At 37.9% G+C, this 72,089-nt stretch overlaps 2 protein-coding genes across 2 annotated transcripts; one reads left to right on the top strand and one right to left on the bottom strand.

Moving 5' to 3' along the window:
• Window positions 1-362: 362 nt before the first annotated feature.
• LOC145989468 (sesquipedalian-1-like) lies at window positions 363-16,665 on the bottom strand. Its single transcript, XM_083124816.1, has 4 exons — window positions 16,389-16,665; window positions 8,166-8,394; window positions 3,837-4,025; window positions 363-1,278 (listed from the first exon to the last, which is right to left on the bottom strand). The coding sequence occupies exons 2-4, from the start codon at window positions 8,368-8,370 to the stop codon at window positions 908-910; spliced, it is 765 nt and encodes a 254-aa protein (XP_082980942.1). The 5' UTR covers window positions 8,371-8,394; window positions 16,389-16,665; the 3' UTR covers window positions 363-907.
• Window positions 16,666-25,161: 8,496 nt separating this feature from the next.
• On the top strand, window positions 25,162-30,692 carry LOC145989121 (uncharacterized). The gene is made up of 2 exons (XM_083124416.1): window positions 25,162-26,412; window positions 29,673-30,692. Exons 1-2 carry the CDS (start codon window positions 25,162-25,164, stop codon window positions 30,690-30,692), a joined length of 2,271 nt encoding a protein of 756 aa, XP_082980542.1.
• The last annotated feature ends 41,397 nt before the right edge of the window (window positions 30,693-72,089 follow it).

Genomic DNA, 72,089 nt, shown 5'->3' on the forward strand with positions numbered 1-72,089 from the left:
AAGATGTAATTATTTTCAACAGGTTATACTATTCATCTTATTTTTATTGTAAATTATTTTCAACCTCACTAACATCAACATATTGGTAACTATACTATCGTGAAGTTATAATTTTGTCTCATTTCTTTTATTTGGTTCTCTTTGCTTGCTTTTATTATTTTCCAATTCTCACTTTCTTTTTCTAAATTTGGTTTTGTTCAAATCATAATAACCAAAGCTAATAAGTGGAAAAATTAGTTATCATTTAATTCATTAAATGATAATTATCATTTAATTTATTAAATGATAACTGCCCAAGTGTTTTCAAATTCAATAGGGAAATAAAAGTAATTTAAATTTTTTGCTAAAATTTTAATAACATATAGTAGTTGAATTATCATAATTCTTATTTTTTGTAACAATTTTTTTATGTGCAAAACATTTCCTACAAATAATGCACAATCATACACTAGTTCTCTTTTTTTTAAACCTACAAAACATAAATTTACTTGAAACCATTGGTGGAAAATACATTTACCATTTGCGCCTAAATAGTAAATAAAATACATTGAGTTTTCAGTGGTTTAATCTTGTCATTGATTGATTTGTTACATCGATTCCAATGACTCTTATGGTACATTTGTAATAATATTATGGATTATAATTTATGACACTTTGTAGGTGCAAAACATTTACTATAAACAATGCCAAAACTATACACTAGTTCTCTTTTAAGGACCAGGAAATGTAAATGCACTTGAGACCAACTGGCATCTGGTTAATTGTAAGTACCATGCTATTTGTGACGCAAACTCCTGGTTACTTTATACAAATTATTTACACTAATTTCTAGTTTTCTAAAAAAATATTGAATCTCGATTAGTAAAGCTAACTAACCATTACAGTTTTATTTGATTGACAGTCCACCCTACAAAGTGATCAGCAATTCCTCTTTGACTTCGACAGGCATCGCATGGACTTCTTTCTTCTCGATTGACGGCCAGTTGCACCTGTCCTTCAGGATTCTCTTGCCGTACGATTCGTGCAACTCCTTGAATGATATTTTTGTTCTCGGCACATTTTCAGTCTTTATGCTCCCCGTCACGCGTAAACTTTGGGACCTGGAGTGTGACAAGCCCGAAGGGTCTTCCGTCTTGTTGAAAGGGTTGTGCCTCTGTCGAGGAGGTGCCTGAGGTTTGTCTCCAGGTGATATGTCGGCTTTTGTTTCGAGAGAAAGCTGTGAAAGTCCATCTTCAGGATGTGCAGTAACATTCCTGATTTGTCCCGCTGCATCCATTTCTGTTGAAGCAAAGATATTATTAATTGTAAAATTAAATAACAATAATAATAGTGTTCAACCAACATTTACAGGTTACCCACTACTATCAAAGAGCACTGTTTGGAAGTAACTAGTCACAAGTAACATTACCTTTGGAAATGAGCAATTGTGACTTCAATATTTGCACATTTTAACAGCCAAAAAAAAATGCAACCTTATCTTTATATGTACATTTATTACAAGCAAATGTCTTGCATCACACTTTTTTTTTCTTTGTACAAAGATCTACTTTGAATGTTGTTACTTTTATACTTTCATATTTGAACACATGATGCAACATTCATGAAATGCTAAAACTTATAAAAGAATGTAACTTTTCAAAGACTGTGAAACACAGTACAAATATGATGTACACCACGAATTCACCCAATTGTGATCACATTGCTAATGACTAGAGCTCGGATTTGTATGTAATTACATATTCTATTCCTTCCTAGATACATACCTTGAACAGGAAAATGTCAAAGAATTATATAACTGACATGATTTTGCATAAGTTTTGTTACATATTTGCCAGGATTACATATTTTCATATTTGCTAATTTACGTACAACAACATATTTTGGTAATTTTTTCCTATATTTTTGATCTCTGAAACATGCTGAAGAAAATTTGTAGCTCATGAGATGCCATATTTTGTAATCAATGAGATGCATAGTTACGGTCACCTAAAATTGACTTCCAAGTCGAAATACAGGCTGAAGGGGAAAAAAAATATGGGAACTATTATTTATCGAAAGATGCTGGAGTCCCCCAACCCCCCTTCTGGTTACATATTCTTGTTTCACTTTAAGGTTTAGGCAAAGCACCTATAAGCTTGGCATCGGTGGACAAGAAAGCTACTTTCCTGTACGTAGAGAGTTACACAATATGTTTCCTTGTACAAAAGTACAAAATTAGCTATGTACAGCATGCAGCAGAAACAGTGACCCATTTTAAACATTATATTTAAGCATGGAGAATTAGAACAACATATTTTATTAGTGTACACTGTTTAAAAGAACACTACATACCATTCCTTACACACGTCGTTTTTTGTCAATAATGTCCTTCAGGTGACCACCATTGTTGGCAATGCAATCTTTGGCATGAGCACGCACACTCGCCATAACCTTAAGCAGAATGTTCCTTTTATGACCTCAATTTCGGTGTGAATGTTGTTTTTCAATTCCGGAATATTTGCTGGCCTGTTAGAATACACTTTAGATTACACACCTTACCACAAGAAAAAATCACACGCCGATAACATCGCATGAACGGGGTGGCCAGTTGACATGGCCAAAGCGGGAAACAAGGTGCTCTGGAAACATTCTTCGTAAGGTTGTCATGGACGTTCTTGCTGTGTGAGCGGTTGCACCATCCTGTTGGAACCACAATGACTGCATATTGATATTCTTACGGCGCATTTCCAGTGTTTCAAACTGTTGCAACAGAACATCATAAAGATCTGCTGACTGTGACAGTCACCTGCGCCATTCTCAAAAAACATAGGAACCAATAATACCCTGAGAAGACAGTCCACATCACACAGTAACGTCTGCACTATGAAGTGGCCGTTCATGAAGCTGATGAGGATTGTGAGGCACCCAGTACCTAAAGTTTCAATTGCAAACGCATGATGTTCATTGGATCAGCACTGCATACTGACTGCCAAGGTCATGTTATATGGTGGACAGAAAATGCTTTGAACTGCACTACACAATGGTATAAACAGCAGCTCGCTAGGAAGCCGTGCCCAACAATAGCGCATGATTTAAAATGGGTCATTCTTTCTGCCACACCCAGTATTTTAATTCGATCATTCTTTCTGTAGATGTTTTTTTAACAATTTGTTAAAATTCTTGAAATTACTTGGATACTCTATTATTATTAATATTACATATTCTTTGATACTACATATTTAGCTACATATCCTTTTGATAAAACATATTTAGGTACATGTTTTATCAATAATACATATTTATGTACATTGATATTACATAAAAATACAGTCTATTAATAACGGTAGTTGTTATGCAAGCAATTCTATGCAATCATGCTTCCATACCGCATAGCTTTTATTACATCTTTCAGCACCCTTGTTGAGTCGATGACAAGTGCTATACCAGTGAAGGAACACTTACACATCTTTTTAATTCCCTCTCCAATCTTACAATGAAGGTTCTTTATGTAGTGTTATATATAGTGGGACCATAGACAAAGGGGCCACTTGTCGCATATGGAGGGCAGGGGACAGTGGAGCATGCTTCCTTATGGCCTGGTTGAATGGATGGAGGGAAGATGCGCGAAGGTTTTTGGCCAAAGGCTCTTTTTTGTGGTCACTCTATACGGAACACTATTTTTAACCATGCTATTGATCTACCAACTAAGCTACTATATCCAGCCTGGAAGAGCAGTTGGTAGAACAATGGCGTAGGTTACAGACCTGGGTTCAAGCTTGCATTTTTTTGCTTAATTTATGCACAGTACATCTGTGTGAGCCTAATCATAAAGAAACTGAGAGCACCTTACCACTTACCTTCCATCTCATCCAACTGCCTCTGTAATTCGGCCACCATCAGCTTCATGTAATCATAGCTTGCACATGCCAAAGCTTTCATCCACGCCTCCATGCTCTCCTGAGATTCAGCTCCGAGGACATAGCTCCTGTTGCCTGCCCCATGGAAGACTATCTTGAAGGAAAATTGTTCTTCATCCTCTGCTAACTCTGTTTGATATAAAAAGAAAATTATGTACAACCACAGTCAGATTAGAGCACCCACATAACCTAATAGTAGGCAATCTTGCCTTTGGTCCAAGTGTTCACAGGTTCGATCCCTACAGGGAGTTGCAAAATGTCGGTGTCGACCCAACATCAGGATGATAGTTGGGGAGCTCCTTGAAAGCAATAGTAATGGACTTCGGTCATGAAATCTAGAAAACAGTGGTGATGAGAGACAATGCGCTAACAACGTGTTACCAAACTGAAAGCTGCTTTGCAGGTCTGGACCTTTAGAGGCTCTTTGCACCATGGGGTTTGGTTTTTATAGACAGATTAAGTCACTGTTTAATATAAGACTAAATAGACATTGATATTTGATCTGCTGTATTCTGTCACTGACCAATTTTCCAATAATGTCACAGTGATTTTGTGACTGTCAAAGCATGATTAATCTAGTCGAAAGCTTTCGAATCTTAATCAGTGTGTGTAGCAACAGTATGCTACATAAAATATTGCTAGTAAGAGCTTTTGTATAGTCTAACAAAACTAAAAGTATAATATTACAAGGGTGTCATAAGTCTTGCAATATTTCCACAACCCAAACAGCGGGCACGTGTATACGCCATGAGCGACTGTAAAGACAAGGTCAAACTGGCCCAAGAGGTAGTGTGGCACACGGACTATATTACAGTCAGTTGTGAGTGGCAGTGACGATGAGTGTTCAACAACATCTGATCCGTGAACTCTTAATGTATGAGTTCGAACTCGGGCATAACGCTGCAGCAGAAACCCACAACTTTTGTCAAGCAAAAGGGAACACGTTGGTTCCAGAAATTTCGTACAGGTTGCACAAATGTCGAAAATCAGCCACTGTCCGGCCACCCCTGGGTAACAGGTTCGGAGGCCTGTGAGGAAAATCCATCTACCAGCACACGACGATTGTCAAATCAACTTGGCATGTCCAAGTTCATTGTACTGGAATGACGTGTACCAGAATACTGGAAGGTATGTCGTGTACCAGAATATTGCAAGACTTATGACTCACCCTTGTATTTTCATCTATCCATCTACAAATATTGCTTAACAGCCCTTCTAAAGCATTGCCGGTACTATGCACTGTTCTAAAGTATTATTATATTGGGATCACTCGGCTTTGAATTTTTATTATTTTAATTTAAACATTACTATAGCACTGGGTTCAGACCCCCCCCCAAATGTATTTCTAGATACGTGCCTGATGGTTGTACAATCATTGAGCATGGTCCCCTTTTTCAATACTGAGCTGGGCATAATCAGGACACATCTAGCATCTGCTACAGTCCCGCAGAATTAACTTGAGACAAATGGCTGTCGGCGTTGCTGCAGGAGTACCAACCTACAGCAAACACTTGACTCTCACGCGAATCATGGGCAATCAGCTGACAACGGGAGATGGGAGATTTGAAAAATAATTACATTATGTAACGGAAATATCACTGTATTAAGAGGACATGCTAAGAAAATTATAAGCATTATAAGTATTCTATCTTACACAACAAATGGATAAACAGTTTATGCTTTACCTTTAATCCGTAATTTGAAAACACCGAGGCTCTATGCACTGCCGCTTCGCTTGCTTCACCAGTCGCTGCACGTGAGTCCTTTCAATAGTTGGAAATATTTCGCCGAACATTAGAGTTTCCGTTGGCCCGTTACAGCGGGAAGTCCCCTGCTCTAGCCAATTCGAGCGCAGTTGCATCACTCACAGAGAGGCCATTTCTCTCAAGTTAATTCTGCGGGACTGTAGCTACCTTATCTCCCAGCTGGATTGTACTGCCATCTTTCAAAACTATTAAATGCCATTACCAGTAATTCTAGAGACATGGTGGTCTAGTCAGTAGAGCATCTGACTGCCACACAAGAGACCCAGGTTCGATTGGTGGGTGATCTAAGGTCAGAATTTTGTCCCCGCACAAAGCAGCTCTGGGGCTCGCCCAGCCTCAAATTAATAGGTACCTGGGGTGTAAAGGTGGGCCGGAGCATGGTGCTGATCACATAAAAAAAAAAAAAAAAAAACTCTAGAATGTATGTGCCCTATCCCCAAATGTGCCATCATGGCACAGTGCTATATGCACAGAGAACTTTAACCTTCTCTATCAGTTATCCTATAACTGCTTGTGACTTATTTACTAACTTTACCTTGTAATAGGAGTTTGAAGTCCCTATGTATGTACACAATTATAAAAAGCAGCCTTCTACAAATGCCATGTGATCCACAGAAGTGCAACCAATCAGATATGGCACAGGGATTCTGGGTACCCAGAATTTCTGCTAAAGCTGCATCAGTTGTGTTTCGATGGGGGTCAGACGTGGATAAAGGAGGACTATTTTTCAATTTTTACTATTTAATCCTGCTTTTCTGCCCCTCTAGACTAATGCTATGATGAGAATGAAATCGATGTAGGAATATTAACAAAGAAGCGCCTATGCCTAGACTCGAACATAGAACCACTGGCGGCGAGATTGTGAATACAAGGTGCATTATAGTCCTAGGGTCTCCTAATTTATTTTGAAAATCTACTCATCTCAGAAAGCTGAATATTCTCTCACTTCTCAATATAATCACCCTCTAGACACACATTTTTCATAACGCTGACGTCACGATATCATGGCCTCCGCAAATGCTTCTTTAGGGGTCTGTTTTGCGCTGGTGCAAGAGCAGAAGGATTGAAAATGTGTGACCTGTTGAAAACAGCCAAAAATCTCTAGTGTATGGATTGATGTGCAATCACTTCAAATTTCTTTTTCGTGAAACGTGTGCAAAATTGCCGCCCGATAAGGAGGAACATTGTCCTGATGATAGAACACAGCTGTAGCCTTTTCGGGTCGTTTCTCTCGCAAAGGTGGAAACAATTTGGCCCTCAAGAAAGTTTTCATACCTTGTACCCATCATAGTGGTACCCTTAGGATAATAATGTGTGAGCATACCACCTTTGCTGTTCCAAAACATCATTTTCTCAGCACTGGTGGTAATTGACGGCTGGTTCATGACCGAAGCTCCTTCGGTTTGTTTTCACGACGTTCGACCTTCCTTGAACTGTCACATTCACGAACACACATTTTTCACATCCATGACATCGCCACAGCATGTTTCAATCAATTGAACATGAATATCAATGGGTGTTACTCCATGCAGGTGAAGAAAATGGATAACAACATGCTGTTCCTTCAGTGTAAATGATGCCATTCCACTATACAGTGCCACTAACTCCCTATGAGCCAGACCGTGCTGACATCTGGCCTCAACAACCTTCAAGAATGGATGCTTCTTCTCAAACAACTCTCATCTTTATACCTGCTTCTATTCATGAAAAAATAAAGAGGAGACCTTAGAACTTGAATGCATCTCGTACAGCCATCAGCACACTTGGACAATTCCCAAGAAAATTCGAGAGAGCGAGCTTTTTTTCTTATATCTGGCAGTACATGTAATCTGTGTTCTTGACAATGCCTATACTGAATGCAACTCCAACTGGCGGCTGACCTTGAAGGCTATTTCTGGCCCTTTCTGTCCCCCAAACACTTTTGGGGCCGTGTGGTCCGATGGGTGTCAACAGTCAGTTGCAAAGTAAAAGCTGAAGGCGTCACATCGCTCTCCCGAAGCAACGTTGCCAAGCATACTTCTGTTTTTGACAGTTGTTTTTATATGACTGTGTGTCCGCCTTCATTCTGATCTGTGGGTAGTCGTTCCGGAAACTTCATCGTTTAGGACCACGCGTGCAGTTGTATCATTAACATCCGCTGATTTCTGGTGCTGACAATACTGTTGCCCGAGAAGACTCTTTCTTGCTTTACAGTATGTTTGGCAACATGTGGCTCATTTGTTTCATGCTGCAAACAACGTTCGGTACCTTGAAAATGTCCAATCTCAGTCGAAGAAAATTCAACTGATCGCTGATTCGCTGTTTCGCAGCTGCCAGTTGGAGTTGCGTTCAGTATAAAGCTTTGCAAGAGAATAATATAGGGTGGCCCAAAAAACCTGACTAATTACTTCCAGTTACATTTTGAGCCACCTTGTATTTTGATGCTATTGTTATGGTTAGAACAAAATGGCCTTGCCAGGTTATGTGGTTCAAGAAACAGCCACCCAGCTCTACCTAAACTTACCAATGGTACACCCTTCAAGAACAATCACCCCAACTGGCTCTTTATCCCCTCTCTTCTCGAAGTAAAATAGAAGGTTCCCCTTCAGCACAAACCATCGCTTCTGGTATGCTTTGTTCACATCACCTCGCTTCACCAGCCACCCTTCACGATCAATTGGTGTTGCAGATGTTGCAAAGGCAGAAAGGTTTTTCTCGTTGATTTTCATGGCTTCTGTTTCACACACACTTAGCTGAAAAAGAGAATTCACTTAAGAATGTATGACACAAATGCAAAATTACATTTAGAGAATTACAGAAACTCTTAAAAAATGCAAATAAAGTGTAAGAGGTGAGCCTTTCTGAAGGCAACAAAATGGCCAACCTCTCTTCCACGTGGTACACCCTGGACTGTGTTTTGCAGACTAGCGAGGCTCTGGTGTCTGAACCTGGATAATCATCTGTAGGAATTGTGTTGTGGCATTCATGTGTGTTTGTGATTGTCCCTTTTTATATTATCACCATTCATCATAAAAGTAAAAAAAAGTGCTCCCCTGTTCTTTGCACCACACCATGAAGGCTCATAGGAAGTGTGGAGTTAGAGCCTCAAACACATTCTTGATCACGGCCAAAGGTGGAGGTGATGTGATCAGTACCATGCCCCTGGCTGCATATACCTCCCAGAGTTTCCTCCAGGCACCCGTTAGGTGGGTGCCAGAGCGGCTTGAACAGGTGGAAAAAATCCCAGTTCTCCATAACAACTGGGCTCCCATGGCTCTGCTCATCATTCATCATCATCTTCGCAATTAACCAAACGTAGCAGAAATGTGAAGTTGAAAGGTCATTCAACGTTGACCGATACATTTGAGCATTAAAAAATGGTGAATATTTGGAGAGCGATAAAACTGCTGGAGGATGTACCTTCATCCTTTGTGAATATTGTGCATTTGCCCCGATGTAGTTGCCGGAGCACAGTAGTGTTAGCAGCAAAAATGGAAGCAAGTAATGTGTCGGTAGCTGTGGGACAGCGGTGTATAATCAAATTCCTTGTGAAGGAGAAAATTAATCCAGCTGAAATTTTGAGAAGATTGTGAGCACAATATAGGGAACATACAATGAGAGAGGAACGAAGAGTTTATAGCATTCTAGGTTGGAAACCTGATGGTAAGAGACCTGTAGGAAGGACAAGACGAAGAGGGATAACGTTGAGATGGACCTAAAGGAAATCAGTGAGGATAGAAAAGATTGGATTGATCTTGCTCAGGATAGGGGCAGATGAAAAGCTTGTGTTGGTCCAGCCATAAACCTTCAGGTTTAAGAATGCTAGAGAGTAAGTAAGTAAGTAGTAAGTATGGGGAACAAACAGTGTCATGGGTAAGAATGATGTCACCAGTTTGCCAAAAAAAAAACTATAATTGCTGACAAATGGACTGCATGGACATGTTGGTCCATGCAAGTTGTTATTAATGCAGATTTCTTGGAGACAGGTCAAAATTAGAACCTAGTATTGCTACACATTGATGAAGGATGGCATACCTAGTGCAATCTGAAAGAAAATACTGGGAATATTGCCTGAAAATGTCAATCTTCATCATGACAAAGGACGGCTCCACACAGTCAATTTGACAGCAACAACTCTTACTGAAATGCATTGGAAAGTTTTGCTCCTTACACTCTGAACTTAGCCCTCGATAATTATCAGATTTGTTTGAGCTCCTTAAAGAGCACATGACAGGGAAGAAATTGAAGAAAGGTGAAACACTGACAAAAAAGATATCCTGCAGTGCGTACGACAGTTGTCAACTTCCTTATATGCCAAAGGATTCAGGGAACTGACAACATTTTAACAATGGCACCGGTGCCTGGATACTTTAAAAAACTGGCCTAGTTTGGTTCTTGTAGAACTTTCCAATTATTTTTTTCCTAGAAATAAAAGTCTCGGGTCAACCTTGAAAGACCCTTGTGAATAAATCATTCATTCTTAAATGCAAATGTGGGGGCAAAAAGTGCCCCATGAGATATTTGTGCCAATGGAACAATGGGTGTCCCCCAGGAGTGGAAACTAGTCAAAGAGTGAAAAATACTGCTCATGATAAATTAGTATACTACAAGTGAAACCAATTTCAATTTTATATCCACTATTCAATATCTCCATGAAACATCATGACACACCTTTTTAGTGAACAAAGAAACCAAATAATTTTATGAACGTAAGACTATGTTTTACTTTTGCACTGAAATATAAAGATTATTGCACTGTAAACAAAGGTGGTGTGGTACCAAAGCATGGGGAATAGGATAGTAGGTAGGAGTTAAGGAAAATGGTCCTGAAACCATAAAATATTCAGCAAATACCGAAAGTCAATGCTCAATAAATGTTTCAATAACTGGACACTTTATCACTACAATAATGGTTATTACTAGGTTAGAGAAAAATAAATTACGAAAATAATACATCATCTTTAATTGAACTGAAAAAAATCTAAAAATCCTAAAAAAATACAATAACAAAAAATTACAAATTCCAGTAACAAACACATCAAACATGAAAGAATCCATAATTATTCCTGTGTTTAAAAAAGGTGATAAAATGAACTGCAATAATTACCATGGAATTTCTCTACTCTCAACAACATATAAAATATTATCTAACATTCTTTTAACCAGACTTGCCCCATATGCTAATGAAATTATAGGTGATTATCAATGTGGATTTGAACGTAACAGATGAACTACAGATCAAATTTTTCACATTAGACAGACACTTGAAAAAAAGTGGGAATATAATCAAAATGTCCATCAGCTATTCATTGATTTAAAAAAAGCATATGATTCGGTCAGGAACACCTAAAAAGCTTGTTAGTATGATAAAACTATGCACCAGTGAAACAGAAAGTAAAATTTGTGTGGGTATTAATGTGTCTGACAAATTTACAATTCATGATGGGTTAAAACAAGGACATGCATTATCTCCATTGCTCTTTAATTTTGCCTTAGAATATGCTGTCAGGAAGGTAAAAGAAACTAACGAAGGACTAAAATTAAATGGTATGACTCAGTTGTTAGCATATGCAGATGATGTAGACTTATTAGGGGATGATATAAATACAATTAAGAATAATGCTAAAATATTTTTCAAAACTGCTAAAGAGATAGGTTTGGAAGTTAACAAAGAGAAAACTAAATATATGCTTACAGGCCGAAACCAAGTGTTAGGTAATAATCAAAATCTAATTATTGATAACAACTCGTTTGAACCAGTTTCCAAATTCAAATACTTAGGAGTAATATTAACAAATGAAATTTATATTAAAGAGAAAATAAAAAGTAGGCTTAATTCAGGAAATGCATGTTACTTCTCTCTCCATAAACTTTTGTCTTCTCGTTTAACATCTAAGAAACTAAAAGTTAAAATATACAAAACAGTAATTTTGCCTGTAGTATTATATGGGTGTGAAACTCGGTCCCTTACATTGAAAGAGGAACATAAATTGAGAGTATTTGAAAATAAGATCCTTAGGAAAATATTTGGACCTAAAAGGGATGAGGAGACAGGTGAGTGGAGAAGGTTGCATAATTTAGAACTACATAATTTGTATTCATGTCCAGATATTATTAGAATAATTAAATCAAGAAGACTTAGGTGGGCAGGCCATGTGGCACGAATGGGAGAGGAAAGAGGAGTTTACAGGATTCTTGTTGGGAAACCTGATGGTAAGAGACCCGTAGGAAGGCCAAAACGAAGATGGAAGGACAATGTTGAGATGGATTTAAAGGAAATCGGTAGGGATGGAAAAGAGTATATAGATCTTGCTCAAGATAGGGACAGATGGAAGGCCTGTGTTGCTGCAGCCATGAACCTTCGGGTTTAAGAAGGCTAGAGAGTTAGTTAGTAACAAACACAAAAATTACTCACCATTTTTTTAAAAAAAGAAACTGACATATTACACACGAAGTTTAAAAAACTGAAATTAATGACCATTTTCCACCCCTGAGAGATTAATGTTTGCTTTGTTACATGAGGTGTAAAATTTACCATTACTAATTTAATTGCTGCCATAGCCATGTGAGATAAGGGAAACTCAAGGCTGTTAATTAAATGTCCCGTTATTTAGTGTTTATTTAAATGGCTTTTAAGATTGTGGACGTGGGGCCATTCACCATTGTACTCCCTCAAGAATTATGTTGAATATTATTAATGGGCAGATTTTGATGTTTTACACAATTTAAAATTGGTTCCAGCATGCGGTAAGCTCAAATAATGTACAAGTTTGATCCCAAAGTATGCACAAACACATCGGAAATTGCTATCAGCTCCAAACCTAAAGACGTATAATCATAGCTGCTGATGTGGAATGTTGTGTTGGGTGCTATATTCACTTGCCTGAAGCCTTTGGTCAGTTCTGTTTTGCAGTAAGGTACCATGCTAAGGTAAATGAGTTACTTTAAACCACAATAACACATTTCCGCGAGCTAAAAAACAACTGAAAACATTCATGAACAACATAATCTTCATAAACCATGCAAAATATTTTCACTTTTTCGAGGAGGTACAGAAGGTTAAGGGTACAGTTAACATTTTTACATCAAATTGTAAAAATCCTTTGCACAAGAAGGAAAAATGGACCATATCCCTGTGCGGAACAGCTCTGGTTCAGCCAGCCTCGAACAAATCTTGTGATCAGCATGGTGCTATCACATAACTGCTACAAACAGCCAAGATTGTGAATGTCTGGAGGCCAATATACACATCCACCTTCACGGCATGTTGCAATATGGAAGGGTTGATTTACCTTTTTTCCCCTAGTACCTAATTTTAAATTATGCACCAAAACAGCTCTGGCAGTGAGGCTAACAGCGATGGGTTAATAAAAATTTGCCAATGCCAACAAAGTAGCAATTCCAATGCAAACCAGTATGAGAATGAAGAATGGTAACCATTTAACCACTGCAGAATGATCTCTGTCTAAAGTCATTTAGGGAGGTTATGAAGGTATTTACAATGATGAAAGAGAATATTTAATTAGTGAATAAATTCTCTCTGGCTATTGACCAGGTCAATTCTGGAAAAGTTTCCGAGCTTTCGAGTGCTAACATCACTCATCTTCAGGGTAGAAGATGAGAGTGACGTTAGCTCTCGAAAGCTCGGAGACTCTTCCAGAATTGACCTGGTAAATAGCCCGAGAGAATTTATTCATCATTCGTCGACAAGAAAGCTTCAAGACTTACTTCAATATGTAATTAAGTTTGTGCATTTGAAAGTTATAGAATGTGTTAGTTTCTGTGCAAGGGAAGCAACTTCTCTCTGAAGAAGTTTTAACGGGTGGAGAAATTTGGAACAGGAGTGTGGAAATATGAAAACCAATGATCCTGAACTACTCCAAATGTATACATAACAGCACAATATGCATGTAGGGACATAATGATGATGCAAAAGCACGTAGAAAATGCACATGAATAACAATGATAACAGAATTACATAATCGAAACTTGGGCAAATACAGGAATAAGTAACCACTCAATATTGCATTTTCAATCGCATATTAATATAATGGTACTCACCATTTCAACCAAAAATAAATCTTTTTGAGAAAGAGAGAGCTAATCGAAGTGCTTAACTTAGGGTTACCAGACATCCTCTTTTACCTGGACATGTCCTCTTTTTCGGATCCTAAAAATAATCCGGGCAGGTTTTTAGGAAAATGGGGAAATGTCCTCTTTTTTTGGAATATAGACAACTGATTCAACTTCAAGATTAGTAAAAAAAATGTATTATTCTTAACATTGTTTCAGTGTTCAATTTCAAACTAAGGAAACAACACTGTTTCTGTAGTTTCTTCTGTAAAAATGAAGAAATGTGTATCCGATATAACAAACTGTTACCCATATTTGGGTAAATATGAGTTATCGCCTGAACGGATTTCTTCAAATTTACAGGAGAAACTACTTACTGAAATAAGTTTCTGTAGCATTGTCTAAGTTCTTCAAGGTATCTTCTTTCACAGAAACTGAAAATTTCACCATAGAATGCTGCAGAACAAGAAATAATCACTTTTTATGTAAGAAACTTGCATTTTCTATAAAGCGACAACATTATGCCGTTGTTTCCATTATGTACCTGCAGATGACGCAAGCATCGAAAGTCATGCAGTCTCGCCAGTGTTTCCAAACGTGCTTTTTTTTTTATGAGATTTTTTTTTCTTTTTAACTATGCTTACCTAACCTAACCTTGCCGGAAATGGTCCGTGGGGCTATCGTGAATGTTTTTTGGGGCTACCCGTCAATGGTTTTTGGGGCTATCGTGAATGGTTTTGAGGCTATCCATCAATGGTTCATTGGGCTATTCGTCAATGGTTTGTGGGGCTATCGTGAATGGTTTTTGGGGCTATCCGTCAATGGCTCGTGGGAATCGTGAATGTTTTTTTGGGGCTATCCGTCAATGGTTTCTGATGACATATGAACACGAAAGTAAGTATTTTTCGGTGAAGAAGGTTGAAACACTGCATACCCACTCCAAATCGACAAAACACAAGCTCGACGCGCGATGATCCATGACGAGTGCATGCCATATTGTCTGTTACCCAAGCGGAACAAGGAAGACAAATAATGACTCGTAATATGAAAAGTTGACATTTATTTTATGGATAAAGGCATACCTTCACCTTAAAGAATCTTCCACAATGCAGAATAGGTAAGTATCAATGCTAAAATGAACGAGTGAGGGAGCGAATTGAGAATATAGAGAAAGTCTCCAATTTTGTTAATTTTCGGTATACTAACTAATTTTGGCCTCCTAATCACGAATCTGTTGTAAAAAACTGGGGGTCACGTTTGGAAATTTGAAAAGAAGACTATTAATTTATATATATATATGGTGACTTGAGATGACTGGACCCCTCTTCGATTTTCTTCATATTTGAAATACTTACTAATTGAGGCCTCCTAATCACGAATCTGAAGTTAAAATTTATCGGTCACGTCTAGAAATTGTGAACCATTGATGCTAGCCTCACGAACCATTGGCGCTAGCCCCACGAACCATTGACACGTGGTTAGGTTAGGCAAACATAGTTAATATTTGGTGTATATGTGGTTGTGAAACAAAAAATTTCGCGAAAATCTAGTTTCCATTCCGAAAATTAACGCCTTATTTTCGTTTATTTTGCAATTTCTAGACGTTTCCGACAAATTTTAACTTTAGATTCGTGATTAGGAGGCCTCAATTAGTGAGTATGCCAAATATGAAGAAAATAGGAGGGGTGTCCGGTCATCTCAAGTCATTCCATACATATATATATATATATATATATGTGTGTGTGTGTGTGTAGTTTTACGAACAAAAATGCAATCTTCTGTCATTGTTTCCAACCACGGCTTTGTTTTACAAGAAAATGATTTATGATATTCAATTTTAGTACGAACTCTATTTTTTCGATGAATTTAGGGGTGAAATGAGTGCTAATGGAACATAACCTAACAGGCATAACCTAACCTCGTGTGAATGGTTCGTGGGGCTACACGTGGATGGTTTTTGCGGCTAATGTCAATGGTTTGTGGGGCTACCCGTGGATGGTTTTTGGGGCTAACGTCAATGGTTTGTGGGGCTACCCATGGATGGCTTTTGGGGCTAACGAACAATATTTCATCTAAATGTACAATTTCCAGACGTGACCCCCGGTTTCTTACAACAGATTCGTGATTAGGAGGCCAAAATTAGTTAGTATACCGAAAATTAACAAAATTACAGACTTTCCCTATATTGTCAATTCTTACCGTACTTTTTAGTGCTAGCACTTCAGTGTTTAAAATATAATGAAAATCTTGCAATAAAACAAATTAACAACATTCATTCATTCAGTTAATAGTAATTTTAAAGATTTCCACTTCTAAGTTCTACAATAATTACAAGACTTGGGAACATTTTTAAGATGCTATAGGGGCATAGTCTTATGAGGTATGGATGCTTCAGGGTAACAATAAATTGAACATTCATTACGGTTTGGTTATTTAACAATATTACCAGTAATACTTGTACAATCGACAGTATATTTCCAATTAGTATCGCATTTCAGGTACTACATTAGAACTAAATAGATTTCAGCCTCTGGTTTTACCACTTACCTTCACGGATTCTAAATAGAATATACAGAGAACACTTCCAAAAGCTGCTAACAAATCAATATGATTAGCAAGTATCTGCTAAAATGTATGTAATTCCCCAATGAACTAATGAAGAACATTTTCTTACCTAGGTATTCAAACATGAATAATTTACATTAATCGAGGCAGGAATATGAACAGTCAATAAACGCCGTCGCTTTATCTAGTGATAAATCTCCCATTCCTGGCGCTACAAAGCCGATAATAAAATCGCACGTGTTAAAAAATCCAATTTTCCAATCATAACCCGTATATTCTCACGGTATAACGAAAGTACATTGTATGCATACAATTACAATACAATAAACGACATAAACTACACCTTCCTCCTGTTCATTTTTCATTAACCCCAGTCATCGTCTGCTTCTCCCAATCCCATATTTGTATACACCACAAAATTCCGAAGTTTATAGTTTATGCTCACTTTATCAGTGGTCGGGAGTAGCGTTCGGGAGTAGTATGTCTATGTGTTCGCTCTACTTGTAGCTACGCCAAAGGAGGCTACACACTTTTTCTTGGCGTTTTGAGGTAATTTTTTTAATACGTCAAGACTCAAGAGTGTCGAAAAATGTCAACAATAACACTTATTTGTGCAGGAGGCTCATAAAGTGCAAACTATTACAAGATAATGACGTTTAATTGCAATACGGGTAATCGAGTTGATAGCGATAGCATAGACAGAATGATGATATCTATCCTGTAGGGGTGTGTGGGACAGACTTTTTTCGAACCGGGACGGGAAATTTTTTAAATCCCGACATTCGAGACGGGAAATTGGAAATGGAAATCTCGATTCTACACGTCATTTTCACTTTAAGTGATTGTTTTGCATTTCTGGAATAAAAACTAACAATTTCCGATAAGTTCCAGACACTTACAATGCAGAAAACGTCGAGAATTAACGACATTTTAAAATGAACATTCGGTATTTCCCGACTGCTCGGGAAGTCATTTCCCGAAGTCGGGTTTTCGGGACGGGAAATTTTTTTGCCGATCCGGGTCCCGACTTTTCGGGATCCCGCGCATCCCTAGTATCCTTATATACCCGGGTCATTCATTTAATTAGTATCTGAATAACTGATATCCAGATAACAAGCTGACATATATCAATATAATCCGGGCAACCATTATGTGGATACATGTTTAACAAATATCCCATCTAAATATTTGGACGAGATTTATCCAAATATGTCGTTGACAGATACCTGTGGTGAACCACATAGAAATAAAATCCACGATGAGTGGAATTTAATATCAAAATTTCAATGGTAAGTTCAGCCACCGCCGTAGAGTTAGGCAACACACATAACGCAATGCAGGGGAACCAGTATTTCAGGATCTAGGTGTCCCATTCTTAATGTCGGTGTCTTAATGACTGTACATGCACAAATGTCCATCAGGGTTTTTTCGGTGTCAAAAGTTCTCAATAAAAAAAATCTACTTTTGATCTGGCCACCGAAGGTCCCGTGTTCGCTAATATTTAGGAATTTGTCCATAACAATGAGATTAGCCTGTAATGGAAATCGTTATTACTACCACTGTATTGTTTGACAAATATTTGTTGAACAAAATATTGTTTTATGAATGAATCCTGCGAATATTATGGATGAATACAGATACCCGAGTTTATTAAAAAGCTTGTTGAGTGCACCTTGACTAGCACATTTTCTTTCGTCCCAGTTTCAAGCACAGTTTTACTTTTAATTTTGGCAATTGTAAGGAAAATGGCAACAGTAGATATTCTACTATAGCCTGACAATTTAAGTCCCGATATGCGCAGATCGCCGCGGAGCACTTCCTATTACGTCATCCTCCCCACCACTCTTCTACTCACTGGTCTGGCGTTGAGAGTACCAGTGGTGCCAACTCAGCAAAATTAAGCTAAAACAAATATGACGAACAATTTTCACTGTTTAGCGTGAGGTGCATGCAGGCTCCTATTATATCAGTGGTTCATTTTATTTAATCCGACCTTTGAAAATGCGTGCGGTGTGCCGATCGTAAACTGTAGTGTTACGCACGTACGTTAAGGTTTATAACGAAGAGAAACTACAGGGCGAATGACTTCATTTTCTGAATGCGACATCGAGCAGTGGCCTGTTTTTTTTTTTTTTTTTTTTTAAACCGACCGAGTGGGGTGGTGGTTCGTTTGTTTATCGTACAACAATCACTACGAGAAGGTGAGCTCAGTTCTATCGTTTATATATTTTTCATTTTTCTATCGTTTTATTTCATACATTTCTTATGCTGGTAAGAAATATCATTAATATAACTTAATTCATTTAAGGTTTAAAGAGAAAATATGAAAATGTATTTAGAATTTAGCGTAATCAATAGGTAGTGTAGGTGAGGGGATACTAATTCATGCCTTTCACATTCAAATTTCGTTGAAAATTCTCAGACAATTCCGCTCCCTCCAGGCTGCAACACTGCGAACCAAAGTCGCCGCAGACAATGGAGTGGGGAAATGTGATGTGAGGTGCGCAAACAATGGATCGCAGCGTCTTGTTTTTAAACTTGTCAAGTTATACAACGTTCTTCCTCAAGTCGCTCGTCTGCGCAATGCTTTGTCCTTGTAGGAGCTAAAGTCTATCAACTAGTACGGTAACGAGTATCGTGTGAGGCGAAAACTAGCAGATGAGCCAGTACCACACAACTAGTAAAGTCCATCTGGAAAATCCAGCAGAAAATCTAACCTCGTGTGATTCGGGCATTATGACCACAGGTGGAAGGATCATTTTGAATCAAAATTTTCGGGTCAATTTCTCTAACTGGACTCTTTCAGAAATTGGGGAGTTAAACCAGCAAAATGTAATAATTTATGTCTGATTAACTTGCAACTGGAACCCAGGAATCAACGACGACACCAGAAGAGGGACATGCATTTCTTTTGCATGGTATTTACATGTATACTGATGTGACTGTCTCGTTTCTTGCTGACTCACCACTGCACTCCATCTTTTCATTAATCATCAAATCATCGTCATCGTTGAGTTTAACCAGGGTGCAAAATCATTGAAAACTGCTTGGGGGGGGAGAAACTTGTTCGTCCACAAACCCCCTCCCACACAAATTTGTCTAAATTATTCGATACATACTATTTGTAATATTATTAGAAGTAAAAATAAATTACTCAATTAAAATATATTATTATTATTACTATTATTATTAATTACCGGTACATAAAGGAAATTAATTTGTTACTTTTATACATATCAGATATTGCAATGCAGCTAATTCCTTTACTAACTGGTTAAAGATGTTAATAAATTATGAAATAGTTCAAGTGGTTTTATTATGTATAAGTTTTTGTTTAGTTTCTGCTTTATGATAATGAATTAGATTTCATAGTTATTATTTTCTTGCATTCTTGTTTTACTTTTATTGTGCGTATTGATGTAGATTTGTTAATGATCTCTTGAGAGAGAATGCATTCAATACTCACAACACTAATTTGTGTGTGTTTTCGATATTATTCTTAGTAAAGTATATTTGAAATGAAAATCAATTGCTTATCTTTTGTTTGTTATAACAAAACTCTCCCCCCACGGAAAATTTTGGTGGGGGGATTTTTCAGGCCAAGATTGTTGGTGGGAAAAATACCCCCAGGATTTCGCACCCTGAGTTTAACTTTCGGGCAGAAGAACAACGTCCATCCCCAGAAATCATTCTTAAAATATCAATCATCCCTCGCCTATTTCTGTGCGAATGTAGTAAAGGTGGAAGATAAAATAATATTTTTATAATCATTTATTACTTATTCTATCAAAATAATATTATTTTGCCCCACCCCTCAAATTCCTTTGATGCAGGGCGCGCCATGTACTGATCCACCGCGATTTGTCCAAAGTCAAGGTTGTTCTTTCCCCCAACCTCATCAAAATACAAATACATACAACATAATATAATGCAGCCTGATGTAACACTGATATTCAATCGCCTGTTCATTTACGTTCCTTGTTTAATTTTATTCTCCTTCTTAACATCCGATTGATTTTTAAGGTGAAAAAAAGCAATACTTGACAACTCGTCAACCTATCTAAATCCAGACACTAGATAGCTCTGTGGTCTGTACACAGTAAGAAAAAAAATTGACTGTCTGGGGTCACGACCATCTTATCTTGTTTGAAAATCCTAGCAGTCGAAGATTAGCCGTTCAAGGGAATTCCATTTGGTAAGGTAATTTGATTCTCATTTTGTGTGTAGTTAATATTTGTGTTCTTGCATCTTTCTGTAGTTTATACTTTGAGAATGTAATACATATCTTGAAATAATATTAAATTAGACCTATCAGTTATATGAGTAAATGTAGGTATCCTGTGATTTTTTTAAAAAAATAGAGCTATTCACCCTTTTGGATATCCTTCAACATACATACAGGCTTATATAGGGAGACGATGTAGAATAAGTTATTCAAATTTGCTTCTAGTTACCGGTTGGTACTACAATATTCGAAATCTTAAGAGCTGAGGACAACGACTGTAATGAAATAAGGGAAGGGAGATTAAGGAAGGTCTGAATTGCAATTGTATCATAATTTTCACAAGTTGTAAGGGAGAACGAGAAAAGCACTTGGAAGACCGAAGTGCTTGTTAATTATTATTATTATTATTATTAAGATCTGGGAATGTAGTGAAATTACTACAATCGAAACTCGAAACCACGGTACACGAAATTATGTTAACTGTATTGTGTCATTGTGAGAAATATATAGAATGAATAGAAACGACGACAGCCAATATTATGGAAGGTTAGCACCTAAAATATACTAAGAAGAACAAAAATAAACTAATGCAAACTACATAAATATTACTAACCGAAACAAACTAAGGCTCCGGTACCCCTATCTACACCCTTGATTTCAGGCACATTTCAAATATTTTCGTGAAAATATTTAGTTCCTCATAACAACAGTGTTGGAGATTTATCTATAAAACTAACCACGTTTATTCTTTCTTTATGTCTATTTTTATGTTTGCATATAGCTTCAATTGTTTATTTGTGTATATCAAATGCCATAAGAAACCTGCACTCCCATTAGCTAATTCATTCTGATAGCGGTGTCTTGTTACCGCCATATCTTTGCACTCTACAGTTTCAGCGTGCGCGGAGAACCCACTCGGGCAACAACTGGAAGCCGTCGCGGACAGTTACGGATATCGTAAGCCTAACGTGGCTATGTTTTTAGTGGCGTGTTATCGTGACACCAGCTGCAAACTTTGTGTAAGACAGTTTTCCCTAGAGGGTCAATCCATATGAAGTCATACAACCTGGTTGCTTGACCATTTTTAAAAGAGTATATTTTTTGTGTGGTGTGAGCCTCGTATGTTGACAGTTCAGAACCACTGTTATTTTATTTTTACTATCATCGATTGAAGATGGCGGACATTTTTTTATCATGGCGCGCGTAATTTTCTCCATTCGTAAGCATCAGCGCCAACTTTTCTTTTTCAGCTCTGGTAAGTCCTACGACAATGAGACAAAATCTGTGATGTTAAGCACATTATAGGCTACAATTATATTTCTGTGTAATTTTCTAAATATTATTCCTTCATAATAAATTTTAAGGTTAAAATTGTGTATTTTAATCGCTCAAAATGACATTTTCGGACATTTTTTTCTTTGGGGGGGGGAAGGCAGTTTGTTTGACACTTGATTTTTTTGTGCAAGTACCTGTGTACCAATAGTGTGTGCTAAAATATTTTGAAACTTGAGACTTTAATCCTTTATTTTCTACATGGTCATAAACATGTACTTTTTGTTAAAAAATTCCAAGTTCAGGGTTAAATATCTCTGGTGGGCAGTTGTTTAAAAATCTGAAATTTGTACACAATACAGTACTCCATCATATGTAACTTCAGTAAAAAATTTGAGTTTGAGATTTTATTGGTTTAAGAGATACAAAACTCGTGAAAAATTCAATATTTGGATTAAATATGGCATGCCTAATTTCATTTCTTATTAACATTTTGTGTTAAAATTCTGCAAATTGTAATTTGGAATGTCAATCAACAACATTACAATCCTCAAATGGATCTACAATAAAGTATATAAAAAACTAAATATGCTGACCAAGGCAGTAATTTATTTTATTAAAAACATAAACTAAATGTAACGTTTCAACCTTCTAGCAAGGTCTTCTTCAGACTCTGTATCAAGTACAAAAGTAACAGGATACAAAAACAGGGCATTATATATACACAAACATTACTCCCTCCAGACTATTTAGAAAGTTGTTTTGAACTTTCTAGCAGGTGACTTTCACTTGCCAACTTTACTTTCACCTAAAAGGCTAAACACAATTACTTCCATATAGAATGTGGTTGGACTTTTAATCTCACGCTCTTTTCCCTTCATTTTTCTTCCTTCTCCTCTCCTCTTTCTCTCTTGTCCTTTCCACTCCTTCTAACATCTTCTTCCATTCTTTGTTTAACTTCAGTCCCCCATTCCAGTTCATTGTGTCTTCTTCACCTTTCTTCTCTATTTCCTTGGCTTCCTTCCATTTTCTCACTAGCATTCTCTTCTCCCTTCCTATCTGCTTAGCCTCATCCCACTCTATGTCATGTCCTGTTTCTCTCGTGTGTTTAAATATTGCATTTCTCTCTCTCTTAAGTCGTACATCATCCCTATGTTGTTTCAACCAAATCTTTCAGCCTTTTTTTCGTTTCTCCTATGTACACACTCTGCCATTCTTTACATTTTACTTCGTAGATAATCCCTTCCTCTTCCTCTTCCTCTTCTCTGTTTTCCTTTTTCTTGATTGCATTCCTCGCTATTCCTAAGATGCTTCTCCCTCCCTTCCTGTAAGTTTTAATTCCCGCTTTCTTAAGCACTTTGCATATCTTTTCTGTGGTCTTCCCCACACTCCTTATTCCAAACCTTCTCTCTTTTTCTTTCTCTTCCTCTTTTTCTTTCTCTTCCAATTCTTCCCTGCCCGTTTTATTCCTTCTTCTGTTTATGTCCAGTAGCAGGATAGAAGCAGGATAGACTGGACATAAACAGAAGAAGGAATAAAACGGGCAGGGAAGAATTGGAAGAGAAAGAAAAAGAGGAAGACAAAGAAAAAGAGAGAAGGTTTGGAATAAGGAGTGTGGGGAAGACCACAGAAAAGATATACAAAGTGCTTAAGAAAGCGGGAATTAAAACTTACAGGAAGGGAGGGAGAAGCATCTTAGGAATAGCGAGGAATGCAAACAAGAAAAAGGAAAACAGAGTAGAGGAAGAGGAAGGGATTATCTACGAAGTAAAATGTAAAGAATGTCAGAGTGTGTACACACGAGAGAAACAGGACATGACATAGAGTGGGATGAGGCTAAGCAGATAGGAAGGGAGAAGAGAATGCTAGTGAGAAAATGGAAGGAAGCCAAGGAAATAGAGAAGAAAGGTGAAGAAGACACAATGAACTGGAATGGGGGACTGAAGTTAAACAAAGAATGGAAGAAGATGTTAGAAAGAGTGGAAAGGACAAGAGAGAAAGAGGAGAGGAGAAGGAAGAAAAATGAAGGGAAAAGAGCTTGAGATTAAAAGTCCAACCACATTCTACATGGAAGTAATTGTGTTTAGCCTTTTAGGTGAAAGTAAAGTTGGCAAGTGAAAGTCATTGCTAGAAAGTTCAAAACAACTTTCTAAATAGTCTGGAGGGAGTAATGTTTGTGTATATATAATGCCCTGTTTTAGTATCCTGTTACTTTTGTACTTGATACAGAGTCTGAAGAAGACCTTGCTAGACGGTTGAAACGTTACGTTTAGTTTATGTTTTTAATAAAATAAATTACTGCCTTGGTCAGCATATTTAGTTTTTCATAATCATGGAAACAAGGCTTAATGGTGTAATAAAGTATATATACGAGGGCGTGCTGAAAAGGTTAGCTTCCTAATTTTTTATTTTCTTTGTTACCTTGTAAACGCATTTTTGATTTTGAGCAACCATACGTTGCACTTATAAGACTTTCCCGCTTCTCCATTGAAGGTTTCAAACTTCTATTGCCAGAGGGTGCCGAACTATTGCGAGGAAAGTGGCAGCATGTAACCATGCAATGTTGGTGAAGCGCCTGAAGTAGCGTGCAGTGATCGAGTTTCTAACCACAGAAAAAGTGCTACAAATTGACATTCATCTGAGACTGAAGACATATTATGGGGATGAATGTGTAGACATCAGCACTTTGCGATCTTGAGTTTATCATGCTCTTAAAGAAAACCCCAGCTGAAGAAATCTCAGCTATGTGAGAGAATGGAGTGAAAGGCCACGAACTGCAACTGATGGAGGCATCGGAATCGTGTTCAGCTTGGGTTTTCTTTGCGAACATGAACAGCCCAAGATCGCACAGTACTGATGTCTACACATTCATCCCCATAATATGTCTTCAGTCTCAGATGAATGTCAATTTGTAGCACATTTTCTGTGGTTAGAAACTCGATCACTGCACGCTACACGCGTAAAGCGTTTGAGTTAGAAATAAACAATTCTGAATTCACAACTCTTGACAATTTGTTTCAATTTCTAGTGCACAGAACCAAGGCTTTAGAGAAATTCAAACCAATTTGCAATGAAAAATCAGCATTCAAACAGTGTAGTGGCAACATCAAACAACAAGGCCACAACCCAACACATCCTTCTCCTTCAAAGTCTTACATTTCTACTGTATCTCCTTCATGTTTGTACTGTAGAGGTAGAGGGATTAATAATAAGCATCCACTTTTTGCTTGCGTTTCTTTTAAAGCAGCTACGACAACTCAAAAGTATAAGTTTCTGAGAGAAAACAAGATCTGTTTTAATTGTCTTCTGCAATCAAATCACCAATCTTCTCAGTGCAAGAAAGGATCGTGCAAACGCTGTGAAGCCAAACAGAACACGCTTCTTTATGAAGATAAGGACAGTGGAGAACGCCAAGCGCAGAAGCAGCACAATCAAACCCACAAGCATATCGGCAGCAGGAGATGATACTCGTTTTCAGGATAATGATGTCCAGACTAAGGCAACATATTGTTCATTCAAGATAAGAGAAACTTCTCAAATTCTCCTTGCCACAGCAGTTATAATAATAAAGAACACATACGGCGATTGGCTCCCATGTCGTGGACTTTTGGACGTGACCTCGCAAAGTAATATTATGACCGAGCATCTAGCCCAACAGGTACGAATAAAGAAACAAAAACGCCGAATACCTATTCAAGGGATAAATGAAGCCACAGTGCAAGCTTTTCATGCTGTGGAGACTCAGATTAAATCCAGCATAAGTGGATTTACCATGAACATATCCTGTTCCATTGTGCCAAACATCACAGGTTCGATGCCAGCGCAGAACATCGAGACTTCCACGTGGGGAATTCCGAATGACATAAGTTTAGCAGATCCTAGTTTCCAAACGCCAGGCAACATTGATCTTCTTTTGGCTGCCGACGTGTTTTATACAGTCATCAAACCCGAGAAGCTTTCTAGAACAGGAAACTATCCAGTGTTGCAAAATACAGAATTTGGGTGGATCGTTGCAGGAAGGATTCCTAATGCACCATCTCCCAACGGATCTTCGAAGTCATTTTTTGTTCGTGCAGAAAATACAGTGAACTTCCATTTACAGCGTTTCTGGCAGTTGGAGGAACTCTATGACAAGTTGCCTTCGCCAGAAGAAATCGCTTGTGAAAAGAACTTTCAGGAAACTATATCTCGTGATAAAGAAGGTCGTTTCACAGTCAAGTTGCCCTTGAAGAAGGACAGATCAGTTCTTGGGGACTCTCTGCAAACAGCTATTTCACGATTTAACCAGCTAGAAAGAAGACTTGATCGGAACATGGAATTGAAGAGAGAGTATACAGAATTCATGGTTGAATACCAACAACTCAAACACATGCAACCAATTGGAACATTGGAAGATGCATCCAGAGACAAGGAAAGAAGATACTATATTCCACATCACTGCGTAATCAAAGAATCAAGCAGTGCTTCGCATTTGAGAGTGGTTTCTGATGCCAGCTCACCCACCACTTCAGGAGAATCATTGATCAGTATTCAGATGATTGGTCCCACGATACAAGATGAATTGTTTTCGATCTTGCTCAGATTTCGTACTCACAAGATAGCATTGTCAGCAGACACGACTAAAATATGCAGACAAGTAAACATACATTCAGAAGACAGACCACTTCAATGCATTTTATGGAGAGCATCACGTGATGAACCGATCCATATTTACAGTTTGAACACTGTCACTTACGGACTAACTTCAAGTTCATTCTTAGCTACAAGGTGCCTCAAACAGTTGGCAGAAGATGAATCATCAAATTTCACAGAAGCCGCTCATGTCTTGAAACATAATTTCTAAGTCGACGATTTTCTGGGAAGAAATCATTGTATTGAAGATGCAATCAAGCTACAAAAGTCTCACCGAATTACTCCAGAAGGGAGGATTCAATTTGCGCAAATGGTGTTCCAATAGCAAGACTGTGCTACAATCAATTCCAGAAGAATTGAAGGCAGTAAAGGATCTGGTGCAATTCGACATAGAAGGCACGAAGACACTAGGCATTTCATGGCGTCCATCCACAGGCAAGTTTATTATGGACAGCAAGGTCGCCACAACAGTGGATGTAGGCTCGTTGAAAATCTTCACAAAGCGCCAAGTTGCCAGCATAATCGCACAAGTGTTCGATCCAATCGGACTCATTTTTGTCCCTAAGTAGAGCGAATTTTTTCATGCCTACGAAATCCTTGGAAGAAAAGGGATCGAGGTTGTCACAGTCAGATTTACCGTCGACCTACCTCATTATTATTATTATTATTATTATTATTATTATTCTAATCATTAGCCGTGAAAATGTGTTTAATCAAGGTGTTCGAGTGTTTTCATTTGTATGTGTATATATTTGATCTGCCAAGCCAACGGGAGAAAGAAAGGGAGTCGCGAGTCTGACGGACGAGCGCCAGAAAGGTCACGTTTTGCGTCTGAAACTTAGAAAATTCGACCTTAACGACAACCATTCAAATATCTCGGGTTCCAGCGGCCGGACTGAAGTGAAACTTTTACCAGCGCAGCAACATGTATGCAAGGACGGATGTGTGGAGATTCGTCGCAATCAAGCAAGAATTACGGACGCCAGATCGAATTGGTTATAATCGATCAGTTTATGGACATAGATTGCGGTTGAGCTGTCGGCGCCAGCCTGGCCCGCACTTAATCCGCACGTACCCTACCAGAGCACGCTCTGTCCAGGCTGGGAGACAATGGAGCGAAGTGGAAAGACCTCGTGGGAAGCGTAGCTTCAACGACCGCCAAGCGTCCTTTTTCGAAATCCGCATAAAACGAAAAGGACCTGCCATTTCGACACACAGTTTTACCGCGAGTTCCAAGGAGAACACATCCACGCGCTCCGAACGTTGAGACTACCATTGTGCCGACTCGTCGTGTCTTGTTACCTTTTGGTGAGGACTAGCGGAAGTGCGCCAGCCTACGGTAGTCGTCCGAGCGAGTTTGTGAGGAGTGGCTGTAAGCGAGATTTTGTCCTTTTTGTGGAGTGAAACGCTCATAAGCATGGCCGGCTAACGGTAGAAGAGAGAAGGAGGGCCACCCTCGGTGCGCCCCGATGCCAGACGAGACACCACGACGAATGCCTACATCATGCCGAAAACCCGAGCTACGCCGCCTGATGCCTACCAGCCGCCACAGAGAGGGAGAGAGATGTCGAACGCTGCCATATCGACGTCCCGACGCTTGAGATCGTCCGACGGTGATGGAGAAGACGCCGACGATCCATGAACTACTGCCCGCCGCCCAGATGCGACGTCCGAATCACGCCTAACCACGGAGATGCTCACCGACCCCGAGAGGAAGAGACGCCGAGGCCCCTGATGTTCCCCGACCGACGCCGACGACCCATCGTCACTGATCCGCCGAGGAACCAGATGCATGAACGCTCTTCACCTTCTCGTCGTCGCGATCGAGGAAGAATAGGAAAACCTTTCGTATGCATACTAAGTGATTTCAATCGCCCGCGAAGACACCAGGATGCGCCGTGGAACCAGAGAGATGGTAACGTATTCATCTGTATGAATGTCAACACGTACCGGCTCGATTGATATTTAGAGAATGCCCTAGAAATTCGTCGATGTTTTGAAAACGCCCACGCAACTCGAAACTTCGTATCAGACTCCCGTTGCGCTTAATTTTGTATTTAATTGCCTCAGGCCATTTTTACTCATTTCTTGTGATTTTTAATGTTCTTAAGTTCACTGTTGTTTGTGCTCCTTTTGTATTTGATTGAAATGCGTACTGCTAGAGTAAAGCGCCGCCCGCTTAATTGTTTTTCTATTTGAGGTTTGTTCAGTTTAATATGTGTCAGCGCTGTGTCGCTGCTAGCTACGTCAGGTCGCGTATGTGATTATGGTTAAAGTATTTGCCTGGTAATATTAATTGCTCGTCGCGGCGAAGTGCTGAAGTCCCGCCCGCTAGAGAGTATATGTTTGCGTCACTCAACGGAGGTTATTGTTATGTTTAGGAGCACGTAATGTCAAGTAAAAGGAAAAACGTCCGCCCACGTGAGCGTAATTGCCGTTGAGATGCTTTGTCTATTCTGGACAAATAATGTATTGTCAGCGCACCGACCTATTATTAAACATAAACTTAAGTAAGAGCTGGCTAGTGATTTGAAGTAGCACTGGAGCAAATTCACAAATGACCTGATTAAACAAAAGTTAATGTAAAAGTAAATGTGAATGCAATAATTAGGGCTCGTCGTCAAAAACCTGTGCATTTTATGTATTATTTTTGTTGATGATCCCGTAGCCTGGATCTGTGAGAGAATGTGTGAATGCAAGAGTGAGTACCTGTAATAAATTGATTTTTTTGTTATGAATTTAATATACTTTTTATTTTTTATGTTAATTTGGGCAATATCATTTCATACGTATGTCGCTACCCGTGATTTTCAGGTATGCAGCTAGCCGCTTCCCGGCTACAGATAAAAGTCTGGTAATCGAAAGTATATGTGTTTTTGTTTAATATGGCTAATCGCTATGCACTGTTGGTCACCGTCCCTGTACACGAACTCAACCTGGACCGTTCAGCACTTTCACTTGTCCGAGGGAGATTTTGCCGCCTCTATCTAGGTAGTGGTAGTTTTTGTTTTCCCGGGCAAGGGAGGGCGTTTACAGGATGACCCACTTCCTGAAGATTTACAGAAAACATGGCGTCATCTTTATTCGCAATTCACATATATTAATGAAGTACAAATACCAAGATTTGTTCTAGCTCCAGGAAACATACGCACCGTTCAAATTCACGGTTTCTCTGATGCATCAGAAAGAAACTACGGCAGTGCTCTGTTTGTAAGGTCAATTAATTCAGAAGGTCATATAAGTGTGAACTTATTATGTTCGAAGTCGAAAGTGTCTCCAGTGAAGAGAATCACTCTTCCGCGTTTGGAACTATGTGCGGCAGTTCTACTAGCCAAACTGGTACGCAAAGCATTGCCCACACTGCGACTAAGCATTGACAGCATTTGTCTATGGACTGATTCCGAAATCGTCCTAGCTTGGCTGGCGTCACCAGCCAGTAAATGGAAATATTTTGTTGCCAACCGCTTGGCAATTGTACAGGAACTCACACAAGTCAGTGATTGGAAACATGTTTCATCGAAGGACAATCCTGCAGATCTGATGTCAAGAGGAATCAATGCTAAAGCAATTACTTCACTTGAAATTTGGTGGCATGGACCCAGCTGGCTTCAAGAAAACGAGGCACATTCGCCATCCTCAAATTTAACATTCAGTCTAGACGACAACATTATTCCAGAGCAACGTATGGTAGCAATTATCACATTAGTCGCTCATTTGACAGCTACAGAAGAAATCGTAACAAGATTCTCCAGTTTATCACGGCTACTCAGAGTAGTGGCACTTTGCAAGAGATTCATCAAGAATTGTAGAAATTCAAGTAACAAAAGGCCTCAAGATCTTATCACTTTTGACATTCAAGACGCCACATTTGCCTGTATCAAAATAACACAACGTGCATTTTTCTATCAAGAAATCAATGATTTGGCTGACAGGCAGCAAGTATCCAATAAAAGCATTTTAAAGAATCTTCATCCATTTCTCGACAATGAACAAGTAATTCCTGTCGGAGGAAGATTGGAAAACCCTGAACTGGATTTTCAAAGCAAACATCAGATTATTCTTCATCCGAAGAGTCATTTCACGAAAATTCTGATAGCCCCAGAACACAAGAGACTTATGCATGCTGGTTTACAGCTTCTCATATCATCACTTCGGGAGAAATACTGGATACCTCGCATACGCCAAGTGGTCAAGCAAATCATTCACCAGTGCAAAGTGTGTTTTCGTTTGAAGGCTTCAGCTGCTCAACAACTGAAGAGGCAGTCACCCTCCAGTAGAGTATGACCCATCAAAGCATTCCACCACATAGGCGTTGATTACGCAGGACCGTGCCACATTAAGGTTGCATCCGAAAGAAGCAGGTCAACAAGAAAATGCTACATTGCAGTTTACACTTATCTTGCCACAAGGGCAATTCATCTCGAGATCGTCTCGGACTTAACATCACAAGCCTTCATCGCAGCTCTACTACGCTTCACGGCGAGAAGAGGAAAGTGTGCAAGCATTTTTAGTGACAACGCAACAACCTTCCATGGCGCTAAAAATGAACTGCAAGAATTGCGTAAACTATTTCAATCACAAGAGTTCAACAAGGACATCAACAGATTTGCAGCAGAAGATAATTTCCAATGGAAATATTCTCCACCACGTAATCCATCGTTCAAAAGTGCAGTTAAGTCAATGAAATATCATCTTCGCAGGGTAGCAGGAAACGCCGTGCTAACATGCGAAGAGCTAGTGACTCTGCTATGTCAAATAGAGGCCTACCTCAACTCCCGTCCTCTTTCCACACTCCCTGATTCTCATGATGAATTCAGTTACATTATCCCTGGTCATTTTCTTATTGGGGGTCCCCTCACATCATTTCCCGAACAAAACATTTCAGATCTGGCCGCCAACAGATTATCCAGATGGCAACGTATACAGCAACTCCAGCAGCAGGTATGGAGGAAATGGTCTTAGGACTACCTGCATAGTCTGCAGCAGCGGCAGAAATGGACAGCGGTTCAATCCAATCTGAAATCTGGCACACCAGTGTTACTGAAGGACGACAATCTTCCACCACTCTCGTGGAGAGTTGGCATCATCCATGAAGTGTTTCCAGGAAAGGACAGCCTAGTGCGCGTAGCCACAGTGCATACTAGGAATGAACTCTACAAAAGAGCTTTAAGTAAAATTATGCCTTTCTTTCTTTTCTTATGATTGACTTGTGCAATGGGAACATTTGCGGTTGCGATATGTTATTTGTGTGATATATTGGCGGATTGGACATTTCAGACATTGGATTTCATTCATACGACTTCAGAAATTGGAATTAATTATTTCTTTTTGGCAACTGCAGGCATTAAAGGGGAGGATTGTTTTTTCTAAATGACTTGTGGGATGGGATAATTTGCGACTTCTTATTTTTATGATGGGAAGGGAGTGGAGAGTGGTATTCTGTGGAAAAGGACAACAAGGACTTTCAACATAGGATTTACTTCATTTTTGGACTTGGAGCCCGGAATCGGTGGGAAATTTGGACTCAACAATTTGAAACGACAAAATCCCAACTTTAAACGGCTGTACAGTCGTAAATACTTCTTTCCGAGCTCCAATTTTTTAAATTCACAATTAGGATCACATAATCTTCATAAAGAAAAAAAATGAAAATTCGAGGGTGTAGAATAGGGTACCCGACCCCAAACGAACATCCTTGACAACATTTAACCGTGTCAACGTAAGCAAATTTACGGGAACTTAATGACACCAAGAACCTAGTCGAAGTTAAGTGATGTCATTCGAATCTAATTAACTGTATTCAACGTAGATAAAAACCTAGCCGAATCAAACCTAACCTAAGATCAGGGCCGCCGTTAGGGGTGTGCGACGCGTGCCACCGCACAGGGACTCGCGCTTTGAGGGGCCTCGCGCTTCTAAATAAGTAATTCATTAACTTCTTGTGCGTGCAAGCGAGATTGCATTCGAATAGAGGGAAGAGAAGGAAGGAGAACATAATTCCTGTGAAAAGAAAAATTTAATCATAGCAAAGTTGAATTTCTCGTAACGGACAACAGACTCCATTCTTGTCAAGCCATCAGTCAGAATTCGCCGACAAGGAACAGCGACGTATTTGTGAATCCAACTTTCCTCGATTTCCTGTCGTATATTATTGCTCGACAGAGGACAGGTGCCATAAAATGGTTATTTGTGTACTCTTCAAGCCGAGGAACAACACATTTGAGGGTGTGCCGCCCCGCGTTTGGAATTTACGATCTGGCCAATTTCAGAAAAGACGAAAAGAAGAGGACCGCTTGGGCTCTTTTCAAGCCATCGTGTTTACAACCGCAGCAAAGTTTCTCAGCCGGTAATATGAAACTGTCTTCGAGTGTTTGGTACTTTAAGTAGTGCAAGGAATGTAACGCTCTCGTTTTAGAAAGTAATGAGTATGGGTGCGGATTTGTAGGCACTAAAAACTCCTAAAACAAGTAGGCAAATGGGCAGCACTACAATGCTAAGAAGACGCACTTTTCTGTACTTTGGGCTGATTGTGACGACGATGGTAGATGAAATTAGAAAAAGTTACTTTAGATAAAAAAAAAAAAAAATTAAGCATACCTATTACTGTGAAGATAGCTCCCACGTAGCATAGTGTTTAGCGCTCTAGTTTTAGAGCGAGCGGTCCCGGTCGGAACACCCAAAATTTCGATTGACACAGCATCGTGAGGACAATTGGAGATGCTTGAAAAGATGATGTGCAGGTCTCCGGTCTCCAAAAGCCAGAAATCAGCGGCGATGGGACTCGATACGCAGATCACGGGTCACTCGAAGAAAATTTGTTGGCACACCCTGGCCATCAGAGGGCTGGAGGTGTTTGTAGAAGAACTTCGAAATTACGGATACTCATCCCAGTACGATTAAATATCGAGTTCTCAAAAAAATCCTCTCGCTTTTTCTTTTATTGATTGATTGATTGATTTAGTTTATTTTACTTCGCGTTTTGTGCCTCTTGGCTAATTTGCGAAGATGGGTATGAGTGATGAAATGATGAAATTGATGAATGGACATTCACAAACAACCAAGCCCGACCGGGATTCGAACCCGGAACCCTTGGCGTCGCAGCGCGATGTGCTAACCACTCGGCCACAGGGTCGGGCGCTTTTTCTTTTAGAACAATCTGCCATCTTCATAATATTTATTCTTCAGAATCCAAGCAAACTGGAAATTACGTTTGCTCTATTAGTGTTTCACCGCAAAACTGTGAATATAGTTTAACAACTTGCCATAATTTGTAATAGTGGAGTAAAGGAAGAGACAAGGCAAGGCCATCATCTACACGATAGATAAGTAAATACATTGGTTGTAAATCATACGTGACTTTGTCTACCTGTTTACATTACTTGTGGCGCAAGTTTATTTGTGTGCTTAACATTCAGTTTCTTTTTTTCTTTTATGAAAATTCTCCATCCCACAAAAGTTTGCAAGAAAAGTTTATCTGGGGCATTCTTATTGAGTTCTCTGGTAAGAAAGTAAGTCATTGTGATTTTATCTGGGGCATTCTTATTGAGTTCTCTGGTAAGAAAGTAAGTCATTGTGATTTTAAGACATGAGCCCATCTTAGTGGTCAAGGTGGTTGAGCGGTGAACCCCACCTAAAATTCCAGGTTCAAATCCTGGCATGGACTTCAGTGTTTAATTTCATTTCATTGTGAGTATCCATAAATTTCATATCGTGGTGGGCATGGGTGTTTCTCTGTGAGTGTTCCTTCTTTAATTTCATCTAACCATCATTCGTGCTCATCGTTACAATGTGCCTAAAGAGGCAGAAAAGTGACGCAAAATAAGAAAAGCTGGAATAAACATACGTTTGAGAACAGTCCTATTGCTGGCACAATCAATCATTCGCCTCTTACTTGTGACTGCACAGCACTCAATTTGCAAGAATTTTTTTCATGGTGTTTTCATTTGGGCTTTTCGAGGTAAGCAATTCGCGACACAGGATTGGCGTTCATCCTTATTTAGTCCCTTATAGGGTGGTATTAAAAGCACTTCAGATTTTAAACAGCGCTCATAGCACTTTTGTGAAAAAAGAAAGTGCAAATTTACAATTTGCTACCTCAAATTTGTCTTTTTAAAAAGATTTCGCTACTTCTTGTCGGAAGGAAACATGGAAATCAATACCAGGTTTTCTAAATTATATTTTATAATTATATTTATATAATAGTATCGACATACTTGCGGACAGTTTATTTCTCAGAAGAAACAAACAAATATAATAATAAAAAAATACGCAAGCATATTTCACTTCAGGCTCATAGCCAAAATTTATCTCCAGGGGGGGTCACGGGTTATCAGCGGTAGCTTTGTAAAGCAAGTCAATTTTCAAACGTTTAACAGTACTATGTGTGTGTGGGGGGAGGGGTATTATGTTAATAGAGGACACAGAGAATGTAGAAATATCATTCAACTGAATACTTTTTTTTTTTTCAATATCTTGCACACACCCCTTGTTCCCATTTGTATCGTAGCCGAGAGAATATTCTAATTACTTCCCGCTACTTTGACTTCCGGCCGTGAATCAGATGAAATAATGTGATATTTGTTCTTTTTATTATGTGAATTTTACCTTTACCAAGTCTTGAGCAAAATAATATCTGCTGTCTATATTTTCACTGCAAACAAATTTTATAAGGAGTTTTACCAAATTTCAGAGAGGGTTGAGCCCCCCTGGCCCCTGCCTGGATACGGCTCTGTTTCACTTTCTAAGCAGGCACGTTCTAAGTTTTCTGTGGCGACCATTCATCCCTCTGACGTCAAACTTTACAGCTCTATCCATTTTCAAAAAGGGGCTTCATAAACAAACCTCTCAAGGCAAGCGGTGAGCAGGTCAACGGGCCTTGGGTCTCTATGTTCCCCGCAGATGAATAGAAATAAAGATCTGGATATATTTTATTTTTATTTCCTCACAAACCCTCCCAGAGAAGGGGCGTTTGCAGATTTTGCCAGATTCTACAACTATGCCTAATTCCGAAGAAGTTTCAAGTCAATGAAATCATTCTTCTCTACCTTCCTTGTCGTTCTTGTTTGAGACAGTAGTGCGTAAGGGTGTTTTGAATCGCGAATGTGGGAAATGAAATGTCTTGGGAACGAGACAAATTTCGTAAATTTTAATCAGGTTTCCAAAAAAGAAAAAAGTAAAGAAGGGGGGACGAGTTTTTAAAAAGTCAGAAGGCTGACTTGAAAAAAATGTTAATACCTCAAAATACCGTTTGCTTCAAATTCCGCCGCGATTGATAAACGGAAATAATGGCAAAATCCTGGGGTTTAGTGTTAGCTTTGTTGTTGGTGATTAGTCGCAGCCGTTAGTGCTAGTGGTGATCTTAAATTTAACTCTTCTGTGAGCCAGGTGGCAATGTAGGAACAAATTGCGAGGAAGTGTGTATTTCATCTTCTGCACCAGTCACAGATGATAGATTAGTTCTGCTTCTAGACTCAGGTGAGTGACCATCGGTTTTAAATAATAAATTTGCAGTACATGGCTGCGAACACGCGCTTGGGTATAACAATAGATAATAATTACATAATACTAAAAACTGTAGCGTAGAATTTGACGAAAAACGGATGATGTCGATATTTTCACTTTTCATAATACAGGGCCCTCGCGGATACAGTTCGCACAGGGCCTCGCGTTCCCTAACGGCGGCCCTGCCTAAGATGCAGGGGACATCACAAAAGGACGGAGTCATAAACACCAAAATGGTTAAAAGTATCTAAATATACACAAAAAATTTGGAAATTTGGCTGAATGCCTTTGTAAGTTTTATTTCCGAAATGTGCTTTAAAATGTACATAAATAACTAAAGTATATAAATGTACACCCTTTCGGTCAAATTCCGATATCCTACAGGGATTTTTTGTTTGGATTTTTCCTATTGGGATGGCCCTGATCTGACCCCTATTCCTTTCAAATCCCCCTTACAAAGAACTTTTTGAGCTTGTTCTGCTTCACATTGGACGATTGGATGAAGGGACATTCACGAAGAACATCCATGCCCAGACCGAGAGTCGAACCCGATATCCCCGGTGTCGTAGCGCACTGCGCTAATCACTCCGTTACGGAGGTCGGCTTATTCCTACATTTGATTTTAGGTTCGCCCTTACTGCTGTTCACCTCGAGTTTATTCCGATGTTGCAAAATACCTTTGTGCTTCTCTTGTACTTTTATTAATTAATTAATTAATTAATTTTATTTATCACTTTTTACAGTAATTATGTTTTCGGTTTAGTTATCTTATTTCGGTTTTGCATGTTGCTATTGTGTGTAAATCTTTTCGTGATGTTTCAAGTAATATTAGTGGCGCATTAACGTGTCTGTCGTAGGAAGAGGGATGGGAATGACCTTTAAAATAAAATAAGGTAAAATAAAACAAGTCGTCACCAGTCAGGTTTAAATTAGCTTTGCCAACTTTTAAACATATATGCCAAAAGGAACGTATTTTTGTCTTCTGGGCCGTACGCTTGCTTTCAATATATTCCTGTAGATGTTTGTATTTTTGTACATGCACAGATAAAATATTACAATACATCAGTGGCGGCGTTTGGGTTCCAAAACTTAGGAGTAGGCACAAGGTGCCAAAACTTAAGGGCAAGGACAGTTTAATTTCTCTTGGTAGATAAGGTTTAACATAATGCGGGGGTAAAAGTGTCAAAAAGTGGTGGGCAACTGCCCCCTGCGCTTTACGCCCCACCTAATCGCCGCCACTGCAATACGTTTATCTGTGCTGTATGTTCGTGCACGTGTATGTGACACTATGACAATATGACAAATATGACAAATGATCGTATTAGGTTCGTACCCAGGGGAGGGGCCATGGGGACCGTGCCCCTCCCTCGAACTATAGAATATTCAGATGTGAATCTTTAAAATCCTACGAAAATAACATCGACGATTTTTCAAATTTCTAAAAATTTCGATTTTTTCCTTGCATAAATGAATGGGTTTGTTGTGGAGAGAGGCAGGCTCCAGGAGTTTGCAGTCTCCAATATTGGTTAATTTTAGTTTTATAACCATTGATGCAAGGCTACCAGACCTCGCGATTTAGTCGGGACTTTTCTCGAAGCAGTCGTGATAGGAAAATATGTAGGTTTTTTATGGTAAACTCACATTTCGACATGTTTATATAGGGTAAAATCGGGTAGCCCCGGACATCGGGTACCATCGGACAGTGTGAGTTCCGAAACTGCGGTATGAGCTAGCAATACTGTATCAGCAGAAAAGGAAAGGACTTTGTTCTCCCCTGCACGTGCAAGTAGTAGGAGTTGGTCGGTGAAGAATAGCGGACGTGCTGCAAGCCGCTCTGTTTCTGCGTATGCGGTGTTCGTCCCGAAGTAACTTAAGGAAGGTCATTGCTATTATAAAGTTAAGTAAATGAAAAACAAATAGTTGTCAGTGTACTGGTTAGGGTTTGAACAAATCGTGTGTGAAACCGCAAGTATATATTTGACTGTGTGTTAGAATGAGGCATGTTATTGTCGAATGGTACGTGTCGGGTAGCGCCGGACAGGCAATTGGAGGGTAACACCGGACAAAATGTAGCAGTTCTTCACACTGTATGATAGCGTTCCAGTTCTGCTACTTGTTGACGGACATTGCAGTCATAAGGATTTGAAAGTGATCCAATATGCGAGGGATCACAGTATTCATATGCTCAGTACTCCTCCACATACCACGCACAAGACTCGGCCCCTTGACAGGTATTTTATGAAACCGTTTAAAGGAGCATACAATGAAGCTTGTTCGATGTGGATGCGCAAGAATGATGGAGTAAAGATAACCGATTATGATGTAGCGCACCTTGTTGCAGAGACATACCGTAAGGTGTGTCTCATGGACATTGCTCTCAATGGATTTGCGTGCACTGGAATATATCCATTCAACCGTAATATATTCACAGACATTGACGACCTGTCCGCAAACGTGACTCGCGTTGAAAGATGTTACACTCCGCAAACCTGTGAAGACCCAGAACCTTCAACTTCAGCAGCCGTGGAGGCAACGAGGGCTGCTTCTTCTCCGTAGTCTGCAGTGGATCCACGTTCTCTACATGTCACCGAGGAACCTGAATCTCCTCGTCCATCAACTAGCAAAGGGCTCTCCATTATTGAAAAGTTATCACCAATACCAGAAAATCGTAAGAGACGTTTAGCGTCACGAACAAGAAGAACTGCAGTGAGTGAGATACTAACATCTTCACCATATAAGAAGCAACTTGAAAGAAAGGTGACCTCAACACATGTACTAGCAAAGAAAGGACGCAAGAAGCTAATGGGCCACGATCAGCTTGCTTGTGACAATAACAAAGACATACGACCAGACGAACAGGAAAGCACAACTGAATGCATCATTTGCGGTGAAACGTTCAATGAAGGCTGGGTTCAGTGTCAATCCTGCGATGGCTGGGCCCATGACAACTGCACCGATATCGAATCAACTGATATCCACTACATATGTGATCACTGTAAACTTCCTGGGTAGGTGTTCTTATTGTTCCTTCCAAGTGTAGAATATGATTTTTTTCAATTATCTTAAGTGTCCGGTGGTACCCGCCAATATGTGAAAATATGTAAAATGTAGAGATCTGTATTGTCATTTGTTTATGTACTTCTTTTTGCATTTCTATCGATAACTTTGCTTTGTCAATAAAGATCACATTCCAAATAAATATTTCAGGCTTGTTTTAAAACAATTTTGCATCTTCTTACCAAGAAGCACATCACTGTGTGAACATGTCCGGGGCTACCCCATTTTCCCCTAATAATAATAATAATAATAATAATCCTCCGTGGCCCTGCAGTCTAAGGCGCTATGCTTTGGATACCGACTACGAAACGGCTTGCGTTCGAGTTCGCCTGGGTTCAGTCTCCGACTTTCGGCCTGTGTATATATATGACCGATGGAAACCCACCATCGTGAGGAAATAGGGGAGCTACGAGTGAGTAGCGTAATCCGGTCTGGGAAATCTCCTATAAAGGATTCGACGTGCTGACCCCACATCACCCCATTATCGGTTGAAGATCTCCATACCTCTAGGTAGGATTGTGGGAGGGAGACTGGCAGTCGGGAGATAGGCCAAGGTCCTTCTAGGGCTTTAGAGCCACGGGCTATGTTATGTTAATAATAATAATAATAATAATAATAGTCGCTAATGCTTGTCATTTAATTTATAAATATATTATTTTTTAAACATAGAATTATCATGGCTGTTCAATGGTACTGCTGGTTTAAGAAAATTAAAGGAAGTTTGAAAAAAAAACATGGTTAATTTGCGGAACACAGTATTATTCGAGTACTTCTGAGAATTGAATGTAAACAATAAGCACTAAGCTGCACGCCATGTGAGAGTTGGGTGACGGAGAGTAACGGTAAGTTGAATTTTTACCGTTACTTTGGACCATAGGTGTAACTTGAAGTTTATCTTTGGGGGGTCCATGTTGATCGATGAAAAGAGAACTTTCGATAGGGATAGCTGTCATTGGTTTTGTTTTGATGACATGTTGTTTTGTCATTTCATATCAGTGAGCATTGGCAAATGATCATGGGAAGACTGACGCCGCAACAACGTCTACAAATTGTGGAAATATATTTCCAAAATCAATGTTCTGTTCGCCAAACGTATAGAGCACTTCGGAATTTGTATGGTGCACATAATCGTCCATGAGAGCAATTTATTCGTCGAACTATTGATAAATTTCGAACAACATTTACTCTACTCGACCAACAATAAGATAAAGAAGTGTACGTACGGAAGAAAATATCGGTGCTGTCAGTGATAGTGTTGAAGAAGATCCGAATTTGTCTATTCGTCGCCGTTCTCAACAACTGTGTCCATCCACTACATGGAAAATTTTACGTAAAGATCTTGGTCTACACACATACAAGATCCAATTGTTGCAATAACTGAAGCCGAAAGACCATAAGAAGCGTTGTTTGTTTGGTGAATGGTGCCTAAATCAATTGGAAACTGATCCACTTTTTACCGACAAATTGCGTTTAGTGACGAAGCTTATTTCTCGTTAAATGGTGATTTCAACAAGCACAATTGCCGTATATGGAGTAAGACCAATCCTCAGGAATTACACGAGGCTCCATTGCATCATGAAAAATGCATTGTCTGGTGTGGGTTACATGCTGGAGGCATCGTCGGTCCTTATTTCTTTAAAAATGAGGCCGGCGCGCGTGTTACTGTCAATGGTTGTCATTACAGATCAATGATCAGTGATTATTTGTTTCCAAATTTGCATCGACCTGCAACAGTTTCGGTTTCAACAAGATGGTGCCACACCTCATACTGCTACCGCAACAATCGATTTATTGAAAGAACAATTTGGCGACGAAATTATTTCCAGAAATGGTCCAGTGAATTGACCTCCAAGATCATGTGACCTAACGCCACTGGATTATTTTCTTTGAGGATATGTAAAGTCTCTGGTTTATGCTGATAAACCAGCAACAATTGACGCTTTGGAAGCCAACATAACTCGTGTTATTAACGACATACGTCCCCAATTACTTGAAAAAGTGGTTCAAAATTGGACTGATCGAATCCGATTCATCACAGCTAGTCGTGGTGGACATATGCCGGAAATTATTTTCAAAAAGTAAATGAAAGTTATCTTTCAAATATAAACACAATTAGCTTCAAACTTAATTTTTTATGTGTTTTATTTCAATTCAAAGTTCTATCACTCTAAAAAAAAACACCCTATATATGCGTATAATACGTGTGTGAATGTGTAGCCTATGTATGTAGCATTGCTTCATGTACACATTTTTAAAACGTCTTCATCTGATCAGGAAGTTGTGATGTAGTATATTCAGATCCCTACCTTGTGATTTCTGCGCCCGGGCCGAAAATAGATTTTGGCGCCTCACCCCATGTTTGAGAAAAATGTTATTTTCTTAACTTACACGGGTATCGAGCCTTGATAGCCCTGTGACTTTTATTACAAATCCGTTGCTCTAACCAACTACTCCACTGCGCCGCTCAGAATTCTGTACTTAATTTTGCTCCATTTTATGCTACTATTTGTAATTTTTGAGGAGAGGGGAGCATATGTGCTTGAATTCTACACTGTGATGACTAATAGGGTTTTGGACCATTGCTATGAAGTCTGCTTCTTTGGTTTTCCTTATTTTCCAATTTGGTTCTTTGTGTAGTTTTGTTACGTTGATCCACTGAATTATACGTGATTCACTCCATGTGTATTCGGCTATTTTTGACCTATCTGTTTCGCCCTTGACAAATTTTTGAAGGGGGTACAGTACCCTTAAATCATGGATCCGGGTTGTATCCCCTGACCCCTTAAAAACAGTCTATTTAGGATCATTAGTTACAGGGTTATACGAGGAGACCTCAGTTCGTAGGTCAGAAACTAAGGTTTCAGGAGGGGAGGGGACTTCACCTGGGAGATGGACGGGGACTTCTAGTATATTGCACTTCTGGTAGTGTTCTAACAACAGACCAAAATTCAGCATTCACGGAATTAATCCTGACATTCGATATTTTTCCCCTTCATTGACTGATATATATAGTAAGCTGTTTCATTGAATGAGGCATACTACTGTCAGATTATTTTTTATTTCTGTTTGCAAAGTCATCCCAAAATGAAACTTACACCAAACAGAGACTGCATTTCAATGTGTAACATACTTTATTCCCTACAAAATTGAACGTTTATATATGTAAAGTCAAAGGTCACATCATATGACCTTGAAGTGAAAAATCAATATTTTCATATAAAGATATTTTGCATGAAAACTGTGCTCCCTTAGCTTCAAAACAAGCCCAAGATGAAAGTTAAACCATAATCGGAAGCACAGTTATGAATTGTTTTATTTGACCTTGTAAGCACTTACATTTTACATTTGTTTTAAGGTTGCCAACCTTGCTGTATGACTACCGTGTATCACTTGTTATGCTTTACTTACTCTTCAGGGGAGAGTAACCTGCCTTGGCTCGACCTGTTACATGATTTAGTTACTTCCCCAGGCAAATAGTTAGCATTACACTTTAAAAACTAACAATACGGTTATTAGGGAAAAACTCAGTTCTTTTATCTTGAATGATAGTCCAGAAGTTCAGTTTAAAAATACGTATATAAAAAGAGTAGGGTAATCGGGTACGTTCTGCGCCATACTTGGTACGAGGCCTATTATTTTTATTAATTTAAGCACAATAGAAAACCTATTTTGACGATGTTTTTGTCGATTTTATACTATTGCAAATCTGTGTTTTTTCACCTCGTACTTGGTACGAATGGTACGAGGTCTATTATTTTTATTAATTTAACCACAATGGAAAACCTATTTTGATTATGTTTTTGTTGATTTTATACTATTGTAAATCTGTGCTTTTTCATCTCGTACTTCGTACGAATGTCATAATTTTTTACGAGTTAAAGTACACCTACACCCACCCACACCCACCTACACTCACCCACACCCACACCCACCTACACCTATTTACTAACGGTCCACTTCCGGTCCACTTCCGGTCTACTTCCGGTCCACTTCTGGTCCACTTGACAAACACCTGTGAGTTTTTCCAGTTTTTTTAAGTATACACCCACGCACACCCACGCCCAACCACAAAAATTTACTTTCGGTCTACTTCCGGTCTACTTCTATTGTCTCCGGAAATTCTATATAAATAACATAGCTGAAAATTTTATCGTAATAGCTACAATTATTTTATTTTGAAAGTGGTTCAAGTTGTTTTTTCATACAGATTGAATTTGTATGAATTTGTATTTGTATTGAATTTTGTATTTTTTCGGAGAAAATTTATATATAAATACCAGAGCTGAAAAAAATATTATAATTATAACTATTGTCTTTTTTAAGTTACATTCTATCAATTATCGTAAGTTTAAAATTGTCTTATCGAATCTTGACTTGATTGTGCGTCTTATTGTTATATACTTAAAGCATATTAAAAAAATGTCATCTACCACTTTCATCGAATGTGCTATTTGTGGAAAATTAATCTCCAAAACTAATATTAGCATGCATAGGGCAAGATATTGCGAAGCAGGTTCGAAAATAAATCGTTTGTTACCTACTAGGCCTTGTACTCAATGTGGAAAAATAATTAGCATTGCTAATTTAAGTAAACACATGAAAAGTTGCAAAGCATCAACCGGACATGGAATATTGAAAAGAAAAATTGATCATCCTGAAACTAAAGCTTCTACTTCTAAACAAATTAAGATGTCTAATGACCAAAAGCCGATTAGATCTGCATTCAACGACCAACTCTTGGATTTCTGTTTTACTTCGAATCCACGCTGTGATATTTCTAGTTTCTTGAGTGAAATTAAAACATCTATCATAAATATTCTGAAAAATAAACTAGAAAACAACTGCATAAAAGTATATGTTGATCTAATTTGTGAATATGAGAAACCAAATGGTACAAGAAATGTTTTCTTTCACAAAACGAGAAACCAAGTTCTTTATTTGGCAGACATTGATAATTTGAACGTTTTTTATTATAATCTTACTAGTGAATTGATTACGAAACACGATGAATTCGAGGCTAAGGGATCAGGTTGGTCTCTATGCGGAAGTCCTCACAGGATAATCGCTTATGTAAACAAATTTACACCTTTTTCTGCTTCGAGCTACGTTCCACTTCCGGTAGAAATTCAGCATAAGAAAGCTGTGCTAAATATTTATAACACTGACGATAAGTGTTTCATGTGGTGCATTTTAGCAGCGCTTCACCCGGTTCATCGTTCAAATCATCCATATCGAGTTAGTGATTACACACAATATATCGATGAGATTGAATATGCTATGACAGGCATCGAATACCCTGTTGCTATTTCCGACATAACAAAGTTTGAAAACAGGGTACGAAATAGAGAAGGAAAACGATTAGCTATAAATGTATATTCGTATACTTCAATTAAGAATTTTGTGCATCCTGTTAGGTTAACTAATATTGTTGATGACGAAGCCATGGAAATCAATCTGCTTCTCATTGCTGACGATGATGTTTATCATTACACGCTAATTCGTTCACTCTCCCGCTTGGTCAGAAGCCAAACAATCAAGCATGATGCACACATCGAAGTTTGTCCAAGGTGTTTAACCGTATTCGACGATCGTAACCAACGTAATTACCAACATTTCAAAAATCAAGAAATTGCCAAACAAAAACTTGCTGAACATAAAGTCCACTGTGGAGTCAACAGACCGGGTCGCATGTTGATGCCCAAAGCAAATGAATTCGAAGAATTTAAAATGCACATGGCCTTGTTGGAACATCCGGCCATCATCATCGCGGACTTTGAGGCCTTTCTCAAACCATTGTCTTATTGCGATCCGGATCCCGAATTGTCTTCCACAACACCGTACCAGCTTCATGATCCAAATAGTTTTGGATATGTTGTTGTTTGGCAAGATAGGATAGATAAGCCATATATATATCGCGGACCGAATGTCATTGAACTCTTTTTCAAAAAGATGGTGGAGGAGGTTGAGAACATTGGCAGCTTCTTATGTCAATCGAAATCAATGCTTCCACTATCAAGCGATGAACTTCAATCTTACAATAACATTGAGACGTGTCCAGTGTGTGATCAACATTTCACGAATGAGAATCGGAAAGTATTTCACCACAATCACTTCACCGGAAACTACATTAGTGGAATTTGTAACACCTGCAACCTCAAGATCCAGAAGCCCAAATTCGTACCAATATTTTTTCACAATGGATCCAATTACGACTTCCATTTCTTAATTAGAAATCTTGGATACGATACGCAAAAAATAGATATTCTTGCTCAAAACGAAGAGCGTCATATTTTTATAAGTAAGAAAGTTAAAATTCCAGCAACGAATGAAATCATAGAGATGAGGTTTCTAGATTCTTTTAGATTTCTATCGGCAAGTCTCGATGCTTTAGCGAGTAAACTTACTGACAAACAATTTAGAATTACAAAAGCTAGTCTTCCAAACATACACCTAGAGCTGATTAAACGTAAAGGCATTTACCCTTATGAATATGTAACCGATGAATCTAAATTTGACGATGACACTCTCCCATCTCAAAAATAATTCTTCAGTCAACTGAAAAAAACCGAAATCACGAACGAAGAATACGAACATCCGAAATTAATATGGAAGGAATTGAGATGCAATACTCTTGGCGATTATCACGATGCGTATATCAAATTAGACGTAACAATACTTACTTGCTGATGTATTCCAAGTATTCAGAAAAACAGCAATAAATATTTATAAATTAGATCCAGCATACTTCTACAGTCTTTCTGGTTTGGCGTGGTCTGCTATGTTGCTCCAGACCAGGATCAAGTTGGAATTGATATCGGATGTTGACATGTTACTTTTTATAGAAAGGGGGATACGTGGGGGGATGGTGCAATGTTCGCAAAGACATGCAAAGGCAAACAATATTCACATGTCTGAGAATCAATACGATGCAAATCGACCATCGAATTACATATTTTACGCTGACGTAAATGATCTCTATGGGTTCGCAATGATACAAAAACTTCCATACGGAGGATTCGAGTGGCTGGATCCTATTTCAATTCATATTAATCGTTTCGACGATCGTGAATTTGGTCTGTTCATTGAGGTAGACATTGAATTTCCAAATACTTTGCATGCTACTTTTTCCGATTTGCCTCCGGCTCCAGAAATTAAATGTCCACCTGATTCTAATCAAAGCAAGCTTATGTTAACTCTAGAGAGAAAAGAGAGATATGTCGTCCACTACAAGAATCTCCAGTTTTTGATTGGTAAGGGTGTTCAGGTAGTAAATGTGGGAAGAATTCTCAAGTTCAAACACTCTTCATGGTTAAAATCTTATATTGAGACCAACACGAGACACAGAACAGCTGCCATTTCAGAATTAGATAAAGATTTTTATAAACTAATGAATAATGCCGTTTATGGAAAGACGATGGAGAACGTCAGAAAGCATGTAGACATAAAATTGGTTTCAGATAACAATAAATGTAGAAAATTAGTATCTGATCCTAGATTCAAATCGCGAAAAATTTACAACGAGAATTTAGCACTTTTTAATCTAGATATAAAATTAATAAAATTCAGAAAACCTATTTACGTTGGCGCAACGGTTCTCGACTTGTCAAAATTGTACATGTTCGAATTTCACTATAATATCATGAAACCTTTCTATAATGATAAGCTGTCAATTTTGTACATGGACACTGATAGTTGTATTTATGACATACAAACATCTAACCTCTACGAAGATCTTAAACATCCTTCCATGCTTGGGAATTTCGACACTTCTTCCTATCCTCAACCCAACAGATTTGGAATTCCTTCCCACAACAAGAAGGTTCTCGGCAAGTTCAAAGATGAGTGTAAGGGTGATATTATTGTTGAGTTCGCTGGTTTGCGTTCGAAGATGTATACATTCAGAACAGAGAGCAGCGTCGCGAAGAAAGCAAAAGGAACGTGCAAAGATACTTTGAAAAACAAACTAACATTCCAGGATTATATTTGTTGTCTTTCTTCACAGTCGAGGATACATCGAGAGGATAATAGAATACAAAGCTCAAACCATGAGATTACAACGAATAAAATAAAAAAAGTAGCCCTGGATCCACATGACGACAAAAGGTGTATTCTCAAGTGTGGAATCCATACTTTGCCTTGGGGACACTTTAGTTTAGAAGTTAATAATAATTGCAGTCAACACATGAAAAAAAATAAACCTAACATCAAACTAAAATTTTGAAAATAACAAAAAAATCTACACGTAGTTTATTTTTTTATATATTATTCTCTACTATACTATTAAAATTTTTCTATCACTCTTTCATTTTTTACATCATAAATATATGATTTCTCCACAATTAAAATTGCACTGCATGTAGTATTTTCCGGTAGAGTTTCATGAAATTCACATATCAATTTTATATTAGTTCGATCATTTATAACTACTGATTTTCTTTTTGATGCATTGATTAAAATCATTGGTCTGTGAATTATGAACTCATCTGGATTATAATACATGTCTATGCTACCTTCAGTTACTCGTTTAAATGCACTGTAAGCTTCATATAATTTTAAATAATCTTGTTCTGCAATGTTTAATTGTAATTTTCACGAGGAAATACTTAATTTCTGCCATTCTTCAGGTACACATTTTTAACTTTACAATTATCAAACTGGCTGCTATCTTTTTCCTGATTGTCATCTCTCCCTGTCTGAAACAGCACAGCTACGAACTCTGGCATGTCATATTGCAAAGATTGAAACTGATTAGTAAGATCAAATTCAAACAAAATACCCTCTACTGACATCTGTATGCATTGATAAGCATAAAATTGAATTGGAATTTGAGGACTTTTCAAAATGTTGGCTTAGTATTTGAGAGCATAATGCGATTCATATTCAACAATAGGCATTCGCAACTCCATAGACTGGATCACACATTTCGCAGCTTCGGGTAAACTAGCCTCATTAGCTGTTCCATCTGCATTCAAAGTTTTGTATCTAATGATAGCATTATGATCATTGGGTGCTCTGCGAAATATGACACTCAAACCACCTTTCCACATAATTTCTTTATAATCAGAGAAAATCCAAATAGCAATCTCATGGGGAACAGTACTGTGTGACTTGTTGCTTGAATTTTTGTTCCAGCTTCGAACCCACCAACTTTATAATATGCACTCTCTGATTTGGACAGTTTCAATGTCCCTACTGTAATTCCAGGGCAATCAATCCTGTCAATCACTGTACCATGCTTTCTGACTTCAATTTGAGAGAATAAGAATGGAACAAAATTATCTATAAGTTTTATATTAGCCCCAGGGAGAGGATATTCTTCACCATTACTTTGTTTTACAATATCAAATTTTATATACAGATCAGATCTATGTGGATGAATGAACCCGTCCCCTACCGCGATGTCATACTGTATCTCCTTGTTGGGCTGATTCAAATTTGCAAATGTTCTCCTGTTTGGACGGAAGGACTGTAATTCATAACTCTCGATATTTTCCATCTTGGTATTTATTTATATATTCTAAATATTAATTTCTATTATCGCAGTGCTATTAGCACCGGCAAAATCGATGATCTCATTTTTCTCATTCGTAATTGTTATCTCTATGTAATTAATTTTATCAATAGAAACAGGGAAATAGACTGGTGGGATTGGGGAATAGAAGATAGGTTCCATAAATTCCGAATTCGGTTTAAATGTAGCAATGATACCTGTCTCCTTGTGACTGCCAATCGAACTTTCTTCTGCTTTGATAATCATACCTTTGGCAATGTTACAGTGAATATTCAATGTCTCAATAGCTAAGAATTTTGGTATAAATTTACCTACGTGCCTAACACCTGGTTCTAATTTGCTATTGTTTTCAAATCCTAAAAGTTCCCCCATGGTAGATAAGTCCACTGTTTCATTAGTAGTTACAATCTCCAGTCTGTGTGTTATAGAATTTTGAGAAAGCAAGACAGTGGTTAGAAGTTCAGATTTTAAAGTAGATAAGTTATACTGTCCAGGAGGAATAATTTTATTTTCATTACCTACTAATATAGTATTGTTGTAGGTAGTTACATTCTGAATCAGATACATGCTGTAGAATGCTCTTAGAGCTATGGATTTTGGATAGATAATATCATCGTGAAGATGTAGTTTCAAAACCGAAGTCTCGCTGGAGAGATGAAAAATTCCCATATTTAATATATAATACAGCTTTTTGAAAATCTTTTAATTTGATGTTTGGTATTTTATTTAAAATTCTGAGCACCGTAATGCAAACATGACCACATATAATTTGATCGAAATCTTGAATACGATCGTCGTTGTAATAAATTTTAACATGTTTCAAGTAACGAATTAATTCTGTAGGGCGTACCCCTCCGAAAGAATCGAAAATAAAAGCATTGTCATTTTGTTTATAATAGCATATCCAGTGAGTGCCAACGTTTTCGAACTTGTCCAAATTCACCACACCACATTCTTGAGAGTGAGGACTTCCTGTAGGGAGAGAATCAGACATGAAAACCCCCCTGAAGTGTTTAATTTTAAATATTTTAACTAAAGATTCAATGTCTTGGTCCGTGAGTGCTTCTTCTTCTTTTTTTAATTTTCTAAGTGCTCTAGACATCACACCTTTGCCTATTTTTTTTCTCCATGGCAAGATTATGACGCTTTTCCTCTTCTAGTTCTGCCTTATTCTTCTTCGAATCAATCACAGTTTTGGCAATAGCAGCACTACCCCCAGCCAAGCTCCCAACTGCCCCCAATGCAGCCAGGATAGCTGGAATGCTGAATATGAATCCACCACTGTGCGTTTTCTTTCTTGCATTTTGCAATCTTTTAAATTGTGGCGTGCTGAGTAATAATTTCATTCCGTTCCCTTTGGCTATACATTGCCTTTTCTTTTCTTGTTGTTTTTTAGTTAAAATCGAATTAAGTTTTAAATTTTTAAGATCATGATACGGTATTTGGTACACAACTCCTTTTGGTTTCATGTTGTTGTTGTTATTATTATTATATTTCAGTGTATTTATATTACAAACCCCACCCTAATTTTCGTTTTGTATTCATAGCAATAGTTGTACCCAACGCTGTTATTTTTTCACCCAATGATGCATCTCTGCTTGTTAATCTTCCAAAAGCTGTCTCTTCCAGTTTTTGATCAGCCACATGACGATCATTCAGATCTTTGTGTGTGTTGTAAGCAATATCATGTTCTTTGCAAGCTGCATCCAGAGGATTAATACCCCTGTCCCCTTTTTCTATTCGTTTCTCAAGTTTTGTACCAGGACCACAATATTGGTAACCAGGTACGTGTAACTCGAAGGGAAGTTTATTAATAATATCATTCACTAAACCTCGACCCTCTGATATATTCCAGAATTTAGGAGGTAGAGTATTGATAATTTTAATTAATTATTATTATTACCTTTATTACCTTTATTACCTTTAGGATCGTTTACAATAAAATTAGCTAATTTGTCACTAATCATGTTTACAATACCCATTTTCTCATTATGGAAATTATTGTTCCCAGCATTTTCCTCTCCTGCTATAACAAGCAACCTATCTATAAGTTTTCTCACATCCTTTACCCATACAAATTCCTTAGGTAGAGTATTGTATTGTTTTATACCACTACCGGTTTTGAGTTGATTCCAGATAGGTTTAATCAGATTTTTGTATTTATCCCCGCTGCTCGATTTCACACGCTTTTGACTAGCATCGTTATTTTGGTACAAAGCATCAGAGAGTGTCAAAACTTCAGAGTAACTTTGATAATCATCTGTAAAATGTTTTGGTTGTTTTTTGGTAATAAGCTTCCATAGCCCTACGGTACCAGGATATCTGGACCAGCTGTTTCTCCCACTCAAATTAATTTTTGTGTTGTCCCCTTCAAATGTTACTTTAGACTTGCCAATTTTCCATATTACGCCTTCATTACCCTCCATAGTTGGATACAATCCAAATACTTCATCTTTTTCGAATTTTCCTGTACTCAAATAATCCCTTGCCAGGGGACCCAACTCGATTTTCTCTGATTCTTCTATAGCTGCTTTAGCAGGTGGTTCCTTAAGTACCAGGGGTGTGTGGATGCTGGATAATGGCGTAGGAGGGAAATCTGCACAATTTTTAGCAGTAAAAGGTACCAATTCATTGATGAGGTTTTTATTTTGTTCTGTCACACTCTTAATCTCTTTACCAAGACCACTGATTGCATCGATAATAGGTTGGTCTTGACGCTTGTGTTGTTCGTAAAAACCTCGATTCTCTGATTTCCAGCCTTTGAAACGTTTGGACAAGTACTCTCGTAATTTCGAATTATCTTCTATTTTATGTTTTGTCATATTTTTGTTTTTTGATTAATGGTTATTTTATATCGTTTCAACGTTTAAAAAGTCGTTGATTTTATTTCTAAACTTACCATTGTTAGGTTTACGAGTCATGTAGATAGTAACAAATCCAAAATCGTCGCTGTTCCAACAAGATGAACAGAATTTTGAAAATTGGTTGTAATTTAAGTCTCCTCCCACATAATCATCGTACACAAGTTTCAAATTAGTATGATCTTGACGAAACAAACAGATTAAGTTTGTATTATCTCGTAGTAACTGTTTGGGAATTTTGGAATAAGAGTAGTTGTATTTGTACTATAACCAGCTCGATAAAGTATGAACCCCCCTCGAGCAGATTTGGCTACACTTAAAACAAGCTCAACATGCCCATATGAGGTTTTTGCTCAAGTGTGGAACCCTGTCTAATCCAAGATTTTTGTAAAAATGCCCTCGGGAATTTTCCGAGAAAGTATGAACCCCCTCAGATTGATTTGCCCACACTTATAAAAGGCACTTCTGCGAGATTGTTGTCCATAAATTTGTTAAAAATATGCCCCTCTTGATATTTTTTTTGGCCACACTTAAAACTAGGCCAAGATACACCCACCTACACACATATATACACATACATACACACCCACCCACACCCACCCACACCCACCCACACCCACCCACACCCACCCACACACACACACACATATTTACTTCCGGTTTAAGTTCAATTGGATACCAGGTTCAATTTGTTTATCTAATATTAAAACAATGTAATATGCAGAGCCCCTCTAGAATTGCTCTGTGACTCTTTCATTTCTTACATCATAAACATATGATTTTTCACCTATGAGAATAACACTACATATGGTGTCATCAGGTAATGCCTCATGGAATTCACAGATAATTTTAATATTTGTCCTGTCATTAACCACAACTTGTTTCCTTTTTGAAGTGTTGATTACAAACATGGGTCTCTGTGCTTTGAATTCATCTGGCGTGTAATACATGTCAGTATTGCCAGCAGTGACCCTTTTGTATGCTGTAAATGCCTCATATAATTTGAGGAAATCATCCTTGGACATGTCTAAATTATAATTTGAGGAAATCATCCTTGGACATGTCTAAATTATAATTTTCTCTAGGAAAGACCTCATTTCTGCCATTTTTAAGATATATGTTCTTCATGTTGCAGTTATCAAATTTACTTGAATTTTTTTCCTGATTATTGTGTCTTCCAGTCTGAAACAGTACCACCACAAAATCCGGCATGTCATATTGTATACTGGAGAATGAATTTGTAGCATCAAACTCATAATAAGTACCAGATGCGGGCTTCTGCACACATTGATATGTATAAAATTGTAAAGGAATCTGTGGATTTTTTATTATATCTGCTTTGTATTTAAGAGCATAACTGGCTTCATATTCAACAACCGGGATTCTTAGCTCCATAGTCTGAATAATACACTTGCCCTCATCAGGTAGGGTATTGGGCAGAGCTTCCCCTGCAGAGTTTAATGCACTGTACCTCATCAAAGCATTATTATCATTGGCAGCTCTTCTAAATGTGATTCTTAAACCACCCTTCCACATAATATCTTTGTAATCTGAGAAGAATCCTGGCAACAGGTGCATAGGGAACAGCACTGTGTGGCTTTTAGATATTATTTTATCACCAGCCTCAAATCCGCCTATTTTGTAGTAAGAAGCCTCGGTTTTGGATAATTTTAGTGTGGCCAAAGCTGTGGAGGTAATGCCGGGATAATCCACTCTGTTTATAACAACAACATGCTTTCTGACCTCAATTTCAGAGAATAGATGTGGCACAAAATTATCTACCAATCTTATATTTGAATTTGCCGGATAATCGGTACCATCGAGCTTTACAACATCAAATTTGATGTATAGATCTGCTCTGTCGGGGTGTATAAAGCCATCCCCCACATCAAGATCAACCTCAATCTCTGTGTTGGGTTGATTTAAATTTGCAAATGTCCTCCTGTTTGGAGGGAAAGATTGTAGCTCATAACTCTCAATATTTTCCATTTTTTTTCTTGTATGTATTTTTATTTAAATATTAATCTCTATGATTGCAGTTGTTGTGGCTCCAGCAAAATCAACTAATTCTTCTTTTTCATTAGTGACCATCAATTCAATATAATCTATTCTATTATGGCACACAGGAAAATATAATGTTGGGGATGGATTGTAGATGATGGGCTCCATAAATTCAGAATTAGGTTTAAATGTTGCAATGATCCCAGTTTGTTTGTGAGTGCCTATGCCATTTGATTTGGTGATCATACCCTCTGCCACATTACAGTGAATATTTAGAGTCTCTATGGCTAAGAATTTAGGTATATTCATAGCAGTGTGTTTGATGCCTGGTTCAAGTTTTGTGTTGTTCTCAAAGCCTAACAGCTCTCCTATAGTAGCCAGATCCACTGTTTCTGTAGCAGATACAATCTCTACTCTGTGAGTGACAGAATTTTGACTTAATACTACACCTCTGGGTAATTGAGCATTTAGAGTGGACAGATTATACTGCCCTGGAGTGATGACAATTTTTGCATCACCAACTGCAATTTTGTTGTTGTGGTGTGTAATATTAGGGATCAGGTACATGCCGTAAAATGCCCTGAGAGCTATTGTTTTGGGATATACAATGTCATCATGTAATTTGAGTTTCAATATTGAATTTTGGCTGGTGAGATGGAATACCCCCATGATGTTTTAAATACCACAAGGCTTTTTGAAAATCTTCAATTGATGGTTTATTTATTTGAGACATATATCTAAGAACAGATAAACACAAATGTCCACAATTAACATCTTTGAAGTTTTGAACACGGGCATTATTGTAATAAAGATTAGCTGATTTTAGATATTTTATTAAATTTTCAGGTGGAACACCTCCAAATGAATCAAACACAAATGCCTCATTTTTTAAATATTTAAGATAACAGATCCAGTGAGTGCCCTGATTTTTGAACTTATCCAAATTAACAATGCCACACTCTTTGTTGAGTGGTTGCTCTGGCAAAGAATCAGACATGTACACACCTCTAAAATGTTTGATGCCTAGTGGCTTGATTAAAGCTTCAATATCTTGGTTTGTAAGCGGCTCTTGTTTTTTTTAAACTTATTCATGGCTCTCTTAACACCTTTGCCTTGTTTCTCAATGGCCAGGTTATGGCGCCTCTGCTCATCTAATTCTGCCCTATTTTTCTTGGTATCTATTACTGTTTTTGCTATGGCGGCTGATCCCCCAGCCAAGCTCCCAACAGCCCCGAGAGCAGCTAAGATGGCAGGGATGGTAAATATAAATCCCCCCACATGTGATTTTTTTCTTGATTCCTGTAATTTTTTTAATTGGGGGGTGCTAAGCAACAATTTCATACCATGACCCTTGGCAATACAAGAGCTTTTTTTCTTGCGCTGCTTTTTAGTTAAAAGGCTATCAATAGGCCCAAGAGATTTGAGACCTGCATAAGGTATTTGATACATAACACCCTTGGCCTTCATTGTAGGTTTATTATATACATATTCACAACCCCCACCCCAATTTTTGTTTGGTGCTCATAGCTATGGTGGTCCCCAATGCTGCTATTTTTTCACTCAAAGAAGCATCTTTGCTTACAAATCTACCAAATGCAGCCTCTTCTAATTTCTTGTCTGCAACATGTCTCTTGTCAAGATCAGAATGTGTGTTGTATGCTATGTCATGGTCTCTACAAGCAGCATCTAGGGGATTAACACCAGGATCACCTCTGTTTAATCTATGGTCCAATTTTGAGCCTGGACCACAATACTGATAGCCTGGAATATGCAGTTCAAATGGCAACTTGTTTATAATATCATTAACAAGCCCCCGACCCTCAGAAATATTCCAAAATTTAGGTGGTAGAGTATTAATTATTTTTATAAGATATCCAATCCCCTTAGTGTCATTCACTATAAAATTAGACAATTTGGTGCTTATCATGTCCATAATTCCAACCTTTTCATTGTAAAAATTGTGGTTGCCAGCATTTTCCTCCCCAGCTATCACCAATAACCTATCTACAAGTTTCCTGACATCATCAACCCACACAAATTCTTTAGGCAGGGTGTTGTATTGTTTGATTCCACTGCCAGTCTTGATCTGAGACCATATGGGCTTGATTAAATTATTGTATTTTGCTCCACTGCTAGACTTGACTCTTTTTTGTGTGGGATCATTGTTCTGGTATAGAGCATCTGATTTTATTAATATTTCTTTGTAATATTCATAATCTTGATCTGTATAGCTGCCAGGCCTTTTCCTAGTCATCAGTTCCCACAATCCAGGTGTGCCGGGGTACTTAACAAAAGCACCTTTTTCTCCAAGATGAGGTTCTGAATATACAATTAGATCATCCCCCATAAATGTTACTCTGAAATTGCCAATTCTATGTATGATGTTACCATCACGCTCTGTGTCAGCATATAAGCCAAAGACCTCATCTTTATTGTCTTTAGGTGTGGTTAAATATTTTTGAGCAAGAAGACCCAATTCAATAGGATCCTGAGTAGCTTCAATTCTTCTAGGACCAATAGGACTAGGTGTATGAATACTGGAAAGTGGGGTGAATGGATAATCTAATATGTTCCTTGCAGCTACAGGTACAAGCTCTGTGATTAAATTTTGATTTTGCTCTGTAACAGTTTTGATATTTTTACCTAATTCACCAATAGCATCAATTATGGGCTGTTCTGTTTGTTTGTGTTTTTCATAAATTCCTCGGTTCTCTGATTTCCATCCCTTAAATCTTTTTACAAGATAATCTCTTAATTTAAGATCATCAATGATTGGCCTTTTCATGTTTATTTATATATGTTTCAATGTCTAGAAAATTGTTGATTTTATTTCTATATTTGCCACTATTGGGTTTTCTTGTCATATCAATTGTGACAAACCCATAACTGTCCTGGTTCCAGCACCTACTGCAAAACTTAGAAAAATCATTGTAGCTCAGGTCCCCACCTACATATTCATCATGTATGTGTTTGAGGTTGGTATGGTCTTGATGAAACACACATATAAAATTGCTGTTGTCTCGGATCAGTTGCTTCGGTATTTTTGAAAAAGTCTGTGCCAGGTAGAAGCAATCAATGTTTTTGTGCCTGTTTTTCCAGTCTAACCAGTTGGGTGCCAATAAAAAATTATCAACCATTAGTGTAGTTTTACCACAAGCAGATGGCCCAACAATAAGACACCTAATATTATCAGGTAGCAATTTGCCATTTCTCTTATTCTGCTGTTCAGGTTCTGGCAGCCTTTTTATAACATCCCAGGTGCTCATATTATTATTTTGTTTGCATCGATCCAGCTGTGTTCTGGAAGTCCTAGCCATTTGACAAGTAACTTGTTGCCTTTTCTGCGGATGATTTTTTCTATGAGATATGTGTCAGGCTGTTTAGTTTTGCTGAGCTCTTGTTCATAGAACCGGCCTTTGAGAATTTCTCCTCGGTGGTCTTTTATTATATATGTGTTAAGGGTCCCAGGTTTAATTTGAACCACTGTAAATAATTCAGTGCTCCAGTTTCTTGTAAAGCCCCTTTTGAATAAGTGCTTATATTTACTGATTCTTACTTGATCACCCACCCTGTATTTGGCCTTTCTTGTTGTTGGCTGGTATTTAGGATAATAAACAGTGCTGATCAATTTTTCCTCATCAGATGAAGTTACTTCAGAGGGTTTCATGTTGATTGTGGAATGGACCGAGTTGTTATATTTATGTAGAAGTTCTGGAAGAATATTAATCCATTTATAATTACCCTGCAGTGTAAATTGTTTATACATAAGATTTTTTAGGGTTTTGTTGAATCTCTCTACAATTGAGGCCTTGAGATCACTGTAACTCGAATAATGTTGTATTGCACGGCTTTTAATAAATTGTTGAAACACAGAATTATAAAATTCTTTGCCATTATCTGTTTGCAAATAGCGCGGGGATCTTCCACTCTGATTGATGATTGTCCTGATGGCCTCTGTAACACATTTTCCAGTCTTGGATTTGAGTGGCACAGCCCAGGCAAATTTTGAAAATGTGTCTATTACAGTGAGTAGATACTTGTAGCCCTTGTTGATTTTGTCTAAGTTTTTCAACTGTCCACTTGCCATTTCAATCAAGTCGCTCTGCCATAAATCATCTATGCCCTTTGTGACTACTGGCAGTCTCTTAAAATTATGTCTGGCCTGTCTGTGTAATTCATCAACAATAATTTGTCTAGACATAATATTTAACAAGAATATTGCAACTATGGGGTGTTCAGCAGCTGATACTGCAGGATTTTCTAAATATAATTTGTCCCCTATTTGTATTTTAAATTCCAGAGAGCCATCATCTTCAACATATGCTGTTTCTAATGTATTGGGGTCTGTAAAATCCTCTAATTCTACACTGGTGATTTTTACTTTGTTATCAGCATTTGTTATTGATAATGTAGGGTAGTGGTGTGCCTGTGGTTGAAGCCAATATTTGATCTTGATTGGTCTAAGTGTGCCCCCAACAAAAAACTGGTAATAAAATTGTGCAGGGGACAGCATATATATTTTGCCACCTGGTGTAAATGGTGAATCATATTCTTTGTTGGGGATGCTGTACAATTCAAGAATTACTGTATGTTTAGGATTTTCAATTATGCCAGTTATTTCTTTTTCTGCTGTGAGCAATCTACTTGTTACAGATTCAAGGTGCTCATTGATAGTCCTAACAACATCATCATGGCCTGGCTTGATTTTTATGTCCACAACAAGTTTCTTGTATTGTTGCACAATTTCTTGTAGCTGGGTGGCAAAAACAGACAGAGCATTTGCTTGATTGGATTCCATGGTCCCTAGCTGTTGCTTGATATTAGCTACAATTTGTTGCAAATTTTCAACAACTGCCAATTTTGAATTTTGAGCTGTAAGATCATGGACCTGTCTTCTGATATCCTCAAACAGGGCATGCAGTTCATTAATATGTTGATTGGTTGGTAGAGTGGCCACTGTCTGTGTGAGTTGTTTGATCTCTGCCTGGATATTCTTGATATCTTCTGATTTCAATATGCGATTCACTGCTCTCTTAATATTTTTAAGTTCCTGTGATGTAGGCAGATTTGACACAGTATTTTGTAAAAATTCAAGTGCCAATTTCACATTGTTTAATTCAGAAGCATCAGCCACATTTTGCATACCATTTTGGAGCAGGGTTATATCTGCCTGAGTGGGTGTTGATTGTTGTAAAATTTCAAGTTTTGTTTGGATATCATCTATCAAGTGATGAAAATGAGATAGTTCAGATTCAGTGTTGAGGTTTTCAAGCTTTGTGATTTGTTGCTGGACACTAACAAGGGTATCTACAATACCGGGCAATCGGGATTCTAGTACATTTGCCAAATCACTTTGCACTGCTGCTATTGTACCTTCAAGATGGGTTATGGAACTTTGAATTTTTCCAAAATCTTCATATGTTTCAAGTTGCAGCTTAATATTTGCAACACTCCGAGTTATTGCATTCAAAGCATCAGAAGATGGCAAATTGTTCATAAAATTTTCAAGTGTCTCAATTTTTTCTTTAACCTCGGCTATGGCATTGTTCAGAGGGTCCAGATTAGGTATTTGGAGTGACTGAATCTGTTCCTTTAGAGTGGAAATCACTAGATCAAAATCTTCTTGTGATTTTATGCTTTTGACAATTGTTTGGAGCTGTGTCTGGACATTATTTATCTGCTCTTCCAATTGTTGTTTCAATTGCTCAGAGTTGTTAGCCTGGGTCTTAAATTTGGCTTGAAGAGCTGCTACAGCTTCTTCCAAACTTTGAAAATTATCCAATGTGGCCAAATCAGTATATTTTTGAAGCAGCAATTTGAGTTCAGAATCAATTTTAAGAAGAGGGTCCATGCATTGTGATTGCAAATTTGTAATTTCTAATTGAAGACTGGCATTGAGTGTAGTTTGTAAAGCTTGTAAATCACTTCTTAATTTCTTGACTCTGACATCAAGCATCAAAATCTCATCACTGTGATCTTCATGTCTTGTATGGCCAAAAATATCATTAGGCATTTTTGATTTAGTGGTTATTTATTATAGAGTATCTGATTCTTAATTCTATAAAAAAGGGTATAAGCTTGTCATATGATCCCGGGACCTCAATATATAAGCAGTCACCAGCAGAAACAGTATAAACAGTGCCAGAAATCATGTTTGAGTGCTTAATTCTGTAAATATTTCTCCCTACTGAAATTTTAACATCACCCTCAGGAGTTGTAATAAATTGCAATTGCCCACCTACAGGTAATTGGTAATGATTTAAATTATTGTTAAATATGTACAATATTTTGCCTGTTTTATCATCAACATCTGTAAGTATGCTGTTCAGATGAATAATTAACAAAGCACTTAGTTTAGACAGCATAGACTGTATATCAGAAGAGGGTTGTGGTGTTGGCAGGTCCATAATATCTTTATTTTTAAACCCAAATAAGTTCATAGGCATGTTTATTTATTTCAAATCATGCTCTGTAATTGGGCATTGATTACTATTTTTCAAATCACAATGACCCCATGGTAGAGTATGTATGCCACATGATAAAATATATCTCTTATCATCATGTGGGTCCAGAGCCACTTTTCTTACAATATTGCTAGTCAATAAGTGATCCACACTCTGAATTCTGGATTCAGATGTTCTGATGGTGCTACATGATTTGAGACAATTTTGATAATCTTCAAATTCAAGCTCTTTTTCAACAGTTACTCTGCCAATGCCCTTGGCTTTTTTGGCAACAGCACCACTACATGTCTCAAAACTGTACATCTTGGCACTTAACCCAGCAAATGCCACAATAACATCACCAAGTGTCTCATCTTTTAACTTGCCAGGCACCTTTTTGTTGTGGGGTTGAATTCTTGTATGTTCACTGGTATCAAAATATTCAAGCAATTCAGGCTGTGCCATATCTTTATAAACATCATCTGTTTGAATATCAAGAACAAAACTATCTGTATCCATGTACATCAATTTTACACAATTACCATAAAAAGGTTTCAACACATCGTAATACAATTTTAACATTTGTAATTTGGCCAATTCCAATATTACAGCCCCTGCATAAATAGGTTTATCAAACTTAATTTTTGTTTTTTTCATGTTGAAAAGTGCCATATTTTCATCATAAATTCTTCTATAATTGAAATTAGGCTTTGCAATCAATTTTTTGCTCAGGCTGGGGTCAGTAATTATTTTAACATCGGTATGTTTTCTGACATTTTCAATAGTTTTGCCATACACAGAATTGACCATCAATTTAAACAAGGCCTTATCAAATTGGCTGTTTGCAGATGTTCGAAGCTCTGTGTTTGTATCAATGTATGATTTCAACCATTCTGAGTGCCTGAATCTCAAAACTTTTCCAACTTTGGTCACTTGGACACCATGATGCATCAGGAACTGGAGGTTCTTGTAATATATGACATAACCCTGTTTTGGCTCCAGTGTCATCATGAGCTTCTTCTGTTTAGAGCCAGGTGAGCACTTAACCTCAGGAATTGGGGGCAGATCAGAAAATTTGTTATGTAAATTATCTGGAATTGTCAGATCAACCTCTAAGAAGAGGCCATAGTTACTGTCATCAAAATCCTGATCTTCAATATTGAAATCTTCAACCCACTCAAGCCCTGCATATGGCAATTTATCCATCATAGCGTAACCATAGAGGCTATTGGCATCTACATACAGTATATAATTTGATGGCAGTGCTGGATCATAATCGGGAATATATTTATTATTTGCTCTGGCATATCTCTGAGAGCATTGTACCATCCCTTCTCTTATACATTGCTCCATAAACAAGTACATATCTTGATCTTGGATCAAATCCAATTGCATTTTAGTATTGAAAAACATTGCAGACCATGCTAGGCCCGGGGCACTGTAAAAATACACTGGATCCAATCTATAATTTTGCATAGAAGATTTTCTGAATGCCTGCAATATATCAGCTAAGAGGGTCACATCAAGTTTTAAATATGCCATGTGATAATCACCAAATGTCTGGCATTTTAAATTGTTCCACATCAATTGGGCATGATGATAATCTTCATCAGTGATTCCAGATCCTCTGATTTTGCTGTAAAACTCATGTTGCGGTGGCAGAGAACACTCATCAAATTTAGAAAAATCTGTAACATAGTCATAAGGATATACACCCTTCCGCCTAATTAATTTCAGGTCCTGATTTGGAAACAAAGCACATGTGATTTTGAATTGATCATCAGATAATTGAGTGGCCAGTGTAGCCAGGCTAGCTGATAAAATTCTGTAAGAATCATGAAATCTTATGTGAATAGGAACACCATTAACTTTAATTATTTTGCTAATAGCAATATATTTCTCATCATTTTCAGCTAAAATATTTAAATTCTGTTTGTCAAACCCCTCGTACCTGATCAAATGATGAAAATCATAATTGGATGCTCCATGGCAAAATATAGGGACAAATTTTGGTCTCTGGATCTTAATATTACAGTTATTACACAGTGCCTGTTTATATCGACCATCTGTATGAGAATGGTGTTTCACCTTGATATTTGTATCTGAAAATTCACAATCACATACCGGGCATTTTTCTGCATTATTGAAATCCTCAATCTGATCCTCTGTTAAAGGCAACATCGGTTTTGATTTTAATAAGATATTAGATGCTATGTCACGGCACTCAATTTCTATTCTATGTGCAAATTTTTTGATGGCATCTGCTCCCATGTATGAATCTTTTTTACTAACAACACCATCCTGTACAATCACATAATAAAAGCTGGAAGGTTCATGTAACTGGTATGGTGTAATTGAAGATTCTTCAGGATCTGGATTGCAGAATGCAAGAGGTTTGAGATTTGATTCAAAATCACAGACTATATATGCTGGGTGTTCCAACAAGGCTTCAAACTTTTTAAATTCTGCATTTTCTCTTGGATTGGGCATCACCATATGAACAGGTTTATGATTTTTACAGTATTTTAAATGTTCAATTAACTTGTTTTTAGCAATTTCTGCATTTTTTTCCTAACCCCATTCACCATTTTTCTACCATCAAATACACTTAAACATCTTCTACACAACTTAAATATTGTATTGGATTTATCTAGTTGTGTTCTCACTAAAGCTTCAAGATTATGTATCAGAGTGTAATGATATGTGCCATCCCCTTCAATTAAGAGCAAATCAATTGGAATAGCAGATTCATCATCAAGTGTACTGATTCTGAGAGGTGCTATCAAGCAATTATCACGACCAGTGGAACAAATAAATACATTAATAGATAATTGTTTGCCATTGATATGCCTGGCCTTTTTTTTCAAATTTATCAATATTCTGAACAGACATTGGATATTCTAAACCCTCCATTGCATCGTCAAAATCATGTTCATGTTGTTTGTAATAACTTATTCTCTGAGGATTCCTTGAAACTGGGTACAAAGCAGCTAAAATACACCACAAAAAGCATTTCTCATCATTATTTTCTATATTAACTACGGCTGTTTTGTTTTTAATATTGGCAGGTAATGGCAAATATGTAGAACCTTGTAATGGGCTGAATTCAGAAATATTAACATATAACTTGTGTGGAGAGCCGCATAGGCTCCATCCAGACTCTTTTGCTGCAAATTCAGAGTGTTTAATATTTAATTGATCTATCAATCTGCTTATTATTTTGTCTGAATTTGCATTTGAATATACCGGTACAGTTTCTGTTATGTGGGGCTGTGTAAATTTTGTGCCATTTGGTTTCTTATATTGTGTAAACAATTTGAGGGACAGCTTATAAGAGCCATTTTGTGCATTTAGAATTTCCTGCACATCAGAATTTATACTGTTCAAAAAATTCTTAATACCACATCTTGGCTCTGATACAAACCGGTAATCCCTTAATTGGCCATTAAAACTGCTATGGATGGGTTCATAGCGTGGCTGTTTTGCCGGTCCAGCATTAACAGGTGCTTCATGCTTCCTTTTCAGACCAGATGTAGATGGTTGTGGGGGCAATGTTGATGACTGTGCAGAGCAAGTACCTTTATGTTTATATGTGAAATATTCCATGCTATATTTTCTATGGCATTTGGGGCATATTTTTGTGGGAGTTCTGTATTTGTCTGGATTACAAATCTTTTGGTGCTTGGCCCAATTGGGGCTGGATATATTTTTCTTGCATTGATTACAATATTTTTGACTTGGCATTTTTGTTGTTGTTTATTATATACAATTTCTTGGGATTCAAATCAAAATTCTATGCTTAATAAAAAATATCAGTTGGGTTCAGCAGTGTGATTTGTGTGTGTATATGTGTGTGTGTGTGTATGTGTGTTAATATTTTTGGCTTTGGTATTTATATAAAATTTCTTGGGTTTCAAATCAAAATTCTATACTTAATAAACCTATGACAGGTTGTCAAAATTCTGTATATTAAATCAAATAGATTTGTAATTCAATTTATACAAATCTGCAATATTTTTGTATTAAAAAATATGAGCAGCACTGCAACAACACAACCTTTCTCTTCAATAGCTCTCACAATACTGGCTGATATGCAATGCAAAATCTCTTTATATACCCTAAGCACGGACCGCATTGAAAATATCTGAAACAATAAGCCAATCAGAATATAACACATCATCACATTATGTCATAAGCAACCAATCAGAAAACAACACGTGTCTAATAATTTGTTGCAAAACATGATGCAATATAAATAAACCAGAAATAGGCCACAAGTGGACCGGAAGTAAATATGTGTGGGTGGGTGTGGGTGTGTATAGGTGTGTATGTGGGTGGGTGTGGGTGTGTATAGGTGTGTATGTGGGTGGGTGTGGGTGTGTATAGGTGTGTATGTGGGTGGGTGTGGGTGTGTATAGGTGTGTATGTGGGTGGGTGTGGGTGGGTGTAGGTGTGTATGTGGGTGGGTGTGGGTGTGTATAGGTGTGTATGTGGGTGGGTGTGGTCAACATCAACGTCAGCGTCAACGTCAACGTCAACGTCAACGTCAACGTCAACGTCAACGTCAGCGTCAACGTCAGCGTCAACGTCAACATCAACATCAGCGTCAACGTCAACGTCAAGATCGGGGTCAAGGTCAAGGTCAATACGGGTGTGTGTGTGTGTGTGTGTGTGTGTGTGTGTGTGTGTGTGTGTGTGTGTGTGTGTGTGTGTGTGTATGTGGGTGGGTGTGGGTGGGTGTGGGGGGTGTGTATGTATGTGTATATATGTGTGTAGGTGGGTGTATCTTGGCCTAGTTTTAAGTGTGGCCAAAAAAAATATCAAGAGGGGCATATTTTTAACAAATTTATGGACAACAATCTCGCAGAAGTGCCTTTTATAAGTGTGGGCAAATCAATCTGAGGGGGTTCATACTTTCTCGGAAAATTCCCGAGGGCATTTTTACAAAAATCTTGGATTAGACAGGGTTCCACACTTGAGCAAAAACCTCATATGGGCATGTTGAGCTTGTTTTAAGTGTAGCCAAATCTGCTCGGGGGGGGGGTTCATACTTTATCGAGCTGGTTATAGTACAAATACAACTACTAATAAGTTTGAGCTAAATAAAAACAGTCTATTTCTTTGTGACGACCCTGTGTAAAAAAAAATTCTAATTTCATTCTGATTTTCCAGAATAACATCATCGAATACCACAACAGAATTTTTCAAACATTGGTCGAGAGGTTTTATTGTTGATGCAAATGTAGCTATGTCCAGTCCCTCGTACAGCTTCATGAGTTGTTGGTATTTCGGTTGTTCTAAACTCTTTGAGATTACATACAAGTGTCTATTTTTCCAATCTAGCCAATTGGGGGCAAGCAAGAAATTATCAACCAGCAAAGTGGTTTTTCCACAACCTGATGGGCCTGCAATGAGGCATCTTATGTTATCAGGTAACAACTCTCCATTTTTCTTATTAGTTTCCACTACATCTGGTAAAAGCTTTACCACATTCCATGTTGGTGTCAAAGAATCACCTGGTTTGCTTCTATCCAACTTTTGTCTTGCAGACCTACCCATTTCACATACAATTTATTATTTTTCTTCTTCAATATTTTCTCGATTAGATATGTATCTCGATATTTTGTTTTACTAAGTTCCTCTTCATAGAATCTCCCTTTCAATATTTTGTTATGATTATCTTTTATGATATATATATTTCTATTCCCTGGTAAAACTTGAACCACTGAGAATAACTCCGTACTCCAATTTTTAGTAAAACCCTTACCTGATCCCCTATTTTAAACTTTGGCTTCTTGGTAGTGTATGTATACTTTTTACAATAAACAGTAGAATTCAATCGTTGCTTATCAGATTTGGTTACCTCAGCAGGTTTCATGTGAATAGTACTGTGTACTGTATTGTTGTAATCATGAACTAGCTTGGGTAAAATTTGCACCCACTTATAATTGCCTTGTAGAGTAAATTGTCTGCACATGCGATTTTTTAATGTTCTGTTGAATCGTTCCACTATACTAGCTTTCAGATCACTGTACGTAGAATAATGTTTAATATTATGTTGTTGCATTAACTTAGCAAATATAGAATTGTAAAATTCTTTCCCTCTATCTGTCTGTAAATATTTTGGTATCCTTTCCTCACTGAATATCGACTTAAAAGCCTCGGTAACACAAGTATCAGTCTTGGATTTTAGGGGAACAGCCCATGCATATTTGCTAAAAGTATCAATAACTGTAAGCATATATTTGTAACCATGATTTACCTTATCCAAATTTTTTAAAGTTCCCCTTGGAGGAGCCATATCGATCAGATCAGCCTGAAACAAATCATTTATACCTTTTGTTACTACACTTAATCGCTTGTAATTGCGACGGGCTGGTTTATGTAATTCATGAACTATATCTTGTCTTGACATCGAGTTCGAAGTGAGAAAATCGCATAAAATGGATTGTCCTCAGGGTATAACCGCTTTATGTCAAATACTAGCTTGTCACCAATTTCAATATCAAAAACTGATAATTGTTCGTCGTCATGTACTTTATATTTATTGATAGACTCATCCCAGTATGCAATAGGTATTTGAACTGCCTTGTGTATACCATCTTTTCGCACTATAGTAAACTGAGGAACTTCAATATGTTTTCCATGTTTTAGAAAACTAAACTTCAGAAATCGTAAACTACCATCAACAAAAAATTCATGTACCTGAGTGTACGGATATAATTTGTAAACATTGCCAGCATTGTCGTACGTCCAGTGCCCTCGAGCATTTGGAACACTTTGTAACCTAGCAATTTCCATAGAATAAAATTGACGACTATCTACATCATCTAGTCTGCTTAATACCGGTTCCAAGTGTTCGTTGATAGTACGAACCAACTCATCGTAGCTAGGTTTGATTTTTACATCAACATACAGTTGTTTATATTCCTCTGTGAGATCGTGAAGTTGAGTAGCAAAACCTGATAAAGTAGATTCTTGACTTGCTTCAAGAGTAGTAATTTGTAACGTAATATTAGAAATAATCTCTTGTAAATTTTCTACAAGTTTCAATTTAGAACTCTGGGTAGCAAGATCGTGTACTTGACTTCTGATTTCTGTAAATAATGCATGTAGTTCGTTAATTATTTGATTGTTGGGGAGAGTAGCAACAGTTTCCCTGATTTGCGCAATTTCTGCTTGAATGTTTTTGATATCCTCAGATTTTAAAATTCGATGTACTGCTCTCCTCATAGCTCTGATTTCTTGAGAAGTAGGCAAAGCAGCTACAGTATTCTGAAGTGTGGTGAGAGTTAATTTTATAGCATCGAGTTCTGTTGCATCAGCTGCATTTTTCAAAATTTCTTGCAGTTGCGTTATGTCATCCTGCGTTGGTGTAGACTGTTGCAGTGTCTCTAATTTACTCTGAATGTCGTAAATAAGATGATGGAAATGCGATAATTCTGATTCAGTATTCAAGCTTTCAAGTTTAGTAACTTGCTGTTGAACTATAACTAGGATATCAGTAATGCCAGGCAGTTTCGATTCCAGAGTTTCCTGTACACTTGTTAGCTCATTTCTCATAGTTGCCATAGTATCTTCTATGTGAGCTATGGTACCTTGTATCTTCCCAAAATCTTCATAAGTCTCCAACTGCAATTTGATGCCGGCAACGCTCCGAGCAATAGCATTTAATTCAGAAGATGAAGGTAAATTATTGATAAAATCTTCCAATGTCTGTAGTTTCAATTGAACTTCTGTTATAGCTGTATGCAGTTCATCTGTCTGTAATTCAGATTTGATACTTTGCAATGTAGGAACTTCGAAAGATTGAAACTGTTCTTGCAATTTAGCAATACTAGCATTTACCTGCTCATATTCTTCTTGAGTTTTGATATTCTGGATGATGGTTTGCAGTTCGGTACGAATACTATTTGCCTGGTCATTTAATTGCTGTTTCAGCTGTTCGGCATTCGTTCTCTGGATTTGTCTAAATTTATCAAGTTCTTTTTTCAAGTTGGCAATATTCTCTTCTAAGTTCTGAAGATTATCTATTGAAGCTAAATTAGTATATTTCTCAAGCAAAGATTTGAGTTCTCCATCAATTTTTACTATAGGATCAATCAGTTGAGTTTGAAGATTTGTAATCTCTGCTTGAATATTTAGATTTAGCGAATTCTGTAATATGAGTAAATCTGATTTCAGTTTCTTTAGACGTGCACCTAAACTAGCAATCTCGCTGAAATTATCTGGAATCTCCTGTCGCCTTCTATTACCAAATATATCCATGTTTTTTTTTTGTTTAGGTATTTTATATATTAATAAGAGGATAGATTATTCTTATTTCGACAAACAGAGGAATCAATTTATCATACTCTCCAATTATCTCAGCATACAAAAATTCACCAGCTTCCACATCATAAGACGTATCAGGAAGTAATGTACTATGTTTAATTCTATACAAATTTCGACCTATGTGCAAAACTGCCGCATTGGGTGGTGAAACGTTTATTTGAATTTTCCCACTAACAGGTAACTTATATGATGATAAGTTATTATTAAATACAAATAAGTGCTTTCCAGTATCCCCGTCAACATGAGACCAAATACTATTCAAGTGAACAAGAAGTAACCCTTTCAATTGATGATAAATTTCTCTCAAGACATCTATGTTCACTTGAATTCTCTCTACAGGCTGATTATGTTGTTGCTTTTTAAACCCAAAAATATTCATGACGTTTTATTTTATATTAGCTATTTTTTATTATATATAAAATATATATTTGTACTAAGTATAAAAAATTAATAAGCACATATAGTAAAAAAAATATCACCCTGTGCTTAGCACATGAAAAAAATTATGAGCAGCACTGCAACAACGCGGTCCGCACTCTTCAAACACTCTCACGATACTGACTGATCTGTAATGCGAAAACCCTTTAAGTAACCTAAGCGCGGACCGCGTTGAAAACATCCGAAACACTGAGCCAATCAGAAAACACCCATTACGTCATAATCCAACCAATTAGAAAACAAATATCAGATACGGGGTCATTATAATATTGCAACATGATGCAACAGTGTACCCTTACGAGCCATCGCAATGTAGCATAATAACTTGTTGCGCAACATGATGCAATAGAAGTAGACCGGAAGTAGACCGGAAGTAAATAGGTGTGGGTGTGGGTGAGTGTAGGTGGGTGTGGGTGGGTGTAGGTGTACTTTAACTCGTAAGAAATTATGACATTCGTACGAAGTACGAGATGAAAAACACAGATTTACAATAGTATAAAATCAACAAAAACATCATCAAAATAGGTTTTCCATTGTGCTTAAATTAATAAAAACAATAGGCCTCGTACCACTCGTACGAAGTATGAGATGAAAAAACACAGATTTGCAATAGTATAAAATCGACAAAAACATCGTCAAAATAGGTTTTCCATTGTGCTTAAATTAATAAAAATAATAGGCCTCGTACCAAGTATGGCGCAGAACCGACCAACTACCTCTACTAAAAAGACTATTTATTTCGTTGATTTGGTATATACAAAATAATTACATAAGAAATAACCCCACATAAAAAATGACATGATTCTCTTTAATTAAAACACTTAGAATCTCATCTGAAATATATATATAAAAGAGGTTCGTACGTTGGCCTAGACCATCAGTACTATTTCAAAAATGTACCAAGCTTGACACTTGTATACATGACATGGTTCTCTAATTCCCTCCCTTTCGGGTTTGTTCTATAAATTGCCACAACTATGCGCTTTCTTGAAATTATATAAAAACAAGACTGTATTTATTATTTTACCACACTGACACTGTTCCTTTAATCCCAGATTAAATAAAAACCGGACACCTTGACAGTGTAGAATCTACAATTTTAAACTAATAATTTCGTGCAACAGGGTACTTGGCTTTTCACCAACGGATAGGCATTTACTTGAAATTAAACGCGTCCCTTAATCTCTTCGGATACGATGTTCCTCTCATAAAAATATCAATATCCACCGAAGACTAAGCATTGGCTCGACACCAAACGACCCTTCTATGAACAAATGTTTGAACCGTGACCGCCAGCCCTTGAAACTAGCCACAGTCACTCTGCGGGCACCTTAATCCCCTCGGATCCGACGTTTTTTAAAGAACAATAACAATGTCCACCGAAAACCAAGGGCGGATTAAGGGCGGAGCGGACCCTTAAGGGGGCGTAATGGGCGACTTCCACTGAGGATGAATTTTATTTTTTTATACATTGATAAATACTTTACACAATTGGAAAGAAATATAACACACATAGTATCAATTAAGAAACACACAAGAGCGGTAGCTAACTGCCCGAGGACTTTAAAGGGGAAAAGCGACAGATCCTCAACGGTCTTATTTCATTTCTACAATAATTTGCAGTTAAAATGCAATAAAGCAAATATTGTGCCATTTTACAAAGAACCACAGTTATGGGAAAACCGGAACCTTGATGGTGAGTGCAACGAGATACTAAAATAGGGGCGGCGAAAGTTATGGGGCGACGAGAGATAAGGGGTGACGAAAGATAGGGGGCGATGAAAGATAGTAGGCGACGAATGATAAAGGATGAAGAATGATAAGGAGGCGACGAATGATAAGGTGGCGGTGAAGATAGGAGGCGACGAATTATGAGGGGGGCGATGAAAGATGAAGGTGCGATGAAACATAGAAGGCGGCAAAAGAAAGGGGCGACGAATGATGAAGGGTGATGAAAGATAGGAGACGAAAGATAGGGGGCGACGAATGATAAGGGGACGACGAAACATAATGGCAACGAATTATAAAGGACGATGAAAGATAGGAGGAAACGAACGAAGTGGGCAATGAAATAGGAGATAATGAAAGATAAGGGCGACGAAATGTAGGGTGTGATAAATGATAAGGAGTCAAGACAGGAAAAAATGTTAGGAATGAATATTAGGGGCGATGAAAGATAGGAGGCGGCAAAAAAAAGGGGGCAGCGGAAGATTAGAGGGCGACAAAAGATATGAGGTGACGAGAGACGAGACAGGGAGCGAACAAAGATGAGGATGTCGAAGTATGGGGGCTACGAAAGATAGGAGGCAATGACTGACTGGGGTGAACAAAGATAAGGATGCCGATGGATTTAGGGGGGTGTGGGGCGATGAGAGATACTTAAGGTGAAGGACTTGTATAATATCAAAGGATTCGTGAGGTGACCGCCCCTTCCCAGAGGATCTACAATGTATTTCCACCACTTCTGCCGCCTCACTCATTTTATTCATTCGCAATCACTGTGGAAAGGCCATAGCCAGGGAGTGAGAGCAGCTGACTCTGACATGTATCCCAGCGGCACTTCAGCAACGATGAAAAAAATGAAAAAAATAGGCAAACTACAACTATCAATCTTATTAGCTTGCTGCAAGAGCGATTTAAAGGTTTGAGGGTGTGATCATTCTTCTCCTGCTCCCCTCACAAGGGCTTCATTATTATTATTTTTAGTTATTTATAAATTTGCAAAAGCTATAATGAAATACATAAGACGTTGTGGCATTTTATGACACACCCCAAGAGCTAAAAATTCTCAACCATGGGAGGTAACACAGCAGAGTTTTTCTTGCCTCTTGGGACAAGACACAGGTTAAGCTGCTCCATTCTGACATCGTCACTGTTCACGACAGTCACATCGATTGTAATTAAAAATAAATTTGTTGTGATTTTTTTAGAAATGTGTTATAATCTTTATTTTATTGAAGTTAAACAACTTAGAATGACTGGTTTGTTCAACAAACGTTGTAGCATTTTATACAGCACTCTGAAAACAAGAAGTGCAAGCGATGCTTCAAGGTCTGGGGCCAAGCGCCCCCATCCAGCTTTTTCTTTTAACTTAAGACCGAATCACACGGTTCTGGATATCCAGTTAGTTGGCACTGAACTAGCTACCTGCCCGGATGTGATGGCTGCTTGACTGGTTTGGAGGATTAGGACATGTTCTAATTGCTACTGGCTTTCCTCGGCTGGATTCTGTGGAACAGCCAATCAGAGCAAAGTTTGGCCATGTGAAGATAATTTGTGAGTTTGCAAAGGGAAGTTTCTTGTCTGTGGTTTCCGAGTGTTGGCTGTTTTTGTTAGTTTCTCGATTTAAAAAAGATAGGAAAGAGATGACGTGCAGTGCATTCGTGTTCAGTTGATTAATATTTAGGTATTTGCAAGGGGTCCCGGGTTCGATACCCGGTGGAGGCACATGGCACAGTGGTTCGGATCCCACCCTAAACAGTAGGTTCAGTCCCGATTAGCCTTACTGTGCATAAAGTGGACTTAAAACACAAAC

This window comes from Lepisma saccharinum, chromosome 6 (genome assembly GCF_977018435.1).
Source record: "Lepisma saccharinum chromosome 6, izLepSacc3.1, whole genome shotgun sequence".
NCBI lineage: Eukaryota > Metazoa > Arthropoda > Insecta > Zygentoma > Lepismatidae > Lepisma > Lepisma saccharinum.

What these genes read in the sequence shown, in the direction of transcription:
- LOC145989468 (XM_083124816.1), bottom strand. Translation starts at nt 8,370, where the DNA reads ATGAAAATCAACGAGAAAAACCTTTCTGCCTTTGCAACATCTGCAACA. An exon ending in TCTTGAAGGGTGTACCATTG is followed by an intron (nt 4,026 to 8,165) that starts GTAAGTTTAGGT and finishes TATATCAAACAG; the next exon opens with AGTTAGCAGAGGATGAAGAA. An exon ending in GCAGTTGGATGAGATGGAAG is followed by an intron (nt 1,279 to 3,836) that starts GTAAGTGGTAAG and finishes TTGCTTCAACAG; the next exon opens with AAATGGATGCAGCGGGACAA.
- LOC145989121 (XM_083124416.1), top strand. Translation starts at nt 25,162, where the DNA reads ATGAAGATAAGGACAGTGGAGAACGCCAAGCGCAGAAGCAGCACAATC. An exon ending in CGACTAAAATATGCAGACAA is followed by an intron (nt 26,413 to 29,672) that starts GTAAACATACAT and finishes TTATGTTCGAAG; the next exon opens with TCGAAAGTGTCTCCAGTGAA.